This window comes from Aristolochia californica, unplaced genomic scaffold, assembly GCF_029961685.1.
Source record: "Aristolochia californica isolate CCGP_79_NKW_82.1479 unplaced genomic scaffold, dmAriCali1.0.hap1 SCAF_6, whole genome shotgun sequence".
NCBI lineage: Eukaryota > Viridiplantae > Streptophyta > Magnoliopsida > Piperales > Aristolochiaceae > Aristolochia > Aristolochia californica.
This window is the reverse complement of record NW_027182257.1, coordinates 2559505-2627202: the sequence shown is the minus strand read 5'-3', so window position 1 is coordinate 2627202 and position 67698 is coordinate 2559505. Positions and strand designations below refer to the sequence as shown.

Sequence of the window (67698 nt, the reverse complement as noted above, 5' to 3'; positions counted from 1 at the left end):
ACTCTCAAAAACAACAGTAGTAGTTTAGGTGAGGGATATGGCTATTACTCTGAAGAAAAGAAAGCAAGCTTTCGGCAGGACGTACGAAAATCTCCTCCAATAAGGTAAACAAAACTTGGCAATTCAGAATCTATGCCTACAATTACATCCTCGAATAATTTCCCTGCAAACAAAATTTTCTTCGAAAAGACCAATTTTCTCATGGAGGAGGAAACAAGAAAGACTGTACACCTGAATTCACAAGACATTCTCGTCTGACGAAAGTATTCAGAGATAGAAAAATGACTGGATCATTTCGATATGTAGTTAGGAAGGGAGGTTTTTGGATGATGTTCAAAGGGATGTTCTCAGATGGCGAGGAGGTTGTCGTGAAGATCAAGTCCAAATGAGTCGTCGTGGAGAGAAAGAATTCTACTAGGAGATAAAAGTCTTGAAGAACACTCGACACATTAATATACATCATTCGACTCTTGGGTTTTTGTTCGGAGGGAAGGAATAGAATGCTCGTCTGTGAATTCATGCCCAAGGTTTTCTTGGTAAAATCAATACATTCTGATTCAAGCTCAACTTATTCAAAACATAGCAAACGATTATGCAAAATAACAATTGGTATAGCTAGAGGACTGGAATACTTGCATCATGGATGTGATCCTTTTGTTTTGCATCTGGACATTAAACTCGAAAACAACCTTTTGGATGAGGAACTCTTCCTAAAATTCATAGACTTTGGGATATCCCATGTTAATACTAATTCTCTGATTCAGAGACTATAATCAGAGGCATTGTCGGTTACCTGGCACTCGGACCGGGTCTCAAGAAGCACAAATGTTTATAGCTACGGAATCACACTGCTTCAAATGGCTTTGGGGAAGGTAGTCAATTAACATCCATGTAGAGATCTTCGATGAAAAATATATATTCGACTGTTTTGCAGAAGGGTGACACCAATGGGAAGAATACACGGCATTGTATTGGATGAGACGCAATAAAAAATGGTAATAGTGGGCATGTGGTGCACACAATATGACCCGGTCCTTCGCCCTACATTCGGCAGGATCATACATATATTAGAAGGAAGCCTTGATGACCTTTGATTCCAACATCTTCTGAACAACGGAAATGATTTGGTACTGTTTGGAAACTTCAGAATCATCACTATCATCACTAGCATCATTTGCATCATACTTCATATTCATCACTCTCATCACTTGCAGGAGATGTGATTTGATCCTTTTCAGGACTTCTCCCTTTGTCGTGTTGAAAAAAACAACAACAATGGGATTTAGAAAATACTATTTGAATTGATAACTCCCATATGGAATTACAATTGAAGCATAAATCATATTTATAGGCTAATTCAAGAGCCATGTCTCCCTATAATTACTCTCACAATCCAACTAATTAAAACTTGGAGTAAGCTTCATAAACCACTCATTCACAACCAAAATACATGACCCACAAATATTGCCAAAAAATAAACATCCCACTAACTAACAAATAACACTCTCTAATAAAACTATGCATAAATTTTTAAAATTTCCCCTTGATACAAACTCATCTACACCAAATAGTTAGTTGAACAAAAAAAAAAAAAAATTCACATGATATTGCTTTAGTGAAATAATGTGAAATTAGTCAGTGAAATAATGTTTCATCACAATTAGTCCTTCAACAACAACTTCGGTACTGAAGTAGAAAGTTATTTTAATATGCTTTATTCGCCCATGAAAAACTAAATTCCTTGTCATTGAGATAGTTAAAAACGTTGGCATAGAAATGATAGTTACTTGGGACTATTTTTTATGCAAATCATCAAGTACCCTTTGAATCTAAATTGCTTGACTTGGCTGATGTTGTAGCAATGTATTTTGCTTTTGGTGAAGATAGAGGAGTGAGACTTGCTTTTTAGTGCCAAAGAGATAGCATCAAATCCAAGACTGATGTGCCTTTATTGTCATCTAATGATCTGGCCAAATCACTATCAATATAACCAATCAAATTGAAATACGAAACAGGAAAATACCGAGTTCCATAGTTTACAATCTCTCTATTGTATCACAAAACCCACTCGATCTCTTTCATATGATGCTTTGTTGGTTTATACATGAATCTAAATATCAAGATCACAACAAACATATCTAGATAAATGTGGGTCAAATACATTAACCCTCCAACCATACTTCTGACATGCTTCTAATCAATATTCCCAATCCCATCATCTACTGTAAGCTTTTTTGTGCGTTCATGTGTGTGTTCATCACTTTACTATTCTCAATGTTAAACTTCTTAAGACGATCAAAAGCAAAGTTGTCTTGATAAAAAAATTCCCATTTTGTTTATTTAATTTCAAGCCCCATATCAATCATCTCGAACTCATGTGTCATCTTTTCTTTAAATTCTCCATTCAACAGGTTAAATGATCCAGTTTATATTATACATCTATATAGGCACACAATAATAATAGTTGAATTTCTTACCTTTGTATATAGAGTTGGTTAACTTACACTTTTTTTAAATTCTTTCTTGGAAAGTAGGCATTAATTCTACTATATCAAGTTCTTAGTAGTTGTTTCAAGTCGTAGAGCACTTGTTTTAACTTGTAAAGTTTCTATTCCTTACCATGCACTAAAAAATCTTACTGTTGTCCCACAAACACATCTTCTTCATGTTATCCATTTAGAAAAAGTGATTTGACATCAAATTGATGCAATAACCAATTCATTTATGAAATAATAACAAGAATAATTCTAATTGTTTCTAATCTTACAAGTAGTGAATAAGTTTCATAAAAATCAAGATTTGCCTCTTGTGCATACCCCTTAGCAACAAACCTAGTTTTGTGCTCTTGTATGCTCCAATTGCATTGTATTTCGTCTTGAAAATCTATTTCTAACAAAGTACTTTCTTTCCATTTGGTATGCCCACTAATTTCCAACTACAGTTTCCTTCAATTACAACAATTTCTTGCTTCATTAATTGTTGTCATTCTTCTATTCTATTTGATTCAACAAAGCATGGTTCTAAAATCATAAGAGCATAATTGCATGATGAATCAATCTTCTGTTCTAATTCCTAGCTTTGACTCGTTTTTTGCATTAACAACTAATACATGATCATCAAGACAAGAAAATTCAATAGGAAATCTGACTCTTTGGTGCTTATTTGGTGTGATGACATGGCACCACTTAAGTGGTCAAAACTTACATGTCATCTTTGATTGTACACATGCGTAGTTGACGGGTCAAAATTGGGTATTTGTGATATTAAGTTAAAAATTTGGTTATTTGTATTATTATTTTTTAAAAAATAGTTAGTACAGTAAAATTCCCTTATTTATATAGTAGTAACCTTCAAAAATTACAAGTCAATCCTTACAAGCTCAATTAATCCAAGAAATGTTTGTGGGAACAAAATAGATCATATATGTTTTCTATTTTGTTATTATTGCATAATGAATTTTTTATAAGAATTTTGTGACTCATTAACATGGCCAAGAAGATTCTGACTAATCATCAAATTAGTCCATTGATTTTCCAGATCGTGTAGTTGTGTTCCATGAGCTCTACAACTGTGAGGATCAAATATTAATTATAGAAAGAGGGGCAGTCAGGATGGGGTAAATTTTCTGGCAGTTACTATGGGAAGGAAGACATAATTAATGAAACTGTGGAAACTCTTATGCATATCCAAATTTTGATAGTAAATCTTTCTCATGGCCACATTAAACTTTATGGTTTTTTTTCCCTATTTTGCTTTAAGTCTTGCTTAAGTTTTAACAAACTTGACTTGTTGGAAAACGACAATTGAAAACCTAAACAAGGGTCATTCCATGAAATGTTCTTTAAAAGGATTTAATGAAGTAACAAGCCCTACTCGATGTATTAAACCATTTCTCTTTCCCACTAGCTAAGGGTGGCTTTGAACCGAGCCGGCTCGCGAGCTGCTCGAGTTTGGCTCGGTTTGAAACGTTATATTTCGAGCTCGAGCCGAGCTCGAACTCAGAAATGGGCTCATTTACATTAACGAGTCGAGCTCGAGCAGAGCCCGGTTCAGCTCGTCGGCTCACGAGCCAACTCGTTAATATAACGAGCGATTAAGAGGTCAGGAGATTTCAAAATTTTTGGGAAACCTCTCTTCATTTCGTCTTGCCGCCTGCGAAACCCATACCTCACTCTGCCATTTCCATGCCGTTTCAGCATGATTTCTTGCGGAAATCCCTGTCCGTCGGCAGGTATTCAGGGGAAATGGGAGATTTGGTCTTCAAATCCCTCGTTCTCCCTCTCCCTCTTCGATTCCTCGATTTCTTCCTCTGCGATTTCTGTCTCTTATTCCTTTGCGATTTCTTTCTCTTCTTCCTCTTCGATTTCTTCATCCAAAGTTTTTCCTCGCCGACGAGACGAAATCGACGGTCCGGCGGAAGGAGGTAAGATTTTTATTTAATCTTTCTGTTTTTTTTTTTCGTCGCCAACCTAACCTAAAAAATCTCTAACTCTCGCTTCGTTTCTCAGCAGTGCTCCTTCATTCTTGGAAAGTCTTTTTGGATATCCGAACGGCAAACACTCTGTTTCTGTAAGTGAAATGTTCTGTATTAGAATGCAGTTATGCCTAAGCAAAGATAACGATCTGTTTTTTTTTTTTTTTTTTTGCAGATATTTGCAGCTGACAGTTCAAAGTACACTTGGGAAGAAATCCTTGGAAGAAAACTGTTGGTATTAATTTTATTTCATGATTTTGAGTGTTGAATTTTATTTCATGATTTTGAGTGTTGATACTGTTTGATTTTTTGAAATGGTGAGTTCTTGATTTAAGGGTAGAAGGTAATGCACTGTCACAACGTACTGGGAAGATCATTTTACACAGATTGTATAAGGATGTTTCTTTTTCCTTTATAACTTAAAGAAAAAGAGCTTTGGGGGATGGATTTTCCAACAGAGATGGTCATAAGTATTCTCTTTGTTCTCATGTCTTATTTCAAGTCTCATCTGCACAACCTCCACTGTTTCAAAGAAATCTCCTTTACAATTCCAATCCTAATGTTAATGTTAAAGTTAGTTTTAAGTGATTTTGGTGGGTGAGGGGCATTCAAATTCTGGCAGTTGGTATTGTATAATAGGTTCCTCCACTATATGAGTTTTTGGTATACTCTCTTTTTCTTGCAATTGATTGCATCTCAAATAGTTCAATTGCTTCAGTGACACCTGTTCTTACAAGAGGTTGACCTATTTTATTCTCTTAATTTTTTTTTTTTTTGTTTTTTTTTTTTGCTTGAGTGTGCCATCAATTGCATTCTAGCTGGCTGAGAGCTAGGAAACTTCATACTGAGTTATGACATTCAAGAAGGAAAGGAAGGGTGGGGGAGAAAAATCCCAGAATGACTTACTAAGCTCAAGTGCTATAATGTTTGGAAAATAGTTGGTTATCAATGATTTTTTTGCTCAAATTGCACTGTTTTTCATAAATGAAGTTATTATTCTAGACTTTCAAATATTTTTATGTTTTAGGATCTTGTTTCTTTTTTGCCTTCTTATTTTTAGGTATCTGACCTCTTATAAAATTTTGTACGTTTATCATATATTTCAGCAATAAACAGCAATGGTATTCAAATTGTTACTTGATATATTTTAGCAATGGAATTTTATTTCATGATTTTGAGTGTTGATAACATATTCTATTCAATAATACTCTATTATAGTTAATGGAATCAGGAGCTTTCTTAATTGCATCCAACTTCTCTTTATTATAAAAAAGAATAAAAAATGTTAGTTTTTGTCCTTCTTTCTTAATTCTCATTGAACTTATATCTGTTGTTGTTCTAAAATGTTTTATGGCTTGATGTATTAGCAAAAGTGATTTGATAGTTCCTTTTCTATCTTTTGGAAATTGAGATCTTGTGTGTGAACCTTTGATGTCTTAAATTTACTCATTGGATGATATATGATGCTTAAACCTTGTCAAATGTTCATATTTCGTTGAATTGATACGTTAGATATAGACAGATGTAAATTATCTCTCTTTTTTACAATCGATTTTTTCCCTTCTTCTTCGATTTCTTCATCTGAAATTCTTCCTGGCTGACGAGACGAAAGTGACGGTACGACTGGAGGTATGATTTTTATTTAATGTTCTATTTTTTTTTCATCGCCGACCTAACCCTACAAAATTTCTAACTCTCGCTTCGTTTCAACAGTGCTCCTTCATTCTTAGAAGGCTTTTGGAGATATCCCTAAACGGCCAATACACTTTCGGGTTCTGTAAGTGTTGATTTTTTTTTCATTTTTATCATTAATTTCTTGGTATTGAGGTTGAATTTCATCAGAATATTAGAAGAGAATGTTGGTGTGCTTATTTTCTTCTCTTAGAAGTTTTTAAATTTATATATAAAAAAAGGATCGGTATATTGGATTGGAAACTATTGGGTGCAGGGCTACTGGCTCAAAGAGACCCCGCTGCATTGAAAGACAAGGGTCGTTCCCGATTGTCACAATGTCACGTACCTCCTCTAAGAATAGACAAGAATCTTAAATTATGTGTATGATCTTTATTATTTGGATAACTTTCTTTTCTTTATGTTTTTAATTTGTAATTTTATTTTTATGTAGAAGTAAGAATGTCAACACCTCCTCAATTGACATCAATAATTAACACTAGTTCTAGTGTGGCTATAAATAGTGACTCAACTCCACCAGAGTCACTACCCTCTGTCATAGAAGTGGGCCAAGATGAAATTACCATAAATGAGGATGAAGGTGATTCTACTCATACTTCAAAAAGACAAAAAAAGTCTCATGTGTGGTTGGAATTCAAAGAAGTATCACTTAATGGTACAAAAAAGGCTCAGTGTTCATTATAAAATCAATTTGAGTGTTATTAGTAGTGGAGTGACCACACATATGAGTCAACATTTGAAACGTTGCACTAGTAGAAAAGTGGCAATGAGAAAACAAAAAACCTTAAACTTTCAACCAGTGGGAACGGGGTCTAATGTTGATCAAAGTCCATCTGGACTTCCTTTTATGGATTTTGGAGGAAAATATGATCAAGCTAAAATGAGAGTACTCATTGCTCATTGGATTCTTATGCATGAGCATCTATTCATGATAGTAGAAGAGGAGGGATTTAATTTTGTAATGAAGATAGCAAATATGAATTATGAGAAAATATCCCGTAAGACCATTAAGAAGGAGTGTATGGAGGTGTACAAGGTAGAGAAAAAGAAATTGAATTTTTTTTTAAAAGAGATTAACAAGATTAGTCTTACCACGGATCTTTGGAAGTCTCAATATAAAAAAATTGAATACATGGTTATTACTGGGCATTTTATTGATAGTAATTGGAAGCTACAAAAACGAGTCTTGAATTTTGTGCATGTTCCTCCTCCTCGTAGTGGCATTGATATAGCAGATGCTATTTACAAGTGTTTGAAAGAGTGGGAGATCAAAAAATAAAGTTTTTAGTATTTCATTTGATAATGCTGTATATAATGATGTTTGTATTAGAGTTTTGAAACAAGATTTTTCAAGGAAAAAAAATTTGGTGTGTGGTGGAAAGTTGTTTCATGTGCGTTGTTGTGCTCATATTTTGAACTTATTAGTCCAGGATGGTCTTGTTCAGATTAAGGATATCATTGATAATGTGAGTGAAAGTGTCAACAATTAGAACTTGGTGAAAAGAAGTTGGTTATTGATTGTCCAACTCGTTGGAACTCCACTTATGACATGTTGTCTTCTGCATTAAAATTCAAAGATGCATTCTCTAGATTTAAAGTTAGAGAACCAACATATGATTGTTTGCCAAGTTTTGATGAATGGGAAAAGGTTGACATGGTGTGTGAGATTTTAGAAGTTTTTAATGCAGTTACTAATATAATTTATGGGAGTGACTACCCTACTTCTAATTTGTACCTTTGTGAGGTATATAGGGTAAAAGTTCTGGATTTTCATTCTACAAATGAAAATGTTTTCATTACGACAATGGTTAGTAGAATGAAAGAGAAATTTGAGAAGTATTGGGGTGAATACAATTTATTGATGGGTGTTGCTTCAGTTTTGGATCCAAGGGTCAAATTAAAGTTGATCGTGTTTTCCAGTGATATATTCTAAGGAGGAAGCTACAATGAATATATATTTAGTTCGACGCACCTTATATGAGATCTACGATGAATATGTATCCTTATATAATGTGGATATTAGAAATGAAGAGATTGTTTCAAGTACTAGCTCTATGGGTGCTTCCATAAGTCGTAGGCCTTCATCAAGTTCAGGTTGGTCAAAGTTAATGAGTTATATGAAACAAAAAAATATAGTTAATTCACCAAGGTCAGAATTGGAAATTTATCTTGAAGAAGGTGCATATAGTTGTGAGGAAACTTCACAATATGATTTTGATGTTTTAGAATGGTAGAAAGTGCTCATGTAGGGACGTATATTATTTTCTAGCATTAAGAGAAACAACTATAGTTTGTAATTTTATAATGGATTTATAGTTTTTATTTGGGTGATTGTAAATTGATAGTGATATTTCATTTAATTTTGTTATGTTTGATTATTGTATGGAGTTTATTTATAATATCATGCAGTGTATGAAGTGTTTAGACTATTTTATGGAGTGTATAAACAATTTCATGGAGTGTTTATGGAATGTATAGATAATTTTATGGAGTGTATAAACAATTTCATGGAGTGTTTATGGAATGTATAGATAATTTTATGGAGTATTTATGGAGTGTTTATGGAGTGTTTATGGAGCGTTTATGCAGGTATTATGTATATTGATTATGCCCAATTTTAAGTAGAGGTTATGCCGAATTTTATACAGGTATTGTATACATAAATTATACTTAATTTTAAGAAGAGGTTATGCCTTAATCTTATACATGTATTATATATATAGGTTATGCCTAATTTTATGTAGAGGTCATGCACAATTTTATATAAAATGTATGTATCATTTTATATATAATTTATTTGATATATATTTTTTAAAAATTTTTAAATGTGTGTTGAGGCTCGAGTTTAGCTCAAAGCTCGGATCGAGCTCGGGTAAAATTTTTGGGCTCGAGCTCGATAACAATTTTAGGTTTGAGACGAGGCTCGACTCGAACATAGGCAGGTTCGGGCTCGGCTCGGCTCGATGCCACCCCTACCACTAGCTACAATCTCAAATAATGACATTCATGTTGCAAATGTCATGCAAGGCTTCTTAAACATAATGAAATTATGGATAGTGAACGAAACATCTACTCCAATAACATGATGTCGTAGAGACCATTGGAACATCCATACTCATTTTGAATTCTAGTTGTGTTTTTAATTTAGAAGGAATATTTTATATCTCATGTTTTTCCCACAACTTAATTTTTGTAACAATGCTCTTAACAGTTTTTCAATTAATTTTTTTGGTATTTCTTTTACTTTATTGAAAACTCAATTGTTGCCGACAAAGAATGGGGGTTTCTGTAAAAATTATTTAAATAATTTTATTTTTTGTAGTTTGATTGGTATTATAATAATATTGGTATTAAACATTGTATTATAAATGAGAAATCTTCTATGTTACCTTGAAGATCAGATCAAATCTCCATTGAGAGAATCAAAAGTAATAAATGATGGGATACTTTAATATCTTGATTTTATTGGTTTCGAGGGTAAGTAAATTAACAAGGAACATAAAGAGCCGAAAGGAGTTTTGACATATTAGAAATAATACACATTGATATTTGTTGAACAAAGAAAACTAAAACTTGGCAGACTAATATTAATACTCATCAGCTTGAAGTAGGTGAGTGGATAGTGAAAAGGATGATCTTCCTACATTACAATGCATTCATTATCATAAGGTATCCAAATTCTTTTCGTTTGTCCAGGTTTTCCTTTGCAAAGGTCATCAAGGCATCCCTGCATGTCATTCTTTGCTGTCACTCATGACATCAAGGCAAAGGGCGTGCCAAGGATCTATCTACATGTGAGCGATGCATCTGAAATCAAAAGGTCTTCACTACCAAATTCAATTCCGTTGTCCACATTTTCCTCAGTCGAAGAGGAAGGGAGGGAAAGGCAATCGAGGCTTCCTTCCAACATATGTATGATACTACGAAATGAAGGGCGAAGAGCCCGGTCATCATGTATGCACCAAATGCCCACTATAACCATTTTTCTTTGTGTCTCATCTAATGCCATGCCTGGTATTCCTCCCATTGGAGTTACTCTTCTGCGAAGCCAGGGGAATATATATTCGTCATCGGGGATCTCTTCATAGAAGTTACGTCGTAAAGCCATTTCAAGCAGCGTGATACCGTAGCTATAAACGTCTGTGCTCCTTGAGACCCGGCCTGACGTGAGAAAGACAGGATCCAGGTAACCGATAGTGCCTCTGATTGGAATCTCCAAATGAGAAGAATCAGTACAAACGTGGGATATCCCAAAGTCTGTGAGTTTTGGACGGAGTTCCTCATCCAAAAGGATATTGTGCGGTTTGACGTCTAGATGCAGAATGGGTGGATCACATCCATGATGCAGGTATTCCACTCCTCGAGCTGTTCCAATTGCTATTTCCAATAATTGTTCGCTATGTTTTGAACAGAATGAGCTTGACTCCGACGAATGTATGATTTCAGCAAGAGAACCCTTTGGCATGAATTCGAATACGAGAATTCTATTCCTTCCCTCCGAACAGAAACCCAAGAATCGAATGATATTAACATGTCGAGAATTCTTAAAGACTTCTATCTCCGTGTAGAATGCACTCTCTCCCTGACAACTCGCCTGGGACATGACCTTCACGGCAACCTCCTGGCCGTCCAGGAGGATCCCTTTGAACACCGGCCCAAACCCTCCCCTCCCAACTTCATTCCCAAAAGATCCAGTCATTTTCACGATCTCTGAATACCGGAATTCCGTCACTCTGCGCACGTTCCCACTAAACCTCAATTGGGTTTTAGGTGTACGGTCTCTTTGTTTCCTCCTCCACAGGAAATTTAGCATTTTGGAAGAGATGTTCTGTCTGCATAGAAATTAGTCAAAGATCTACTTTGAAGCATGGACAGGTCGTAGAGACAATTGCCTAATCAAAGGTAAATTGATTATATTTCAAAGGTAAATGAGGAATTAAGACAGTAGAACCGATTCCAAATTGCCTAATTTTGTTTTTCCTACGAAATAAAAGTATTTTGCATCTTACCTTATTGGAGGAGATTTCGGTACAACCTGCCCAAAGCTTTCTCCCTCTTCTTCAGAGTAACGGCCAAATCCCTTTTCACGGGCTTCAGCTGCTGTTTCTGAGAATTCTGATTTTCCTGTGACATGTTCTTTTCCGTGTAAATTTTCTTCGGTATACATGATCTTTTCTGTATCTCCAGAAGAAAAATCTTTAGAAGAGTCGTCCGATATACTTTCTCCTTTGCACCCAACAATTTCCTTGTGTTTCTCTTTCTTCATTGATGATTGAGACGAACCCAGCCGCATAGGTTCTCTACTTCCTTCGTCATGTTCTATAATTGGAGATATACGAACCCTCTTACGCTCACCGGAATACACGTTAGAGCATTTACCTTTGTAGATTGGGGAATTTAAATTTTTCTTCGACTTCGGAGCTCTGCTCTGTGAATCGCTTCCGTTGGCTTGACATAGTTGAGTCGAGTGCCCTTGTTCTCTGCAATTGCTACAGTACGTTGGCAGTCTCCAGTAATATAAATCTTGCCAGAAGCCTCCTTCCCCAACCCCAACCCATACCTGCCGAGGAAGCTCCTTCAAAAGATCGACCTCTATACATACTCTCGCGACGTTCGTTCGAGTGAGATATCTGGTTGAGTCGTCCATGGCAAGAACCTTCCCCGCCAGCGCAGCTATTGGGAACAGAAGCTCTTCCTGGAAAAACGCCAGGGGAAGGGATGGGAAAGATACCCATATAGCAGCAGAAGATGGTTCCCCGTTGGACGGAACGAACGTCGGAAGCCATTTGAATACCCTCACCATGTGACCTCCGATGAACCATCGATTTCTTGTCCAAACATGGAGCATGTCGGTTTCGTTGTCCAGTCTGATGAAAACATGACGATGATCCAGTAATGAAATCGACGAATTGCCACTAAGTTTCCATTTGGTAGCTGCCCAATCCCTAATTTGTGACAAGCTGGGCCTCCATTTAGGGAACTTCCCGACCAAACAATATTTGAACTTCTCCGCCTGGGAATCTATAATCGACTGCTGAAAGAAAACCGCAGGCTTCCCTTGATAAGTGATTTTGTTGGTATCCGTATAGTCCTTACCTGAATTTCCAGCAGACGTGTTCCCATGATCTTTGACATTAGCTGCAGAGGGTTTAACATCTGTGACGGTAGAAGCAGAATTTATTTCCCCTCTTGTAGGTTCAGAGTAGAAGCTGCGGGCGACCCATTCTTTGGTAGACACTGTGCCGTGCTTATGATTCTTTGGAGAGCGCAGATTAGGAGAAGACAGTCTCTTTGACAGCTGACGGTTATATCTTCCCTGCGAGTAATAGATGGTCGTCTGATTTGAGATCCGGTCGGTAAAGTTCATCCTTTGGAGTCTGTACCGCTTCACAGAAGGAGATTAATCGGGTTGAGGAAGAAGAAGAAATTTATGGGGGCGTCTTTCAACCTTTCTATCATTAATTGACACCCGAAGTTTCTTCCATGCTTCCCCACATTAATTGACACCCGAAGTTTCTTCCATGCTTCCCCTCAAATTGAACCCAGCTTTCATCATCTCTTTTGACATTTTACAATATAGGTTCCAGATAGCACGAAAATTCATTGCTATCTCGAGTTCATGGATAAGCTGCTTGGTCGTTGTCGTCAACTCTACCTACAGGCTACAGCATTAGGATATGATGTAATAGTAAGAATATGAATACATTAAAGTTTCTTATTTCTAGTATAAAGATTAATATTTAATATGAATATATTATAAAAATAAACAACAAGCATTTTGTTGCACTTTAAAGACTATTCCTAATGCTGTAGCCTGTAGGTAGAGTTGACGACAACGACCAAGCAGCTTATCCATGAACTCGAGATAGCAATGAATTTTCGTGCTATCTGGAACCTATATTGTAAAATGTCAAAAGAGATGATGAAAGCTGGGTTCAATTTGAGGGGAAGCATGGAAGAAACTTCGGGTGTCAATTAATGTGGGGAAGCATGGAAGAAACTTCGGGTGTCAATTAATGATAGAAAGGTTGAAAGACGCCCCCATAAATTTCTTCTTCTTCCTCAACCCGATTAATCTCCTTATGTGAAGCGGTACAGACTCCAAAGGATGAACTTTACCGACCGGATCTCAAATTTTGGTGTCAAGGATCGAAGAATTTTCTCAACAATAAAAACATCCTTTGTCTTGTCATCATGGATCCGCATCTTGTTAACGATTTCCATCGTTCTCGAAAAATAGTCTTTAATTGATTCTTCTGATTTCATTTGAAGTATTTCGAACTCCGAACGAAGTGCTTGAAGTTGTTGCCTCTTAGCCCTTGATGTACTTTGGTACTTCTTCTTCATGGAATCCCAAATATATTTAATTGTGTCTTTGCAAAGAATAGTTTCCAAGATTGATCGATCAACAACTTGGAATAAATAGTTATTTGCTTTAAGATCCTTTAGCTTCAACCCTTCAAGCTCTGTCTTTTGTGTAGATCTGTAAACACAACTTTTACTGCTGGTTCTACTACTCCAGAAACAACAACCGTCCATTATTCTTTGGACCGCAAAAAATTTTCCATGAGCATGCTCTAATGGTCATAGTGATCATCAAAGTGTGGAATGGCTGGCTGTATAAAATTTTCGGAAACCATAAATTTTCTAAAGCTTGGAATTAAAAACTGGCATGGCTCGGCTCAGTGTTTAGGCTCGACGCGGTTCAGTTGGTTTTGGTTCGGCTCAATTGGTTTTGGCTCTGATAAGTATTTCAGCTCGGATCAATTAGTTTGGACTCGACTCAATAGTTTTGGCTCGGCTCAGTGTTACTGCGCGGCTAAACTGGTATGGCTCGGCACAACTATTTTGACTCGGATTAAATCGCTCATTTAATTCGCGTCTTCGCCCTTTCTCTTCGGACCAGAGCGTAATAGAAAACATTTCTGCGGCTAACGAAACGAAAAACATTTCTGCTGAAAAATTTAGCGAGACAATCAAATACCAGATACCGACGGTACCGACGGCGGACGGCAACGGCAACGGCAACGGCAACGGCGAGGAAGGTCTGCGGCGGCGACTCTGATTTCGGGATTTCTCCCGGCTGCAACGGCAGCGATGAGTTCCGAAATTTTTGTCGGCTCTGTCTCTGTTTCTTCCCGAAATTATCGACATTGGAGAGGTCTCACTCTCTCCTTCTCCTTCTACGGCTGCGGCGCAAGAAGGACGAGGTACTCTTTCTTCAGCTACGGGACGAGGGGTCGCCGAATGACACAAAAGGCACGATCCAACGTGCAAAACAGATTAACTTAACAAAGTAATCCTAAAGGCTAAGACAACTAGTCTTAATTTAGAAATCCTTAACAAATCTACAGAACTGTATTAATTTGCAGTCTCCATATCTTCCACCGTGGAAGAAGACCAACTCGGAGGGAGGGAAAGGTCATCAACGCTTCCTTCCAACATATCAATCACCCTACTAAATGAAGGGCGACGAGCCGGATCATGTTGAGTGCACCACATACCCACTATAACCATTTTCCTCTGCGTTTCTTCTCTTGCAAAGCTTTCGATACCTCCCTCTTCTATCACTCTTCTGCGAACCCAGTGAGGATTTTTTCCCCCAGTTTCTAGAACCATTTCAAGCACCGTGATTCCGTAGCTATAAACGTCTGCTTCCCTCGAGACTTTCCATTGCTGATAGAACTCCGGCGGATTGTAACCAACAGTGCCACTGACTTTCGGATCTGAATCAGAAGAAATGTGGGCTAGCCCGAGGCCTGTGAGTTTCGGACAGAAATCCTTGTCTAAAAGAATAGCTGATGGATTTATGTGGAGATGCAGAATAGGTGGATCAAATTCATGATGCAGATGATTCAGTCCTCGAGCTATACCAATTGCAATTTTGCAGTATTGTTTGCTCCGTTTTGCATTTGTCGAGCATGACTCCTTTGTGGTTTCGGCAAGAGAACTGTTGGGCATGAATTCGTAGACGAGAATTCTGTTGGTTCCCTCCCAGCAGAAACCCAAGAGTCTGATGATATTAACATGGGAAGTATTGTTCAAGACTTGTATCTCCTTCAAGAATGCTTGCTCGGCGTGTGTCACCCTCACAGCAACCTTCTGGCCATCTGGGAGCTGCCCTTTGAACACTGAGCTAAAACCTTCCTTCCCTACTCTATCTCGAAAAGAATTAGTCATTTTCTTTATCTCCGAATACTTGAATTTCTCCAGATGAGAAGGCCTTGAGGCTTGGGGCATAAAGTCTTTCTGTTTGCTCCTCCACAAGAAATTTAGCCCTTTCGGTCTGTACAAAAACATTTTAGGATTGAGGCACATATCGCAGAGATTGTAAATTAAACTGATTCTCAATTGCCTAGTATATAGTTTTATCTCCGAAACAGAAGAGTATATGTTAAGTTCTTTATAACATCAATTCAGACATTGTTGACGAAGGCATTTAGATGAAGGCGATTTTCAGCTTACCTTATTGGAAGAGATTTCTGTACGATCTGCCAAACGCTTTCTCTGTTTTCTTCAGAGTGACAGCCAAACTCCGCCTTAGGGGCTTCTGTATCTGAAACTACACTCTCAGCGGCTGTTTCCGAGAAACCTGATTTTCCTGAGGCATCTATTTCTAGATTGGCCATTCCATTTGAGTCCTCAGCGGATAAATTCTGCTCAATTGTAGGTGTATAGGAGCATTCTCCTCTTTGAGCAGTCGCTTCTTTAGGCTTGTTGTCTGTATCCTCGGAAGAGTATCCTCTAGATGAATAGACCGACAAACTTTCATCAATTTCCTTGTCTTTATCTTTCCACAATGATGATTGAGACGAACCCAGTCGCATAGAATGTCTACCTCCTGCATCATCTTCTATAATTGGACAGATTCGAACCTGTTTACCGCTTGCTCTGCTGTAATTTAGATTTTTCATTTTGGGCTTAGACTTTTTCGCTGTGCTCCTTGAATCGCTTCCGTTGGCTTGACATCCTTGAGTCGAGTGCCCTTGTTCTCTGCAATCAGTGCAGTAAGAAGGCAATCTTTCGTAGCAAATATCTTGCCAAAAGCCTCCTTCTCCAACCCCAACCCAAACCTGCCTAGGATGCTCCTTTAGAAGTTCGATCTCCACACAAACTCTGGCGACGTTCGTTCGAGAGAGATTTCTGGTTGGAGCATCCATTGCAAAGACCTTCCCTGCCAAAGAAGCTATGGGATATAGAAGTTTTTCCTGGAAAAAGGCCACGGGAAGGGAAGGGAGAGAAACCCATATAGCAGCAGAAGAAGGTTCCCCGTTGGAGGGAATGAACGTTGGGAACCACTTGAAGACTCTCATCGTGTAATTTCCGATGAACCATCGACTTCTTGCCCAAACATGGAGCATGTCGGATTCGTTGTCGAGTCGTATGAAAACATGACGATGATCCAGTAATGTAATCGACCATTGGCCTTTGAGTTTCCATTTTGTGGAGACCCAATCTCTGATTTGAGACAAGCTTGGCCTCCATCGGAGGAACTTCCCGACCAAAGCAAATTTGAACTTTTCGTCATTAATGGAATCTACGAGTGACTGCTGAAAGAAAATCGCAGGCTTACCATCCTTAGAGGCATTTGCTTGATCATGGACAATAGGAACAGAAGGTTTAAGATTCGTGAAAGTAGAACTAGAATTTCTTTTTGCACAGAGAGATTCAGACGAGAAGGTGCGAGCCACCCATTCTTTTGTGGACTCCTTGCCCTTCTTTAGCTTCTTTGGGGAGCGGACATTAGGAGAAGAAAGTTTCCCAGACAGCTGACGATTATATCTTCCCTGCGAGTAGTATATGGTGGTCTGATTAGAGATCCGGTCGGAAAAGTTCATCTCTCTCCTACTCTGTTTCGCAGACCGACGACCGACGACCGACGACCGATACCTCTGCAGGTGGAAGACGAACTTATGTCCAAACAGCAGCTTAAGCCGACACGCAAGTCTTTCGATCGTTTAGAACAGAAGTTTCCTCAGTGAGATTAACCCACGTCAAATCCTGTCTCGATCGACCAATCAAATAATTTTTATTCTCTTTCAAGTTTCAACAATGAATCAATTTTGGAGTTCCATTGACCTTCGCACAAAAAGAAAATTAGAACCACTTGTGGAAAACAAGAAGATGTATACCGAAGCGACTGCGCACAGAGGAGAATGCTCGTATGCACCTACCATTGGGCGGTCTTTTAAAAATAAATTATTTTTTACAAAATATTGTATTAAATTAAATAATATCTTAAAAAGATAATAAGGTTTTAATTACAATAAAAAATTTAAATAATTAATAATCAGATTTTATATTTTTATTATATTAAAGTGAAGATAATGAAATGAAATATGCAAGATTTTTAAAACCATAAATTAAAATTTTTAAAATATATTTTAATTACATGAAAAAAAAATGGGAGAAAAAAGGCAAACTGACATGGAGGGTTTTCATGGTGCTCGATGAAATGGGAAGCTCACAATTTTCTTTCAGCACTTCAAATAGATTCCAATGCCTAGAAATTCAAATTTTGTATGGTCGGTATATTTCCTGGATGGAGGCCTAGCTTATTGCAAATCAAAGATTGGGTCAGTACTGAAAAGGAAACTCGAAGGCCACTGGCCAATTACATTACTGGATCATCGTCATGTTTTCATTAGAATTGACAACAAAGCCGACATGCTCCATGTTTGGACAAGAGGGCGATGGTTCATCAAAGGCCACCTGATGCGAGTCTTCAAGTGGTTCCTGACAATCATTCCGTCCAACAGGGAACCTTCTTCTATTGCAATTTGGGTTTATCTCCCCTCCCTTCCCGTGGCCTTTTTCTAGGAAGAGCTTTGTTTCCCATAGCTTCTTTGGCAGGGAAGGACTTTGCAATGGATGGTCCTACTAGGAGTCTAACTTGAACGTGTTAGACACGTTCTTAATTTGACCCATCATTAGTAGGTGATTTTTTCCTTAGTGTAGGGATAGTGGGACAATTATAATTTTCCATCAGTTACAGTTTCTCCTCTTTTGATTGGAATGAGGTTTTGAGAAGTTGTTTGTGAAGTTTTCAAGGTGAATGAAAAGTAGATCTTTGGTCTAGCATTGTTGTTTATTTTGCAGTTGTTCAAACTTTATTTGTTCCAAAATTTGATTCCTCCAAGATTGTTCCTATGAATGGTAATAATACCATTTGATTGGAAAGAGAAAATCCTCCTTGCATCAGGGTGTTGGACCTTGATTTGGCACTTCAAGTGGATGAACCTCCAAGGCCCACGGAATCAAACACCCAAGTTAAGAAAACATCATATAATCTATAGGATCGATCCAATCACTTGAGTTTGATGTTTATCAAGTCTCACATTGGGAAAAGTATCTATAGATCAATCCCTAATTGTGCCAAAGAGAAAGAATATCTCCAAACTATTCAAGATCAGTTTGAGACTTCTGCAAGGCATTAGCGAGAACCCTGTTGACAAAAATGTGTTCATGGCACCAAAGGTGTGCATGAGCACATCATACAGATGTGGGGCATAACTGCTAGACTAAAATCGTTAAAGATTGAGATGTTTTAGTAATTTCTGGTTCACTTCATCCTTTACTTGTTCCCGTCTTAATATGGACCATTCAAGATATCTTACAACACAGATAAAGAGTAATAGTCAATCAATGAACTTCTAACCATGTGTGTACAAGAGGAAGTGATGATGAATCAGGAGAGGCTTGAAAGTATACATTTGATGACTCATGGCGATAAACCATTTCATAAAGGGAAGAGAAAAGCGCCTCTTAATCAAGTTAATAAAAGCAATGACAAATGTTTCTTTTGCAAAAAGAAAGGACATATAAAGAAGACTTGTCCCAAATTCAAGTTTTGCCTTAAAAAAAAGATAATCTCATCTCTTTAATGTGTTTTAAATCTAATATGGTTCTAGTTTGTTATAAAACTTGGTGGATTGATTCTGGTACTACAATCTATGTTGCCTACACCTTGCAAGGCTTCTTAAACTAATGAAAATCGACGAAAAGTGAATGTTCCATTTATTCCAGAAACAAGATGCGTTCACATGTTGAGGCGGTTGGAACCTATAGACTTCTCCTTAGTTCTGGTTTTGTTTTAGACATTAAAATGACTTTTTATGCTCTATCTTTTTCAAGAAACCTTATTTTAGTTTCAAGACATTTACTTTGTGGTTTTAGTTTCCGTTTCGTTGGTAATTCCCTTCATTTATATAAAGACAATGTTCTTGTTGGTAATGGTATTTTGGATGAAGGGTTATTTAAACTTCTTTTGAATTTTACACTTGATTTTAGTCATACAACTGTGTATGGTAGTAATGTTGGCATTAAGATTGGTATTATAAATGAAAAATCCCTCATGTTGTGGCATAAGATATTAGGTCATATCTCAATTGATAGAATAAGAAATTAGTAATGATGGAGTCCTTGAGGCTCTTGACTTTACTGATTAAGGTACTTGTGTGGATTGTATAAAAGGAAAGCAAATTAATAAGTACAAGAAAGGTGCCAAGAGTGTTTTTGATGTTTTAGAGATAATACACATTGATGTTTTATGTCCTTATGATACATATTTTAATGGTCAGGAATATTTCATTATCTTTATTGATGACTATACATGATATATGTATCTTTATTTGATTTATGATAAAAGTGAAACACTAGATGCTTTTAAGGTCTACAAAGCAGAAGTAGAGAAACAATTGGGCAAACAAATTTAGAACGTGAAGTCATATAGAGGTGGTGAATATTATGGCAGGTAAACTAAAAAGGATAATTGTTAGGTTCATTTGTAAGTTTTCTATGGGAACAAGGTATTGTGACACAATACACAATGTCATGTTCACCATCTCAAAATGGTGTGGTTGAAAGGAGAAATCGAACATTAATAGACATGGTGAGGAGTATGATTAGTAACTTCAATCTCCCATTGCGGAGTGAAGCTCTAAAAATTGCATCATATGTACTAAATAGGATTCCAACCAAGGCGGTTCACAAAACGCCATTTGAGTTATGGAAAGGTTGAAAACTTAGTTTAATGCATGTACATATTTGAGGTTGTCTAGTTGAAGTTAGAATCTATAATCCACATGAGACAAACTTAGGCTCAAGAATAGTCAGTGGATATTTCATTGGCTATGCAGAAAAGTCTAAAATATATAAATTTTATTATATATCTCGTGCGACAAGAATTGTGGAATCTAAAAATGCAAAGGTTCTTTAAGAATGATGAGATTAGTGGGAATAGCTAACCTTAAAACTTAGTTTTTGAGGAGCATAGCAGTTATTAACTTGTTTCTACATCTTCACATAGATTGGTTGTGTTCATGATAATCTTCAGGATTCGATTACTCATAAACAACTAATAGTTGAAGAACCACATCATCATAAGGATATTCCTATAGATCCAGGTATTCAGTATTCTCAACCTGAAAATGTAATATTGAGAAGATCTTCAAGGATTAGGAAACTTGCAATTTATTCAAATTATGTTGTGTACCTACAAGAATTTAACATGGACATCGGTGCTGAAGAAGATCCTATTCCTTTTTCACAAGCTATGAGTGAAAATAAATCCACATTATGGTATGATGTCATGTAGGATGAGTTGGATTCGATGGCTAATAACCAAGTCTTAGATCTTGTTGAATTGCCTAAAGGGGGAAGGCCATTGGCTGTAAGTAGGTTTTTAAAACCAAAAAAACTCTATAGACAATATTGAAAAATATAAAGAAAAACTTGTAGCCAAATGATTCACTCAATAGGAAGAAATTGATTATCATGATACTTTCTCTCTTGTTTCAAAGAAAAATTTATTTCATATCATCATGGCATTGGTAGTTCATTTTGATATAAAGCTACATCGAATGGATGTGAAAATGATATTCTTCAATGGAGACCTAAAGGAAGAGGTTTAAATGAAACAACCAGATGGGTTCATTTTAGAGGAGAATGATCACTTGGTTTATATGTTTAAGAAATCTATATATGGGCTAAAACAAGTCTCCCATCAATGGTATCTAAAATTTCATAATGTTATTTTTTTATTTGGTTTTATGGAGAATAACATGGATCAATGTATATACACCATAAGATTAGTGGGAGAAAAATTATTTTCTTAGTTGTATATGTAGATGATATTTTACTTGCTTCAAGTAATTTAGGCTTACTTCATGGGGTTAAGTGATTTCTCTCAATGCAATTTGATATGAAAGATATGGGCAAAGTTTCTTACGTCATAGATATAAGGATAAAGAGACAGACCCCGAGGGATATTAGGATAGTTTTAAGATACCTATATCAATAAAGTTCTAAAGAGATTTCATATAAAGAATTGTTCATCGAACGTTGCACCTATTGTCCAAGGTGACAAACTCAGTTTGGAACAAGCCCTATAAATGATTTGGAGAGGGAACAAATGAAAAACATTCTTTATACTTCCATGGTTGGGAGTTTAATGTATGCTCAGGTTTGCACAAGACTTGACATAACATATGCAGTTCGAATATTGAGCAAATATCAAAGTAACCGAGGATTGGACCATTGGAGAGCTGGAAAAAAAATCATGTGATACCTTCAGGGGAACTAATGACTCCAAGCTTACATGTAGGTGATTTGATCATCTGAAAGTGATTGGATATTCTGACTATGGTTTTGTTCTTGAGAAAGGCGACATCAAAATATGTCTTCTTATTAGCTGGAGGGGTGGGTCATTTCTTGGAGAAGTGCAAAACAATCTTTGATTGCTACTTCTACCACAGAACAAGAGTTTTTATCATATTTTGAACCAACATCACAAGCTATATGGTTGAGGAGTTTTATTTTTGGCTTGAAATTGTTGACACAATTTCCAAATCATTGAGGATTTATTGTGATAATTCCGCTACAATATTTTTGGTCATGAACAATAAGAGCGAAAGTCAAGACATTAAATATCTAACTATTCAATAACATGTCAATACAAACAAAGTGGTTTGTGGAACACATCAGCATTGGATTGATGATTGTTGATTGTTGACAAAATGTATATCACTTATAAGGGGCATTTAAACATATGAGACTCGATTCTACTATATAGTTTTTTATGTGATTGAGATACCCTTATGTTTGTATCGCATTTTATCAATTAAAAAACTCCATTAATTTTATATTTGTCTTCTCTTATTTAGTTGTATACATGAAGTTTAGAAATTAACAATGTATATTTAAATTTCGATAATCCTAAATGAGCATTTGGAAGTTCATTCATAAATATATGTATCACATATGGTTGTCATCCAAATGAGAAAGTTACATTGTGATATGTGGAAGGTAATACTTGTTCTAAACGACCATCATGATTCATGCAATTTAAATTTTTTTGTTAAGGTATAGAAAAAATTTCAATTATATCTAAAGAAAAAATTTGAGGATGTATCAATATTAAATGGTATATATTAAATACTGAAGGGTTAAGAAGGATAATGTTAGACACTTTCTTAATTTGACCCATTATTAGGAGGCGGTTTTTTCCTTAGATGTAGGGACACTGTGACATTTGTAATTGTTCATCAATTACAACTTCTCATGTGTTTGATGGAAAAGATGTTTTGAGAATTTGTACATTAATTTTCATGTGGATCTCTTATCTAGAAAAAACTTTATGTTCTCCTTCAATTACACTTCAATAGACTAGACAAGTTTCTTGAAATTCCCGGAATTGACCACCATAGCTGAAGGTATGTATTCTTGGGCTTTGCTTTCGCTTTTCTGAAATTCAAGATATATTTAGAAATTCTGCTTACAGGTCGCCTGTGTGGAGGTCGATCTTCTAAAGGAGAAGCGAGCTTCTGGCAAGATATTTGTTACGAGAGATGACTTCTTACTGAACTGAATGCAGAGAGGAAATGCACTCGACAAAAGTATGTCAAGCGAACAGAAACTATTCTCAGAACAGAACAAGGACTTCGAAACCCAGCATCCAAAATTCCGATATCTGCAGAGATAGGTGCCCATAGGGTTCTTCAATCAGACTAAGCGGGTTCGGATCAGTCCAATTATAGAAGATGGAGAGGGTAGTAGACAGCCTATGCGACTTGTTCGTCTCAATTGGGGAAAGGGAAAGATAAGGAAATCGTAGAAAGCAATGAAGAAAATCTATCAGACGATTCATCTCTGGTATGCTCTTATGAAGAAAGAGAGAAGAGAGAGGGAAATGAAGCAACTGAGCACGCAAGAGAATGTTCGTATGGGAGCCGAGAACCGGATAGATGTTTCAGGATATTCCATGTTCTCAGAAACAGCAGCTAAAGTGTAGCTTTAGGTGCAGAAGCCCGTACAAAGGAATTTGGCCATCTTTCTGAAGAAAAAAGAGAAAGCTTTCGGAGGGTCGTACAGAAATCTCCTCCGAGAAGGTAAGTAGGGAATCACCTTCTTCTAGTTTAAACCATTGTTGAGGGCATCCATTTAGATGATTACAAATGAATTTTATTCTGGATATCCTCTGTTCCAGAGGTAAAACAAAATTAGGACATTTATAATCAGTTTTACAGTCCCTACGATCCTTTCTTAGAAATAAAATCCTCGGAATTTTCTATACAGACGGAAATTCTCTTCGAAAAGGCTATAGATTTCCTATGGAGGAGCAAACAGAAGGATTACAAACCTGAAGCCATAAGGCCTACATGAATATGATCCACCTATTCTGCATCTCGACATAAAACCAGCAATTTAGCTACGGAATGACGTTGCTTGAGATGAGATGGCTTCGATAAGGAGGCTATATGATTTTGGGAACAACGCCGAGGAGTATTTGCTCGACCTGTTTCTCAGAGACGCGACATTGTGAAGAATACCAGGCGTAGCATTAGAAGATACGGAGAAGAAGATGATTACAGTGAGCTTGTGGTGCATACAGCTTGACCTGGCTAACAGGCCTTCATATATAATTGATACTTTTGACTCGTTTTTCATCTAATTTTAGATTATTTTCCCTATCAATTGATCGATTTTACTTGGGATGATGTACCACCGCAAATTTTATCCTGTTTTCCATTTGTAGACTCTACGAATGAACATCAAAGAGATTAGTTTGATGATAATTTTGTCTGTAACTGATGTAGCCTCTAGTGTTCCATGAAAACTTCCACAAGCAGAAACTACTTAGAGAAAGAGAAGCGAAAGCAGAACTAGTTATAAGATGAAAGAGCTTGACAGGAAACATATATATCCTGGCTTCACCATTAAAGAAGGGGTGATAACATACTTCACCTCGCAAAGTTTATGGGCAAAAACCAGGGCTATACGCTTAATTTCCATACTCTTTTTTCCTCTACTGGAAAGTATGGCTCCGACAGAAACAAGAAAATGTTCAGTCATAGTTAACGAGAGAGCGATAAGTGGCGCCCGGCTTCCACCCTGCCGGAATAACGTTATTCGCCACAAGGGTTTGTCCGGAATAACCCGTCGTTAGGCGGATTGAGAATGGAGGCTTAAGCTCGGAGCCCGCATTGAGCTTCCAGTCTGCACCCCAGGATTGTTCCATTGCTCTCCACTCTTCGGCGCTCGCCTCCTTTAGATCCAGACGAGACAGGTCCCCGTCCCCGTCCTCGAACTCCACCACTACGGAGAAGTATTCGGGATTGGAGCCTGAATCAACACGGAAGGTCAAGGTCTTGCCCGGGTACTCACATGCAACTCTGGAACCCACAGCAAGAAAGCACAGATTCTGTTAGTCAGTGCGCGGTTTCGAATGATCAGCAGGAGATCATCTTCGTTGCGTTATTTCTTACCTGGCATACTGAATTTCCAAGCGACCTGCGTCTTGCAGTTCGGCAGCTCTGCCAGGAAGAGCCATGGCTCCGAATGCAGTGCCGCTGAGATCAAAATGAGGTGATTCACAGCCGGGGCACTCGTCGGTGATCACCACCGTCACTGGCTTCTTAGAGCATGCTTTATTCTCCGTGCATGTCACCTAATTTGATCATCAACGATAGAAAAAATAAGAAAAGAAACGATAACAAAAGGCTGCCATATTTCTCTTCTTCGTCCACTACACTATTTTAACCAGTCATACCCGCCGAAACTAAACTCCATTTGCTATGTAAGAACGAAGAAGAAGGTGACGAAGGTGACTAACCGGCACGAGACATATAAAATATATATATATATATATATATACCTGATAGCATGTCCCACAACCTTTGCCGGACATGAAAATCGACGGACTACCGGACGCAATCAAGGAAGAGAAAGGAGCCGCTGCAACAGCCTCCCCGTACCCACAAGCTCCACCTGCATAAAAAAATTATAAAAAGGGAATATATGTCGACTATCTTTTACACTATTGCACCATGCAACAGAGAGAGAAATTACTCATCCCTCGACAGTGGACGCTTACCGGTGCTTCCCGCGCCATCGCGGCTCCCGTACCACGTCGCCCCAGCCGGCGACCAGTGCGAGCCAGTCCTAGTCAAGCCATACCGTTTGACACTGACGCCATTGCAGAACTCAGAGAAGCTGAGAAAAACTAGAAGAGAAACGAGTGTAAAGAAGGAGATGAAGAGAGCAGCCATGATTAGTCACTCACTCCAAGTGCAACTAAAGACTTGGTTTTACACAGGCCATACGTGGTCCAATTTATAGAGTTCACGGGGCAACAGCCGCAGGAGAAAATGGCAGGCGAGCGGAGGAAGGTGACGAGAGCAGCCCGTCATTGGCTTCACGACTTACATGCAGAAGACGAAGTTAAAAACTCTGTCGGCGCGTGGGGCCCAAGCGTAGTCGAGTCAGACGAATTGAGCTGCCGTTAATGGTGGTTAAAGGTCGTTGAATTCCCTCGAGATGCGGCATGTTCCAAGGGTGTCTGCAACACATCATCCGACGGTCGTGATCTGATCTCGCGTTGAAAATAGCAATTAAAGTAGTTAAATTTAGTAATCTAGGGTTTTGGATTTATTGGTGGAAGAAGGAAGACAAATATTTGGAACGTCCCTGAGAATCTCATTGAGAAGGCAACCTCACCGACCAAATCTTCTACTGTAATCCCCCAAATTTCTTCAATAATTCATGTTATAGGAGAAGACAGGGTTTTTGCTTGGTTTTGAAACCCTATTTTGCAGGAAAGAAGAAGAATAGCTCAATCGAATCCGTCTAGTTTGGGCTAAATACAACTATCTGAACTTTGCTTGGTGAAACCAAGAGAGTTAAGCTTGACCTTCTGACCTCTCCAAAGAAAAGCTCTCCCATGGTGTCACCTCTTTCTTTTCTCCGAAAAGTAGCCATGGGAGTGCTTTTCTGGAAACGAAGCACATGGATTTAGACGGACAGAGTCAGGCCTCTACGCTCCTGTCTAATAACGTGTTCCCAAAAATTCAGAAATACCAATCGTCATCGTCAATACTCGGCACATTGAAATCGCTGAAGAGACGGATTTCTGTCCCCCGTTCGGCGATAATTTACGAAGATGAAAACGGAGAGGATCACATCAACGAGTGGAAATTTAGCTCACGGCCGTCATGATATGTCGACGATTCGGTTACTTTTTTCCCTCCGTGACGTAGAAAGGACGAGAATCCTTTCAGTTCTGTATCTTTGACGCCCAAACAATGCCACCAATCTGGGCGAGATGATAGCGCTGGCGTGTTTCCGAAAATGACATTCCATCTGTTTCAGTAAGTTATGCTTGAATCCCTAATTACAGCGAAAATATCTCAATCAATAGTTTTGAATAATTATACATAGTTTTGCAATGGCTGACATTGTTAGCCAGAACCTAAATGCTACTACTATTAATCCTTCGACAGATTGAATAATGAAAATATCTAATATAATAGAAATTCTTGGCTGCTCCTTTACAAGCTACCTTCATAGCCTTGAGGTCAGCTGTTGCTTCATCAAAGGCTTTATGTACTCGTGGTACCCGTCGGGCACCACAGAATCGTTCAGGGGATCCTTCCATGCTTCTTCGTAGAGATTGGGGTAGACATTTCCATCGTAGCGGCCAAGAACAGACCCGAGGTAGTGGTCAGTGTAACTGAATGCATCAACGAGGGCAATGGCATTCGGCCGAATCTGAAGAGATCCCAAAAAATTAGAGAAAAGCCCAGATTCAGATCATGAAAGATGAGAGAAAAGAGGAATGATGGGTGGGAGATAGAACCTGTGAGTAAACACTTCTGAGCTGCTCGTTTGCCATTGCAGCTTGCTTGGGAGTGATGGAACCAGTTGAGAGGAATTCTCCCGAGTGCTTGTGAATCAAAGAGAGCGCATAAATGTCACATAGGACCTTCAATTGTTCTTTTACTCCACCTGGGATTTCCTGTTGAAGCTTCTCAATAAACCTGCAATGTAGAATAATGTCTTAACATGAATAACATGAAGTAAGGGCTATACAGAGGACAGCCCATTTGTTATTTTGCTTAAACAATGAATCAAACCATGAAACAGGCAGTGAGCCACAGCCGCCTCAAAATCTCAAATCAATGAATCACTTTTGTTTATTTTTGTCGTGAACCTTCAAAAAATCTCACACAACTTACTTGGAGACGATAATTAACTGGCAGTGAGCCACAGCCGCCTCCGCTAGATCAGCAGAGATGTCAGCAAACCCTGAATACAAGAGATCACATCAAAAGCTTTTCAAGTGCTGTTAAAATACTCGTATGTACTAGTCCTGTCCAACTTTCTTCACTCATGTTTGCATGAGAAGCAAAAAAATATCAGAGCCCAGAATAAGAGAGCAAGTTGAAAAAAAGAATTATGTAAAACAAAGGCTACCTTCTTCAGGACTTGCTGCCATGTTAATATTTTTGGCACAAGCAACAGAGAGCCTTGCCGCCCGTGCTTCAAATGCCTCCAATACCACTGCAGGATTCAACCAATCCTCCACTGCATGGGAGTCCAAAATCATCAAGTCAAAACCAGGAACAGAAATATCAATCTAAATCAAGGGGCAATAAAGTACCAAAATTGATCAACCTCAAGCTCTCTATAAAAAGAACAAGGATAAAAAACAACCAAATTTATGCTGTTCATAACAAACAAGCATTGAAAAGAAGGATCATGACATAAGGAATTTACCGTTACGGACGGCACAGGTGCTCTGCAACAATTGTTCCAATCGGCCCATATATGCTGTGGTTCCAATGGGCTGTTTTCCAGAGGTAACCTGAGAAACAGTCTTCACAAGGAACCGGGCAACCTGAAAAAAGTAAATAACGAGTGAAATATCATTAAAAAAAGTAATGTGCATTAATTTTACAAAAACAGAATTTAGAATGGAAATAACAAAATAGAAAAGAGCAAGCATTTGCATGCACAGCATATTTTTTCAAGTTGCCCATAAACCTAGGATAGCACATAATCTAAACAAACTTAGAACTAGTGCTTTTTCTCCCATAATCCACAAACCTGCAATAGCAAAACAGTATTATCTCCTTCATATGTACAGGCAGGGACATAGACAGCAAATAATTCAGGAAGCCCACTGCTACACAGGTAACCATGACCACCACATAATTTTCGGCACTCTTCAATTGCATCCTGCAGGAAAAATAGATGGTTTAGGCTCAATAAGTGTAAAGTCTCTGAAAAGGAGCAGATATCACAATGAGATATTCACAAGAAAACATGGAACTTACTGCATAATGATGACTTGAAATAACCAAAGCTAGAACATTTTATATGATCTGCTATTTCATGACTAGTATTCAAGAAACTAACTACCAGTAGTGTCTGTCTTCATGATTTCACTTTGACAAAAAATAAATAAATAATGGAATAGAGCAGATGGTTCAGACAAAATGTTCCAAATGTAATTGATAAAAGATTTAGAGGTAATAGCTGGTCAGAAGCATAAACAAAAGCATTTTTTTAATTTTGAGTTTGATTTTTCTATGCAATTTGTAAACGATAAATCGTCCAAGCAGTAGTACCCAAATAGTGATTGCTTAGCCATCAGCAAGACAAAAACAAAAACCCTCTTACCCCTAGTGAGACTTGAACCCAAGACCTCACACTAGATCCCTCCCTCCAGATGAGACCAATGAGCTAAAGACCCAAGTTTATTTTTAAGGAATAGTAAAAGGAAAGTCAACTCTTGAATAAATTCAAGGACTAGTGTACCAATATTTTCCTAATATCCATTTAAACTTTTCTTTTACTTTAATCTTAAGCCTACCAAAAGGGAGTGAAAAAGAAAAGCAGATACATTCAATACACCTTTGACAGTTTACTTACAGCAGTTGCGGAGGTTGTTATGGATTTTAAACCAGCAGTGCATGCATGAGCCTCGGGCAATGTTGAGAAATCATTCTTATGCAACCTTTGAGTCACGTCATTGTAAAGCCACTTCAACCACTCACCCACGAACCTGAAAGCGTAGGCAGAAGCTAGCAATGGGAAGAGCCGGCTTTGCTGAGTTTTATAATCTATCACCTAAATCAGAAGGAAGAACATATAAAAAAATGCCATAAGATACATTAACGAAAATCAAGCGCACTTTTTTATAAATGCAACCTCAGCCAAGAGCATGACAGTACCTGCAACTCAGGACCACCTTCCTGAGAACCAAATTGTCTTCGAACAGCACTATATCTGACAGCAATACAAACTGCTCGAGACAAGGCATTCGCAGCATCTAACACAATTGTTTGCCGAACGTAAACCATGGTCCCATAAATAAGCTGTCTTGGAACATTTGATTGAACACACTTCCCTTCTCGTGTGACCTGCAAAACTCTGCAAAAGCCAGTGCATCAGCAAATAGAAGAACTTTAAAAAATAAAAAATAAAAAGCACCATCAGCAAATAATAAAACAGAAGCACAAGAAGTGTCAGATGAACAAACCGCATCAACATCTGATCTCTTGGTATGCGCACATGATCAAACCGCAGTACACCATTATCCATGGTATTGTAAGCTCCATTTCCAAATTTCATCCCAATATCACCAATTGTAATACCTGGAAGAGGGGAGTGGTCTTCCAAACTTCGCAGTTGAACAATAAAACCTGTGAATTTAACATTTTAGCAATTAATTTGAAACTGAAACAAAATATTAGTCCATGGGTAGGTGACAATTTGGAATATTACCATTCACTCCATGCTCCGTGCCATCTATGATTAGCTTTGCATAGATAATGGCATGTGTTGAAACTTTACCCAAGCCACCAGGCCACCACTATTTAGAAAAAGTCAAAAAGTCAATATTATCAAGATCAATATACAGAAAGCCATACAACCAACAAAAGGAGGAAAATAACTACATAAAACGGACAAGAGAAAATCTTCACAATTGGAATAGTGATAGGGTATCATCAGCATTTACTTTGCTTGAAGTGAGTGTTGGACTATGAATGATAAACTCATCAGTTTTTGGATCAAATGTAGCAGTTGTTTCAAGTCCCTGAACATTAGAACCATGACCAAGTTCAGTTTGTGCATAGCAACCAATTATCTGCATCTTAGTTGCCAATGGTAGCCACTTCTGTTGCTGCTCATCAGTGCCTTGTCCTTTAATAGCAGGGACGAACATGCCCTGAAAAGAAATTGATGAAGGAATCAACAGCTAAAGCTTGTGTTCACAAAAACTGAACAGAATAAGTAATTAACTGCCATAATTGCTCACCCAATGCAAATCTGTATAAGCAGGTTCGTCAATGAAAAACCTCAACTTAGATGCCTCCTCTTCTGTTGACATAGGTGCCCAAGAGTTAGATAGGTGGTTTTATCTGTCTGAGTTCACTTAACTCTAAAACAACATCTGAGTCAAACCTGTGAGACGGAGTTCAATTATTCTTTTCCAGGCATAGGATGCTTTCCTTAAAGTGTTTTTGAATAGCTCTTTTCTGCCCATCATTGTTCTATTATCCTTGCGGAAGGCCTAAACGATCAATAGTGAATAACCATAAGATATATAGAGAAGTAAGATGAAGAAAAATTAAGATTATGATCAGTCATTGATCTAGGTATCCTGTTATTAAGAATAACAGATCCAGCAAGTAGACTCCAACAGGGATAACTTAAATGTTCCTTCTTCACATGCACCAGAAACTGATTATAGTATATCCGTATTTACTTATTTTTAATGCAATGTACCAGCATTATCCAATCCACTAGTAACAAAACATGGAAAATTCAGCTTAAATCAAATTCCAAAATGCTTCTGTAAAATCTAACTTATCAACATTTATTCAGACATATATAATAGATTGATCGTTAGAGAATTCTTCTAAAAGCACTTTTTTTATGGTAAGATGAGTGCAGCCACCTTCATTGAAATTAGAAACTATTTTGTTTTAACGCCTATTGAGAGATTAATCTCCAACACCGACACATTATGGGACAATGGGCTCTAACACAGCAACAGAAACTCATGAGACATTGGTCCCGACATCCTATTTTCCAGTAGCAGTTCCACCCAATAAGCAAATACCAATATCAGAATTTTTTTAAAATACAAACCAATTAGTAGCAGATCCTCAATAATAAAACCACAGGCCGCTAACAGAAAAAAAAAAAAAAGAGGATAATTTGCAGCCAATTCATGATCAGAACTCTTGTTTGATCCATTGCTTCAAGAGGACATCCTTAAACTAAGCAAAGTTGGAAAACATAACAGCGAAAACATAGCAAAAACACAATATCTTCAATCGGAGAACTATAAACACTCATAATGATGATAAATCGACGCTATAAACAAGACAACTTTCTCACAATTGAAGAACTTTCAAACCTCCGTCCAGTACAATGACCAAAAAAAAAAAAACTCGAATTAGCATAACGAAACTCAAATTCATTAAACAAACAGCACTAATCAACGTCAAATTCCAAAATTTTAATTGAATCCAGAATCCCAGACGCACTACCACAACCATCCATCAAAATATTTCCACGACAAGTCGTGGACAAAACCGAAAGTTGCCCCATTAGGAAAAACCAAAGACCATAAGCATAAATTGACGAATCCAAGAAAAGCACATTGAGAAGAAAATCTCACAGGGTCAGAGGCAACAAGGCGCGAAATTCTGTCATTAAGTTCAAAAGCATGACGAGAGCCAGCCCAGACGATCTTCATAGCATCAACATCGAACTGGGCCTTCTTCCTCTCGAAAGCGAGGTGATCAACTCCCTCCATGTCCACCGACCTTCGTCAAACTCCCGCGAAAGAGAAACTCAGAGAAGGAGAAAAGCAAAGGTCAAAACGATATAAATTTCCTGTGATGGAGTTCGTATATAAAGCCTCCGAGTCACCGACGCGGTCAATCTTCTTTAAAGTAGAATTCATCAGCCTGTCAACCACCTAAAAACGCACGCCTTAGATACCGAGGCCGTTTATCCCCCTCATATAGAGTTCATCTGCTTCCCAACAACCTATTAATGAACGTCGAACCGGCAATGGTTCAGTCCGGGTCCGGCAAATGTTAGAGGTTCGGGTTGGGTTCGAATTAATCTACTTAAATATTAAAAACTAAAATATGTAAAAAAAACAAACTCTATGTATTTATTTAAAATTAAAAATATAAATTTTATATAACTACTAATAAATATTTTTTAATTAATAAAAAAACAATATTTTATCAGATTATTTTTATCCAATTTTTGCTATTCTGGTCAATTAACCTAAGGATTTGTAAAGTCCGAATAAATATTTCCTCAAACTATTTCATCAAATTCGGATCAAATTACAAAGTCACATCAAAATATGCCTGCCTTATATCTAACAAGCCACTAATACTATGTCACCATTGATATAGAACTAGAGACCCTAAATTCTTGTAATTTTGTCATATACTTCTCTTTTATGTAAACAAGACATGTTATGAATTAATATTAGTTAGACAAAAACATTAAAGGATTGTCACTTTTAAGCTTTAGTCTAAGGAGATCATTTTATTATTGAAGTCTTTTAAATAAGATAAATCGACGTATAATTCTTTATTTTTTTAAAAGAAGACCCATTTTTTGCAAGATTTCAATAAGTTAATTCTTTAGATATCTAGAGTTTTTTTCAAAAAAAAAACTGACATTAGGTTGTGATATATTCAACCATATTACCTATATAAATAAATTTGTATTCATTTTTATTTTTGTTTAATTAATTATTTATAAACAAGTATATTGGCAAAAAAATATAAAAAATAAAAATAAATTTTTTTTAATACTTAAAATTTATTCTATTGATATGTTTTTTATTAAATAAAACTTATTTTCAGTGAAAATATCTGTCAAAATTAAAATTAATTAATAATACACCATAGGCATTATTTTTTCATAAAATATATATAAAGGATTTATGAAATTGAATGATTATAGGTGGATATTTTTACTTCAAAACATTTTCAAATACAAAAAAGTATTTATCAGTGAATTTTACAGCAAAATAGTTTTGTAAAAAACTAAAAAGATCCTGAAGAAATATGCCATCACATATGGACTAAAAATATACAATTTTTTTATGAGGTGGAATATTGAATTGTTTTAGTAAAAAATAATTTTTATGAAATATTCCATCATGAATTAATTATTATTTGGGGTGAAATTTTGATTTTTTTTTTTTGGAAAACCTTTTTTTGTGGCTTAGCAATGAAAAAGTTGTTGGTGAAAATTATAGTCAAAAATGATTTTAGGGGCAAAATTTCATCTTTCTCGATATATCTTTTGCACGTTCATTTGTTCTTACTGCATCCATCAATCCCTATGCGAATGAAGGAGACATTTTTACAGAAAATAATATTTTGATTATACAGAGTCAATAAATTATGATCTTATAGCCATATTTGAAATTAGATAATATTAAATAGTTAATTATGCATAGTCTATGGTATAATTATATATATATATTCCTACATTTCCAATTAATGTCTACATATTTTTGTAATGAATATGATCACAATAATCATCTCCACAACCCTTATATTATATAGTAAATACAATCAGTAAACTCTAACTTTAGAACTAAAAAAAAAAAATGCTAAAAAACACAATTATTTTTTTTATAAGCAACCAACTCTTAGTAGCATCCAACATTTTCTCCAAGGAAAAGTCACTTTATTATAAAAATGCAGTTGATCTACAACAATATTATTATCTCCATTTTATCAATTAATTATAAAACAAAAAAATAAAATCATACCAATAATGGAAAATGAGTTAAGAAAGAATTTTAATTTTTAAAGTTATTTAATTCAAATTTGATGACCGAAAAAATTTGGTGCAACCATCTTAAAAGAATAGATGGCACTTTTTTTTCTTTCCCTAATTAGAAATGGAGTGCACTCAACTTTCTCGGTAGTTATTTCCCCCTTTTTAAAAGATAAGGGTCATACATAGAGGTGGCACTAAGCCAAACCTTTTACTAGAGTTCGTCTTAGTTCAATTTTTTCATGAGTTCCAACTTGGACACTTTAATTTCCCTCAAACTTCAAAGACGACAGACTGTTTAACCATTTTGAATCCCTTAACATCTGATGTTGTTGCTTACCAATTAAATAAATGCTATCGATGGAGAAGTTTGTTCTTTCTACTATGTCTATTAAGGTGACTATTGTACATTTGTAAGCTTTGTTACTAAGTCCTAGACTCCTCTACAATTCAATGGTACCTAGCTACAAAATTCTTCATGTTCGTTTTGTAATTTTTTATTTTAAAATTTAGTTTATGGCTCGAGGCTGAACTCGACATGAACCTGCACAGGTTTGAGTTTGGCTCGACTCGATGGCACCCTTAGCGATATACAGTGCTATATTTTTATGGGTTAATAGGTGATTAACTCTAAGCAAGATATAAATTTTTGGAACCTAAGTTTAAGCTACATTGCATCTACATTATAAATATAATCAAGCTATATGATGTTATTTATTTCATAGGATAAAAAGATTAAATTAGAAAAAGTTAATCTCAGAAAACGAATCAACAATCAACACATCAGCGGAGTGATTGATCACGCAGCAAAAGTTCTTGTTGATCTGCGTTTCGTCAACCGTCAATTGTCAATTGTATCTGCTCCTCTCTCTTTCTGGTAATCGAACTCGATTCAGAATTCCAATCCGGGAAGAAGGAAGGTCTGTGCTTGGAAGACGACCATGGCGGGTCAGTACGAGCAACCGCATTTTGTTCAGCACGTGATCGTGATGAGACACGGTGATCGGATCGACAAAGCGGAGCCGCTCTGGGTATCCACCGCGCCCCGTCCCTGGGATCCGCCCCTTCTTCTTTGTGACATGAAAGTGGCTGTCTTCTTCTTCCCCTTCGATTGGATTCGAGTATGTGTAACTCTGTATGACTGGGATCATGAAAGGTAAAGCACTTTGTTTGTCAGCAAAAAACAGATGCTGAGGGCTCACTGCTCGGTTCTTCATCCTTCTGTTCATTTGATCATGTAAATGTCACAGGTGAAGGAGTTGGAGTTGCAATCTCGGCATTTCTGAAAAACCCCATTGTTTATAATGTAGAGTACTGTGCTTATGCTCATTCACGCAAGCAAATCACCTTCGGCACTGGTGGGAAATTCGTAGCAGGAAACTTTGAGGTCTTAACAGGGAATGACATGACTGGTATCTGCTGGCAAGAGGTAGAGCAGGAATGGCGATTGCAGTAGAAACTGAGGCTTTCCACGCCTCAACAAGAACCCATAGCAGAGATAGGAAAACTGGGGGAGGTTCTTTGTTTAGGATCATTTCAATGCTATTTTCTTCTTTATATTGAACTTCACATCTGGCTCTGTAAGAGAAATTTCCAGCTCCACTGATCACTAGCATCATCAGGGACTTTTAAGTTTTAAAAAGGAACAAGAAATCGATATAGAGATCACAGCTAAGAATGTAATCCACATTTCTTACTGACTTTATTGGTTGACAGAAGCTCTAGTCTTTGTCTTCAAATTCATCCACATAACATATCTTACAAAAACGTAGAAGGGAGAGAGCTCCACCTCGTCTGCCCCTTGGCCTTGTGTTTGTATGAGGGTTCATGGGCTGTCCTTTAACATGCATTCAAAGAAGCCCCACCCTCCACTACCAATGAGCAAGACAAATAAGTATTGGAACCCTAAGAAAAGAAAAAAAATGAGAATTTGACTATTATTATTCAAAAAAATAGTTAGTGAGAATGAGATAATGATCAAAATTTTCTTTTCACTGACTATTTTTTGAAATAATAATGATCAAATTCTCATATTCTTTTATTTTTCATAGGGTTCCAAACAGACCCTAAATAGAACGTAAGAAATCCCCCTAAACTACCAATCGACCAAGCTTCAGCCATGGTTATATGCAATATATTATGGTTATAAGAAATGGATGAGAATCCAGTCACCATGGCCTTCAAGAAGCTTATTTCGAACCCGATCACTTGATTACGTAGTTACATATAAAGGTAAATTTAGTAAAATTTTCTTTATAAAGTTATAAAAGGTAGAAAAATTTTGAATTCTTCATTCATTCCCTCTTTTTCACTCCCGATTCTAAGTACTTGGCTTTACAATCCATCCCGACATTCTTGCCTTCTTGACTCTTTTTCTTCTTTTTCTTTTTCTTCTTCTTCTTCTTTCTTCTTCAAGATTGCGATTGTGGAAGGCCAGGGGAGGAGAATGGCAGCCCCATCAACTTTCTCCAACTTTCTTCTTCCTATTTTCACTTTTTTCTAATGTCCTCAAATTTGTAGAGATTCTTAGGTCAACAGAAACATGTTCTTTTAGATTATTATAGTTTTTTCTTACTAAACAAACAAGCTCCTTTGTGGGGGCTTTTTGGCATTTTTTTTGCTTCCTTATTGTGGAGTTCTTTGTCGAATATTGATGAACTAAATTTCCACTCACAAACAGTTTCTGTAAATTTTGGTAATGTGATTTTTAAAATGTTTTATGATATTAGTTACCAGATCATCTGTTTTACTGTTTGGTAAATGGGTGAATGATAAACAAAATTGCAATGGATAAACAGAATTGTATTCAAAATTGCTTTTTCAGATTATAAAACGTTTACACCCTCTAACAGTAACAGAGCTGTTGATCTGAAATCGAACAAAATTAGAAGTTTCACTCTCGGTTACAATGAAACGAGAATGAAGAATGGGTAATTTCGTTTAAATATTGCACATGGCAGGCTGGAATCAATAAAGTAGACGACCTTCCCTGGATGGGATATGAGAGTGAGTTAATGGCCGATTTGCTCATGTCATCACTTCTCACACTTGCAGATTGATCTTTGTCTTTCAGCAGAGAAGCTGAGCCACCTGGTATTTGGCTATGGATCAACTCTGATACTAGTCCAAAGCAGGAAAGAAGATGGCGATCGGGGTACTGGTAAAGACCGAAGGAGGCCGTGCATACAGTGGAAGAGTAACCCCATTTCTGGTCATCTCTTGTGTGATGGCGACCATGGGGGGTCTCCTCTTTGGATATGATCTCGGAATTTCAGGTATTCTTACACCACTCTTATTACTTGCATAGTTGCATGGATTGGAAGGGGATAGCCCTGATGGCTCTTCGCTAAGATTCTGAAGTTTTCTCGGAATTGTAAAGGTGGAGTGACATCCATGGAGCCATTCCTAAGGAAGTTCTTCCCGAAGGTTTACAGAAAGATGAAAGCTGACTCCGGTGTTAGCAATTACTGCATATTTGACAGCCAGCTTCTAACTACTTTCACTTCTTCACTTTATGTGGCCGGCCTGGTTACATCCTTTTTTGCATCGGTGATAACGCGCAAATTTGGAAGGAGATGGTCGATGCTCTTGGCCGGAGTCACGTTCCTCGCTGGAGCAGCTCTTGGTGGAGCTGCTGTTAACGTCTACATGCTCATATTGGCTCGTGTTTTACTTGGCATAGGAGTTGGCTTTGCAAATCAAGTAAGATCAAACCTTGGTATTAGATTAATTTTTCTAAGGATTGATTAATCCCAGGTTATCGCAATTTATGATTTTTTTTTTTTTTTTTAAGTTTTCTTACGTTAACTGATGAAATCGGTATTTGTGTAGTCAGTGCCGCTCTATGTTTCAGAGATCTCTCTTCCAAAATACAGAGGAGCGATAACCAGCGGCTTTAATTTATGTACTAGTATTGGAGTTTTCTCTGCAAGCATGCTCAACTATGGTACTCAGAAGATCAGAGCCGGCTACGGTTGGCGAATTTCACTCGCCATGGCCGCTCTGCCGGCCTCCCTTCTCACCCTCAGTGCATTCATTCTTCCGGAAACTCCCAATAGCCTCATCCAAAGGGGAACCGATCACCAGACGGTTCTCACTGCGCTTCAGAAGATTCGGGGAACCACAAATGTTCAAGAAGAACTCGAAGATTTGATCCAAGCTAGCGCGATTTCAAAGACAGTCAAACACCCATTTCGAAATATGGTTCAACGGAGATACAGACCGCAACTCGTTATGGCCATCGCCATTCCTTTCTTCCAACAGGTAACGGGAATAAATGTGATAACCTTTTATGCTCCCCTCTTATTCAGAACGATTGGACAGGGGGAGAGCACTTCTCTGATGTCCGCTGTTGTCACTGGAATGGTCGGCACTGGCGCCACAATCTTATCGATGTTGTTAGTGGATCGATTAGGCCGGAGAGTTCTTTTCGTGATAGGAGGAATTGTGATGTTCATTTCAGAGCTGATGGTAGGAGGCATACTCGCAGCTCAATTGGGCGACCATGGCGGATTAAGTAGAGGTTCAGCGTATTTGGTCTTGGTTTCAGTCTCCATTTATCTTGCAGGATTTGGGTGCTCTTGGGGTCCGTTGGGATGGCTGGTTCCCGCCGAGATCTTCCCGTTAGAAATCAGGTCTGCAGGTCAGAGCATTACAGTGGCTGTGGGCTTTGTCTTCATCTTCGCTGGGGCACAGAGCTTTCTCACCATGCTCTGCCATTTGAAGTCGGGAACCTTTTTCTTCTTTGCCGGATGGCTTGCAGTGATGACTGTATTTGTCTCTCTGTTATTGCCGGAGACTAAAAACATACCAATTGAGCAGATGGAGCGGGTGTGGATGAATCACTGGTTCTGGAAGAGATTCGTTGTTACAGAAGAAGATAAAAATGGGGAAGTGGAGATGGACTAGATTAAGTTTGCCAGATGATTCTCGAATACCAGATTTAAAAACTCATTTACCTAAATAAAGAAATTTTAAATTTATTTCTCAAAATTATGAGATTTCAACATTTAAAACCTAAAATTCCTCTTTTTTCCATTCTCTTTCCTTTTTCCTACTCGACTTCTACGATGCAGAGGTTATCCATCTTCGCAAGGGACAAAGCGAATTACCCCATGTTGACAGTAGCTGTCAAGTTCTAGACTTTCGGCTACGGCGCCGTGATCCAGACACCGGCGATGCACCCAGGAATCTTCTGGGTTACAGGCCTCCCTTTTGTTTAGGTAATTCTTATTGTAAATCGGTATATAAATATGACTTTAAATCAATAAAAGATTGTGGTTAAGTTCAATCAACAAAACGTCTCATATGGTATCAAAACAGCTCATTAATCCTCTTCTATGTATTTGCACTCTTTTGGAAAAAAAAATTCAAGATCTCTTGCTCTTCCTCTCCCGTGTAACATCATTTTTGCAATAGCCACCGGCACTGTCACCGTCATCGATGCCTATAACTTGTTGTTCTTTAGCAACCAGTTTCTCACTACACTAGCTTGCTCAGTGCAATCGAAAAGAAAAAAAAAGAAACAAGCTCTGTCAGAAAGCTTCGAGCACTCTCTATCGCTTAAACTCCTTCCTGCATAACCATGAATGGTTGTGCACCTCTGACGACCCCGACCGAGCGTTCAGAACGGTGTTTTGACATACCACAACAGTCGTCCAGGTTCTAAAGCGCAACCGCCGCTCCTGACTGTATCAACGAGAGGTTGAAGATAAGCACGCGTGTGTAATAGAGCTGCAAATATGAATTTTACAGGTGCGGAAAAAAAAATACCTCTCACGCTCGAAGACTACCAGTTCACTTGATGAAACTCACAATATGATTTTGATGTTTTAGAATACTGAAAATTTTGGGTATTATCTAAGACGACAGTAGAGATTCTTACAATTTTCATATTTGTAATAGCCTCAAAATCTACTCTTACTATTGTGTTTTTTATTTTAATTTATTTAGAAATAGTTCTTGTAATGTTGTAGGTGTTGTAGTAATCTTTTTATTGTTTGATGTAACAGATTTGTTTTTTTCTCATAGAAAATTGGTAGGGTTGGGTTACTATGAAAAATTCGAGCAATATTTCTTCACCCAACTTGTTTTTCAAAGGAGGGTGAGGGGTTTTCCCTCTGGTTTATTTTTACCTAGTCCTAGTTCTCTGAATCAATACTAGTGTTCTTCATTCCACGATAACCCACACAGCTCTAGCAGCTCTTTTAGCCAAGGAAAAAGGTTAATTGAAGAGTGAATACATCCGATGAAGGAGAGTCGTGATGGACTGAGCAACTACAATTAGAGAAGCTGCCCATCTTTTCTTCCTCGCGCTGGCGATTGGTCAATCAAGGCTGCTCTTCTCGTCTCTTTCAGCCTTCCACCATTGCAAGACTCCAAAACCGTGACCATCGAACTCTGTCTCTCTCATTGACTACTAGTCCTTCATAAAACGATTCTGCAGCGCCTGTTCACGAGCTTTAAAATTCATTCTCAAACTGATACTGTGACCCCCCTCTCCCAAGCTTCAGAAAGATGGCAGTCGGTTTTGCAGTGAAGAGCAGAGGAGAACATTATAATGGAAGAATGACCTCGTTTGTCATCCTCTCCTGTATGACGGCAGCCATGGGAGGAGTCATTTTTGGCTATGACATTGGAATTTCAGGTTATCCTTACATCTACGACCTCCTTGTTTATTCCTTCCATTGGTAAATAATAACTAGAGTATCTCGAGCTTTTACCATGTCAATATAATCTGAAGATCTCTTGAGTCTCTGTTAGAGATGGGTATTGGTTTTCATTTCTTTGACTAGATTACAAACTGTTTTAGCTGATTTTTGAGAAAATATGAAGGTGGAGTGACTTCCATGGAACCATTCTTGACGAAGTTCTTTCCCGAGGTGTACAAGAAGATGAAAGAGGATTCGAGTGTTAGCAATTACTGTAAATTTGACAGTCAGCTCCTCACTTCCTTCACTTCTTCTATGTACCTGGCTGGCATGGTTGCTTCCTTCTTCGCGTCAACTGTTACGAGTGCCTTTGGCCGGAAACCATCGATAGTCATGGGCGGGGTCGCCTTCCTCGCCGGGACCACCCTGGGTGCCGCTGCTCTCAACATCTACATGCTCATCATCGGCAGAGTTCTGCTCGGAATAGGAGTTGGCTTCGCAAATCAAGTAAGAGAAAACAAACAATCCTACCCTCTTCATCGATTTCTGACGTTAGTGAGGTTTATGAATCAGGAAAAAAAGTAACCGTTGCGTCTAGAAACAAATAAAAAATAATCAAAGAAATTTGAGATTAGACGACGAAGGATAGCAAAGAAAGACAATAACAATGATTGCTCGATTTTTCTGCATCTGGACCCAGATCTTGGGGGGAACTTGACGCCATGAGATCACAACAAGCGCTACAAGCCATAGGCAACTTGGCAATTTTCGTCAATGACAAAACTACATAACGTCTCGTACTATATCAACCTCTGGTTCTAATGAGGTTGATCAGGAAGCCAGTTTCATAAGGGTAGATTGATATTTTCATAACACTATTTGATAAATACGCCTAGATGCTTTCTTCTTGATCGAGTAGTGAAATATAACATCTACAGGGAATCATATTTATAATGAGATGAGATTTGAAAAAACGAAAAAATGAGAGCTCGATGAAAGTTGTTTGTGCTATGTAGATTTGAAAAAACTACAAAGAGTGTTAATCAAATTGAAAAATCAAGTCTTCCCTCTCCCGAATTTACTGAAACAAATTTAACCAACCGGATGTCTTTGTTTTGTTAGTCAGTTCCGTTGTATCTATCAGAGATGGCTCCTCCCAAGCACAGAGGAGCAGTCAACAATGGCTTCCAGCTCAGTATCTGCATTGGGGCCCTCTCAGCAAACCTCATAAACTACTTCACGGAGAAGATCCGTGCTGGCTACGGATGGCGAATTTCACTAGCCATGGCCGCAGTTCCCGCGTCTCTCCTAACAATTGGTGCTCTCTTCCTTCCCGAGACTCCCAACAGCCTCATCCAACAGGAAGGTAATCACGACAAAGCACTGAAAATGCTGCAGAAGGTTCGAGGCACTGAAGACGTTCAAGCAGAGCTGGAAGATCTGGTAAAAGCTAGTGCAGTCGCCAAATCCGTTAAACACCCGTTCCGCAATATAATCCGTAGAAGATACAGACCCCAGTTGGTAATGGCGATCGCCATCCCTTTCTTCCAACAGGTGACAGGCATAAACGTGATTGCTTTCTACGCCCCATTATTGTTCAGAACGATAGGTCTAGGGGAGAGCACTTCGCTGATGTCCACCGTAGTGACTGTAGTAGTGGCCACAAGTTCGACATTCGTATCGATGCTGGTGGTGGATCGATTAGGCCGGAGAACTCTGTTCATGGTCGGAGGAATTCAAATGCTTATTTCACAGCTCGCAATAGGAGGAATAATGGCAGGCCAACTTGGAGACTACGGCGGGTTAAGCGAGAGTTATGCGTATTTACTTCTCATATTGATCTCAATTTACGTTGCAGGTTTTGGGTGGTCTTGGGGCCCATTGGGGTGGCTAGTTCCCAGCGAGATCTTCCCAATGGAAATCAGGTCTGCTGGGCAGAGTATTACGGTGGCCGTGTGCTTTGCGTTCACTTTCGTTGTGGCTCAGACGTTTCTATCGATGCTTTGCCATTTCAAATGGGCAATTTTCTTGTTTTTTGGTGGGTGGGTTGCAGTGATGACGGGATTCGTTTATCTGTTATTGCCGGAGACAAAGAACACACCGATCGAACAGATGGATCGAATGTGGAAGGAGCACTGGTTCTGGAAACGGATGATAATTGCTACAGAGAAAGAGGGAAACGGGGAAGCGGAGGAGGAAGCATGAGTGGCGGGTGGAGAAGACACGAGACAGAAATGTTGAGAGAGAGAGAGATCGGAAAGAAAAACTCTTATTAGAGAAGAGAAAGAAAAGCTTAAGAACTGATGTGAAACACTGGAGGGGGATCACCGCTTCGTCAGAGTGAAGGACTGAATCTATGAATTGGAATGAACGGAGCATCAAAGGGGAGATAGATTTGGAGACTTACGATTTATATATTTCTCAAAGATTATTGAATTACTCTTACATTACACGGACGATTTGATGATGGTACAGAAAAAGCCTGATAACTTTCTATATCATATAAGTAAATGATATCCTAAAATTCCATATATCTATTTATGGCTTCACAATCAACACATTTTTACCACCAGAATTGTTAATCAGCTCTATTAGCCCTTTTACCCAGAGAAGTATTAATTGAAGAGTGAAGAGAGCATAATTGGGAGATTCTTGATGGACTTCATGAGCATCTACAGATACAGGAGCTGATTTCACTTTCCATAGTGTAGTTAACTAAGAAAATTCCAAGGAGATGCTGTTCTGCCCATGTTTTCTTCCTCACTGTCGATTAGTCAATCCAGGCTGCTTCTCTTGTCTTCTTTCAGCCTTCTAGCGTTGAAAGACACCAAAACCATGACCATCGAACTCTTGTCTCACTCATTGACTATTATTCCGTCAGAAATGATTCTGTAGCGACTGTTCACCAGCTTTAAAATTCATTTTTATACTGATCCTCGTCTTGCCTTCGACTCTGTGCTTCCCGAGCTTCAGAAACATGGCAGTTGGTTTTGCAGTACAGAGCGGAGGAGTCCAGTACAATGGAAGAATGACTCCCTTTGTGATCCTCTCCTGTATGGCGGCAGCCATGGGAGGAGTCATCTTTGGTTATGACATTGGAATTTCAGGTTATCGATCCTTACCTCAAACACTCCATTCTTTCTGAAAATTTCTGGGTATTAATTTTTCCATTTCTGGCTATGACTACAAGCTGTTTAGCTGATTTTTAGTACTTATATGAAGGTGGGGTGACTTCCATGGAACCATTCCTGAGGAAGTTCTTTCCGGAGGTGTACAAGAAGATGAAGGAGGATTCCAGTATCAGCAATTACTGCAAATTTGACAGTCAGCTCCTGACTTCCTTTACTTCTTCACTCTACATAGCCGGCTTGGTTGCTTCCTTCTTTGCTTCAACAGTTACACGAGCCTTTGGCCGGAAACCATCCATCGTCACGGGCGGGGTCGCCTTCCTCGCCGGGACGGCCCTGGGTGCCGCTGCTCTCAACATCTACATGCTCATCATCGGCAGACTTCTGCTCGGCATAGGAGTTGGCTTCGCAAATCAAGTAAGAGAAAACATTCAAACCTAGTTCTTTCTGAACGATCTGATGTAAGTGTGACTTAGATATCAGGATCATCGTCACTCACGGTACCAAACTTCTGGATGGAAGAACGGGAAAAGAAAAAAAAAACAAAAAAACAAAATGAAAAGCAAGATTGCTGGGCTATTTCTGCATCTGGACCCAGATCTTGGGGGGTGCTTGGCGCCATGTGATCACAACACGCACTAAAATCCAAAGACAGAAGTCAGGCAATTGGCCAACTTCTCCTTCCTCGCATCCTCGCCCTTAGTTAATTATCGATGAGAGAGGGGGAAGAGAGAAGAGATCAACTAGAGAAGGAGCAAGAGAGCATCTAGTATTTTGTATATATAGACCAATTTAGGAAAACATTTTTTTTACAAATTCCATTCATTAAATTGATCAGATACATTTGCTTCTTTTAGTCAGTCCCATTGTATCTGTCAGAGATGTCTCCTCCCAAGTACAGAGGAGCGTTCAACAATGGCTTCCAGTTCAGTATTGGCATTGGAGCCCTCTCAGCAAACCTCATAAACTACGGCACGGAGAAGATTCCAGCTGGCTATGGATGGCGAATTTCACTAGCCATGGCCGCTGTTCCTGCGTCTCTCCTGACCCTTGGTGCTCTGTTCCTCCCTGAGACTCCCAACAGCCTCATCCAACAAGACGATAATCACCACAAAGCATTGAAAATGCTGCAGAAGGTCCGAGGCACTGAAGACGTCCAGGCAGAGCTGGAAGATCTGATAAAAGCCAATGCGGTCGCAAAAACCGTCAAACACCCGTTCCGCAATATATTCAGAAGGACGTACAGACCGCAGTTGGTAATGGCGATCGCCATTCCTTTCTTCCAACAGGTGACGGGCATAAATGTGATAGCTTTCTATGCCCCACTCTTGTTCAGGACGATCGGTCTGGGGGAGAGCGCCTCGCTCATGTCCGCAGTTGTGACCGGACTAGTGGGAACCGGTTCCACATTCGTATCGATGCTGTTGGTGGACCGATTAGGCCGGAGGACTCTGTTCATGGTCGGAGGAATTCAGATGTTTGTTTCACAGCTCGCAATAGGAGCAATAATGGCAGCTCAGCTGGGAGATTACGGCGGGTTAAGCACGGGCTATGCGTACCTGGTTCTCATATTAATCTCCATTTACGTTGCAGGTTTTGGATGGTCTTGGGGTCCGTTGGGGTGGTTGGTTCCCAGCGAGATCTTCCAACTGGAAATCAGGTCTGCCGGGCAGGGTATTACAGTGGCCGTGAGTTTTGTGTTCACTTTCGTGGTGGCTCAGACGTTTCTATCGATGCTCTGCCATCTCAAGTGGGGAATTTTTCTGTTCTTTGGTGGGTGGGTTGCAATAATGACGGGATTCGTTTATCTTTTATTACCGGAGACACGGAATATACCTATTGAACTGATGGATCGAGTGTGGATGGAGCACTGGTTCTGGAAGTCGATTATAATTGCTACGGAGAAGGAGATTAAAGGGCGTTCGCCGTGTCTATGCAGATGGGAGGGGGCTGAAGTTTAAATGAGAAAGGTTGAAAGATGGGACTTCTCTCCTTGAGGTATTGGTCAAAGGAGAAGATTCTTTGAATTAAATGTTAATGAAAGTTGGAGCAACCGACGGGATGTTATAACGCTTTAATCAATGGATTTAGATGGGCAGATGTTGGCCGTTTAAGTTTTGCATTCATGCCCAAATCCAACGAGTCTCGATTGTATTGATTCAAGCGGATTCACTCCCTACAACGCCAAGATCTCTCACCTGAAAACCAGACCCAAGAAGTATGTTAAAGGTGACAACATAAATAAATAAATAAATAAATCAGTATTTTGATTATAAAGGTTTATCCCAACTAGGGCCTCCAAAGTCATCTACTTGAATGACCTTATCCGATAGGGTAAGGCCAGCTCAATATTAACAAAAGAAATGACGCTGGTTCACTTTGATTGAGCCACACAGTACACTTACTGATGCAAGAAAACAGAGCCACCCGCAGAAAGAGATAAGACTCATCCAGTATGACATTCAAAAAAGAATGATTCCCTACCTCAGTGATAAGTCCCTATTCTGCCACTTTTAAGGACGAAAGGACGTGCCACAGGGTACACAAATACAGTGAGGTACCTGTTGTTTAACTATTTGTAACATTTTCATCTCCATCCAGAATGAACAGCTTTCACAAGATTCAGATGAAATTTAGACTGCTGCAGTATAGACTGAAAGATTTAAGAGGATTAAACAAGATAAATAGATAAATGACAACCTGCCGACCTGATTTTTCCAATTTTGGGCAAAGAAATGGCACTTGTCAGATCTAACGTAGAATATCTTGACTCCTAAAGAAAGAGCTACAAGGAAATGAATGTGGTTATCATGTCACAAAAGGAACCATAAGTAAGTTGGTGTCATTCCCATGAACCAGGTGCTGTAAAGAAATTCCTTACATAAAAAATGTTTACTGATTCATACGAAACATGATTGCAGTTTATTCATCACATATTAACAGGAATTCTGCAGACTTTGATCAATACTAGTCTAATCTTGGAAGTTCCAAGTACCCACTTCCCACATCAATCATGCCCATTAGACTGCGTGGATTGGGCTATTAGAATTCATACTGGAACTGCCTGAGGCAGGGTTGTTGGCATGGAACGCTGACTGTCTGGTTGAGCCTTCAAGCAATTTCAGTGAAAGTGATGACGGTGCCATATGACCTGGTTCCACCCCATCAAGTGGTTCTCTTAAACTTAGCTTTGACATGCCCACCAACTCATCAACATTGATCGGAGTCTTCGAGTGTACAGCTGTTGGCTTTACGACTTCATGGGTACCTCTCTCCATTGGCTCAGCAGAGTAACCCGGCCAGAAAGGGAATGAAAACGGAAAGAAGGGTGAGAAATAAGCAGGAAATATTACTGGATAGCTGCACTGTGAACTATCTGCTTTTGGAAGGGCAGTTTCTCCTTCATTAGAAGGAGTTGAATCCATTGACTCACATTCTTCGTCAATAGCTGCAGGGGGTGGAGGAGGAGGTAAAGGATTGTTGCTCTGCATTTCAGATTGCTGATGGTTGACAGGAAATAAATCTTGTGAGACCATCTGTGGAGTGTCTGAAGGCTGAGATAACAGAAACTATCATAAGCATTGGCATAGATAAGAGAGAGAGAAAGAGATAGAGAGAGAGAGAGAAAGTAACCTCATCTGCGATGATGTCAAAGAGGCTGGATCGTCTCTTTCTTCGGCTGACATTGGTCTGGCGAATAAAATATTTCTGGGCATGACTAGCTACCTGGGTTGGTGTCCTTGACACTACAAAATTACGTGCTATCCCTCGCCAATCACCTTTGCCCAGCTTCTGCAATCCAAGGAGAAACATGCGATGTTCCTCTTCAGTCCACGGCACGCCTGATAATTAACACCATCTCATGTCAATCTACAGCAGACGAAAGAAGAAGGAAAATCTTGAAGTGTTTCTAAAAGAACCACAAAACAGCTCTGTTGAAGCCTTTGATTACAATTAATTTCATTCTTTGTATGTCGACACCCATTTCCTAGCCTCAAAGATAAGACTAAAAGCCTTGATCACATGTTATCCAATATAAATCCGACTGCAGTTCTCAACCAGCAGGGAAGTAACAGATCGTGAATAAAGCATTTGTAAGTATAATTGAGATGGAAATTCTAAGTACATGAGACAGACAAGTGAAAGCCATTGACAATGAGTTTCACGCAACTTTTGTCAGTGATCTTATAAACAAACTTGAGACTTGCATTCAACATTGTTCATCGAGTCAAAGCAAATTGTATGAATTTCAGGAACATATAGTTTTTCCTTTTCCCCTTATTATCTGCCAAAAAGCGTGCATACATATCTCTCAATGGAGGCAAGAGGTATGTCACACATCACAGGTCACAGAGGTACATAGTTGAAAACCTTCAGAATGAGTTAATGCACGAATAAATACAGTTCACCAAATGAAACACAAAGGAGAGAATTCATCCGCAGTGCATTGATTTTGTAGTGAGAGGTATCACTAACAACTTTTGAAATTTTACCTCTTATGAGGAGCATCACTATTATGCTGAGACATGGATGCACTTAGTGCACTTGAGCTAGAATTCAAGATCGAGGTATGCAAAAAATTCTTCTTCGACTGAGAGCAACATGCAATAATTTTAATGGAAGTAACACATTTAGTAGGTCCAAAGCCACCTTGAACACATTATATATATTTTGACCAAACACCACCATGAATGTTCCTAGAAGGTGGCAGCATTGTAGCCGTCTTTACCATTATAGGTAGTTTCAGCATAACTTCTGGGAAGCAAAACGGAAGATATCACTAATAATAAGCATCAAGGGACCTCAATCCTCTAATAATCAATCCCAAAGATTTTTAAGTTGATGTTAAACCATACCTAAAAGTTTGTTCTGTATCTGGATCCGGTTCTAGGTGTAACATGGTTCTTATTGACTATAGACCTATGAATTTAGTAACTTCAATCCTTAAATAGTCAGTTCTAAAGAGTTTAAAATCAGTTAAAGAAGATTAGTCAATGTCGCGATTGGTTCAAGATGAAAAATAGTTCTAATTCTCTCTACATAAAAAAAAAGGCTATGAACTACGAACCCCAAACAACCAATCCATAAGGGCATCTTTTCAGAAATTTTCCTCCAAGCACAAACCCAACTGTCAGACTCCTCCGAATCAAACTGAAACAACCTAACAAATGAAAGGAAAGAAATAACGCAACTCCCCTCCGCATCAAATAAGGCCTAAAACAACAAAAAAATAAAAAAAAAACCCAAACTCAACAAAAGACGTCCGCCGTCTTAACTTGAAACCATACCGGGAAAAGCGAGTCTTACCTTTCTTGCGCTCACGGCAGCTCGAAGAAGACCCTTGCACGAAATCCTCCGACGCATACCCGTCCGTCTGACCACCTCCCTCTGCCGCAAGATCCGGAGATCCTGGATTATTTCCATTGTTACCACTGGAGCCGGCATAGTGCGAAAGATTCCCCATACTCGCACTCTTCCGTATCGATCCATCCGTCAGCCTAACTCCAAACAGCTTAACCCCCCTGTTCGGACACGTCCTCGAATTGTGGCCATTATGGCTGCAATGCGAGCACCGCCGAGTCATTTCGTCCTCCCAGGTCCGGACCAGTCCGATCACGATCGAACGGATCCGAAACTCCCGCGTGAAACGCTCATACACCCAGAGCACCGAGCCGGATCACTACGGTTTGAGAGGAAGATTTATGAGAAGGAATAAAGGGATCGTAAGAGAGAAAGAGAGGGAATGAGGAGAAGAGTTTGGGATTTCGCAGGGGGAAAGAGAGAAGGAAAGCCAGGGGTTGAACGAGCGAATGAGATGACGAATTGAATAGGTTATAGATAAAGCGGTCGGTGAGATGAGGGTCTCCGAAGACCCGCCACGTCAGATAGCCTACGTGGCGCGACGGTATGTACGTGTATAGGAAAGAATAGTCGGATCGTATGTACCTGACGGGATTAAAAAGCTTATCTCGAGAAAACCATCCGATTCCGCCGGCGAATGTCACGAGTCAGACTTCAACCATTTTCGTGGATCTGCTTTGCAAACGTGGCCCCACACTGTTTCGACACGTTTCACATCTCCGCGTTTCCAAGATTAAGAGGTGACCCACCAAGGCTTAAGATCGATGGACGCGATTGGTGATATCGTCGAAGGAAGACAACACGAAGACAAGCGACATTAAATACTTTTTCTTTTTGGCGAATCTAGTGAAATCCATGTGTTGTGGTGGGGCCCACGGAGGAATGAGAGAACTAGATTAGATTAAGCTAAATGCGTTTTTGAGGATCTGATTACATGTACGGAAGTTAGCGCGGGGAAGAAGAGACCTCAGAAAATTGTCCTCCCGGTGTCCGCCAGAAAAGTCAGACCCACGTCTGTGCGCCACATCTCCCGGGCCCGGGACCGAAAGCGGGCTTCCCAAAGTTTTCGGAACTCCCGCCGGATCATGTGACGAACCAACTTATCCGGATTTTTTTTTCTATAGATAATAGTTAATTACCTACTTGGTGAATATTGTATAAATATCACTCTTAATCAATCGTAAAACTGCTTCTACTCAATATCAAACACAAATCATTTAACAATTAAGAAATTTGCTCTAAACCCATTACAGAATTACAGATCTTGGGCTTAAGTACAGAGTCTGCTTGTATTACAGCATTTAGTAGCATAGACGAGTGTGCCTCACCATGTCAGATATCCTTGAGCTTTATATCATCGCACAGAAAGCTCTCCAGAAGAACCTGTGAAGGGCCTGGGGACTGGGGACCAGTTGATGATCATTCTTTTGCATAAGTGACCCTCAAACGTTCATGCAGGTAATCACCAGCGCGGATAGGAGGAAACCTGTGTGAGAATTACTTCTTAACAGATAAAGAAAATGCAGGGGAAAAGTTAGGTTGAGAAGATCTTACGTTCAAGGCATAGGGATGTACCTTGGAGGTGATGTTTCACTGCAACAATTTTCTAGACATTCAACCACACAATCCGGTTTTGGGTCCACAAAGAATGCCACAGAATAGCGGTTTTGTCCCACAAGCATGACCCTATGCAGTGTTGACCTGCAAAAGCACAACTTTGGCTCTTATCAAAAGGTTGAAGAAACAATGAGAGTTGCTATATCATGATTCTCTTTTTTCTCATTTTCTTTCCGAGGTATGCGATTTCGTTAGTGGAATTCACAAGTCGTAACCGTAATGGAAACCATGCAAAATAATCTTCATGAAAAACTGGGAGTGATATAATTACCGAAACAAGCAGTTAGTCCACCTCTCCATAAGATCACCGATATTGACAATGAAAGCACTGCAGAGACACTTGCAGCCATGAGTATGGAAGGAAACAGCACAACCAGAGAGGCAAGGACAAACCAGGAACCACCTGTTACTCATGACTCTGTATGCATGCATATGCAATGAAGCTAAAACTTCATTTTCAGATGAGCCTATTGCTGAGCCAGTTTCAAATCTACATGTCAACTATGTTTATAGATTGAATTTTCTTGAAATTTTCTCTCTGTGCTTTGGTAACAAACGAAAGCTCACCCGTTGACATGAGGTACATCCTCCCAGACTCTCGGTCGTTTATCTTTTTCCCTGCAGATCTGAAAACACGAAAAATGGAAAAATCCTTACTAAGGTATTACGATCTTGAATAATATCAGAAATTACTATCCACAGAAGTTCATTTAACATGCCTGAAGACCAGGGACCCCATCAGTAACCAGAAGTGTGATCATTCCGTAATCTGAATGAGCAGATGCACCATATGTTTCACTCTCTGAAGCACTGAGTTCACCTAAAAATGAAAATGTAACTGGAACTCGTATCTACCTCTTGATTAAGCAGAAAACACAAAAAGAGAGTACAAGGAAAGAATTTCTGAGGTAAAACATGAAAAATATTGCCATTATACCTGGATAGTGTATAAGACGAAGAGTCGCTGAAGGTGGATATGCTCCTACTTTCTCAAAAAAGTCTTCATCCAAATTCAGTGCCAATGCAATCAGAGAGAGTAAATTTTGAGACGCAGTCCTGAAAAGAAGGAAATGGAAAGAAAAAGCACCTGCCATTACCCTCATATGTGGATTTAGACACAGTTGAAAGTTAAGGGTGACTACATAATGTTTCAATATGATTGCACTTCAACAGGTAAATGAAGATTTACCTTCCAAAGATAATGTCATATAGCATCTATCTCTCCCTATCACCATTTCACACTTTAATTTCGACGTATTTCTCTATATGATGAAGAGAAATATATCAAAAAGATAATAGTATAGTTTATTCTATTCATATTGGTTTTTCAACTCAAGACCTCCGACGCTATCCTCTGTTTTATACTTTTAGACATACTCCTCATTTCAACAGCATTGGCAAAACATGGCCTTATCTCCACATTAAGAGTTAAACCAGTTTGACAGATTTCCATGACTTTTGTCAAACACAACCAACAATTAAAAAAACAAAGTGAGAAAAAATAAAGAAAGAAAGAAAGAAACGGCAGATTTTAGAAAACATTTTTTGCCTCAATGCTCTTCTCTTTTTCTTATTTTTCTCTTAAAATTAAATATCATGTTACTCCTGAAATTACCTTGGACCTACAAGCCAAACAAATATGAAGGGATGTTAATACTAACTGTAATTTTTCACGATATGTTTCCATTGTTGCTCTCCAGGATGGTAGGACGTCTGAAATGTCCTAACCAATTGAAACCTTTGGTCAGATAACCACAAAATTGAGAATACTTATCCAAGTACTCGAAACTAATGAAACATTGGGATAACAAAAGTGTAAAACACATCCAGAGAAACCTGATAAATTAAAAAAAATAGATTGAAGTACCTTTTGGCGGCCATTGATTTGGGAAATTTTGTGGTGTACTGCCCTCAGGAGGACCAACATAGAAGCTCTCCTTGAAGTCCCCTGAAATTTCAAATGGCATTAGATTTCAGTGATCTTATTTCTGTTGCTAAGAGGCTCAGTAACAAGGTGAAAGCATAACAACAGTAGTACTAAACTTGAAATTTTCCTTAAACAGAGCAAGAAGAGTATCATGGAAACAAATAACTCTGAAGCTTTCATAACTGAATAGAAAACAATCATGCAATTTCCTAGTATTTAGCAGCCAATCGAAAGAGGAGGGAAAAATCACCTAAACTTCTCAGCAGTAAGCCTACAAATACCTATTATTTCTCTTGTAAATTATGAGCTGAGTCCACAAATACAAGACACAGAATTGGAAGGGGAAGATATATAAATATAAAATGAAGGGAAGGAATTTAAGAGAGAAAAGGGAAAACTGAAAAAGGCCTATAAAGATCTTATAAAGAGTCTCACTCAGATGCAACTAAGCTAGATCTTGGATAAAGTAATCGATTAAGACTATTTAAGAGCACTTTCTTGTAAAAGCATAACAGGCTAATCTAAGAAAGCTACACCCAGTGGAAGAGAGAGAACACAGTACAATGATAAAATCAAATAGCAGACCTTTGGATTTTATGGAAGTATCGAGAGTCTCATCATACAAGGCCGTATAGCCTTTGTGCCCCCCATTAAGTGCGAGTTTCATCTTCTCTTGTAGAGGCAGAGAGAAGAACTTCCGACTCTCACCAAAGACACTCTTATTAATGAAGTCACCGTCAACCCCATGATTTATGAGATAGAAGAAACCGTGATCCAAGCACACCTGACATTTTAAATTAACAAAATCATTCATCAGCATGTTCTCAACGGCAGTTAAATGCAACGAGGAAAAGAAAGTTTCTCCACAAGCGCAAAATATAGTCTTTTTTCTTTTTTTCTCTTTCCCTAGCTTTTCCGTTGGAAACGAGAAGCAGAAGGATTCAATAGAACGTACTATAAGAGAAATTCCCTAAGAACGTCAAATTTTAAAAAACTTCTAAAGGGCCTTCTTCAACATCAGTTAGCATATTGTCAGACAGAGACTTAAATTTCCATTTTTGAGAATGGTAAGCCATTCAAACATTAAATTTTGCAAAAAAATTAACAACCCAAATTGAGAACAGAGCAGTGAAGAAAATTTAGTATGTGACGAAGAACGGAATAGAGTAACTGTATGAAAGGCTCCACGGTGGGATAGCTGAATAGAGAGGACTGGAGAATGAGAAACACCTGACGGATGGTGCGTGCTGAGGAAGCACGGTCCGGCGATGATAAGTCGATCTGGGGGAGCTGTAGAGCCTTTTCCGCCATTACTGAGAGCGGCAGAGGTTTGTGTCCATTACTAAGTATTTTAATATTTATTTATTTAAAACCCTGTTAATACCTTTTCCAATAAACACTTAAAAATTATTTCTAACAGAAATACGTTTTCACGGACTATTAATATCTCATATTTCCTAAAATTATTTTTCCCGCTGAAAGTTTTTTAGGTAAATTTTTCTAACTTGGCTAGAAAATCATATATTTTTTTAATAAGTATTTAATAATTAATACAATATTTCATAATAATTTTGTATTTTATATTTTATTTTAATAAAATTTTATTAGATAAATATGGTAATATATAATATTGATTATTAAATTTTATTTATTTCCCTAAAAAATTCATATAATTTTTTAATAAGGCACTAATTGAATTTTATCTGAAATTTTCTAAAAAATGTATATCCTAAAAAAAATATTTTTTAGTTTTTCTTAAGATATAAATTTCCAACTGAAATCCTAAACGTTGTTCATAATATTGTAAAAAAAAATGATTATATCTAAATAAATCTGTTTTGGTCCTGGGTTAAGTACTTGAACTTGACTTTCCGCTACCTACCTTGTTGGTCTTTTGGATAGTATTGGCTAGGTGTTTAACCTTTGGTATCAAAGTTAGCGTTACGTCCCAAATTCGATTCCCAACGGACACGGGTGATCGCGAACCCCAGAATGCAAGGTTTCCTGGTCAGGCTAGGTCCCTCATCGCTATGTGTTAAGCCGCCGTGGTCGTCGGTCATTATGAATGGGTGTAATGTTGTGGTCCTGGGTTTCCGTTACCTACCAGGTTGGTTTTTTTTGTAGTATTGGTTAAGTGCTTAACAAAATCATCGATCAATTGACTATGATTGTCATTTGGATACAAACTAAACTTTTAAAACCCAAATTGACTCGATTCTTCAAAAAAAAAAACATAAAAATATCAGAATTACTGATCTTCCTTTTCACTAGTGTAAGGTATCTCTTCAGCTCATCTTAGTGAATTCAATTCATATGTAACCTAATAAGATAAAAACTCACAATTAAAAGCCAAATATATAGAGTCACCCCTTAGTATTGCAGGATACAGATCCCTCTTACTGAATTCAATTCATATGTAACCTAATAAGATAAAAACTCACAATTAAAAGCCAAATATATAGAGTCACCCCTTAGTATTGCAGGATACAGACCCCTGAGGTTTGTATCAACACAGAAAGCTCTACTCGAGATCCTTTCAAGGGCTTGGAGACCAGCGGCACTTAATGCAACATTAATCATTCTTTTGAACAAGTGACCCTCAAACGTTCCATCACGTAGTCACCACCACGGATAGGAGGAAACCTGTGTGGATGTTCAATAATAGATAAACAAAATGCAATGCAGGAGGAACCATCTTGCCTTTTAAGGAGTAGAGATAATTTTACCTTGGAGGTGATGTTTCACTCCAACAATTTTCTAAACATTCGATCACACAATCTGATTTTGGGTCCACAAAAAATGCAACCTGCAAATTTTGATTCGGATCATTGTCGGAAATCTCAGCCGTCTATAATCGAAAGAACATTAAAGAAGAAAATAATGGAAGTAGAACACACAGAAAAGCGATCTTGTCCAACCGTCATCACCCTATGCAGCGTCGACCTGAATAAAAAAACCATTTCACTCGAGGAAATGGAAGCAATTCAAAATAATCTTATAGAAAAGAACTGGGAGCAATTTGATTACCGAAACAAGCAATTAGTCCATCTCTCCAAAAGATCACCAATATTGACAATGAAAGCACTGCAGAAACATTTCGGGTATGTTTGGAAACCCATGAAAAAGAAAAGAAAAAAAAATGAGAATTTGACCATTATTATTCTCAAAAATAGTTAGTGACTGATCATTATCTCATTTGCACAAAAATGAGAATGTGACCATTATTATTCTCAAAAATAGTTAGTGACTGATCATTATCTCATTTGCACCAACTATTTTTTGAAAAAATAATGATCAAATTCTCGTTTTCTTTTCTTTTCTAGAAGTTCCAAACACACCCTTACAACCATGAGTCTGGAATCAAACAAGAAATTTATGTGAAATAAAGATAAAAGTTCTAAAATTGTGGTCAGTTCATTTTCTTGGGTTTTGTTGCAGTTGTTATGGCAACAAACTAATGCTCACCCATTGACATGAGGAACATCCTCCCAGACTCTTGGGATTTTATCTTTTTCCCTGCAGATCTGGAAAATACCAAAACACAAAAGATCAGAAACTTTACTGCCTATTTGCCTTACAGGAAACAGATCGAAATAGCAAATTCATCTAACATGCCTGAAGGCCAGGGACCCCATCAGAAACTAAAAGTGTGATCATTCCATAATCTGAATGAGCAGACGCACCATATGTTTCTGAAGCACTGAGTTCACCTGAAAATGAATTTTTTAACCGGCTTCTGTATCAACTTCTGGGTTAAAAAATAAACTAAAAATACAAGAAAAGGATCTGTCATTTAACCTGGATAGTGTATAAGACGAAGAAAAGCTGCTGGTGGATAAGCACCCACTTTCTCAAAGAAGTCTTCTTCCAAATTCAGAGACAAGGCAATGAAACAGAGTAATCTTCGAGCTACAGTCCTGAAACAAATATTGAAAGAATGAGAGAAACAGAAAACTTTTAGTACTAACAAGAGATGAGGGATATTAGAACTAACTGTAATCTCTGGTAATATGCTTCCATGGTTGCTCTCCAGGATGGCAGGAGTTCTGAAATTTCGTAGGCCATTAAAACCTTAGGTCAGATAGCTCTAAAACACAAGAAGAAAAACCAGATAACTTAAGAAAACAGATTGAAATACCGTTTGGTGGCCATTGATTTGGGAAATTTTGTGTACTTTCCTCGAGAGAACCAATATAAAAGCTCTCCTTTAAGTCCTCTGCAATTTAAAAATGATATTTAGTTTATGTGATCTTGTATCTGTTGATAAGAGAGAGAGAGATACAACGGCAAAGCAGGCTAATGGAAGAAAACTACGGGCCCTGGAAGACATAGAATAGAATCGAATGCAAGAATCAGATAGCAGACTTTGGGGTTTTATGGAAAGATCGAGAGTCTCATCATACAAGGCCGTATAGCCTCTGTATCCCTCATTACGAAAGAACTTCGTCTTCTCTTGCAAAGGCAGAGAGAAGAACTTCCGACTCTCGTCAAAGACTTTCTTAATGAACTCGCTGTCAACTCCATGATTTACGAGATAGAAGAAACCGTGATCCAAGCACACCTGAAAATTTTGAAATAACAAAAAAATTCATGACCATGTCCACAGCAGCAGTTTACATATTGGCAGGCTTGAAGCTTACATTAGTTTCCATTTTTGAGAAGAATATGCCATTTAAAACGTTGAAATTTGTTAAAACTTCTGAACCCAGATTGAGAAGAGAGTAAGTGCAAGAGAGACCCCGATGGAAAAAAGGAGCCAAGAAGAAGAAACATGAACCTGACGGATGGTGCGAGCTGTGGAGATACGGTCCGGCGACGATAAGTCGATCTTCGGGAGCTTCAGAGCGTTTTCCATCATTATCTTCGTCGTTGCTATGAGTTCAGAGGCTATCGAGTTTGGAATTTTTTAATGATGACCGACAGCCACGTACGGCCTACATGAAATGGACAGCTGTAATTCTATTTCTCAAGTGTTAAGAGATATTTCATAGCTTGAAAAGTAAAAATTGTTTCAAATGACTAGACGGCCTGAAATCTATCTGACTAAAACTTTGTCGAACAGGGTAAGCACTTCCGTTGTAGTCTAGTTGGTTAGGATACTCGGCTCTCACCCGAGAGACCCGGGTTCAAGTCCCGGCAACGGAAACTTTTAACTAATTTTTTAGCAGTCTCTTGTAAAGACTAAACTCATAAATCATCCAAAAATAACGGTCACATCAATCACTACGCACAGTAGCTCTGGCGTAGCCATATTAAAAGACCTGTAATCGGCACCAATAACACACCCTCTCACTGCACCCAGGCAAGAATTCTTTTCCAATCCAGGTGATACAAATTATGTAGTCCGACGAAACGAGAAAACAACATCATAATCATAGTATAGTATTCTTATATAAAGAAATGTGCCATATCCGATCCAAAAGGGTACAAAATGAACGTAAATAACTTCATGAAAGATCTGTACTAAACCATCCTCACTGGCTTGAAATGACACGAAATGAACCAGCACAAGAACAAGAGCCTACAAAGCCTGTATCTCCACGCTAGTCTGCTGTGTTCCGCCATTCTCAGAAGCTGTTGATTCCCTGTTCTCACTGCTCATTTCTTGGAGAGGAGGTGGATTGATGATGGTCATGGGCATGACAACATTGTCTGACAAGCGACCTTTCATCTCACGGTGCTCCTGACAGAGCGCACACCAGTGCATGCAACAATGGACCACACATGGGTCACATGGTGAATTCTGCAAATTAGTAACGGTAATTAAACTCATTAGACGTGCATCATCCAACATATTAGCACAAACATTCATGTCTTACAGTTTACTACAATAGCACAATAACCTGTTTGCCAAGGGATATAAAAAGGATGTCTAATTCCTTTACTGGGATAGTTATACTTAGTAAACTCATGGTAAATGCTCTCTTCTAGGACATGAGAAGTAAATTATCCAAGATTAACAAAATATGGCCTGATAAAAAAGATCACACAAGGCCTGAGCGCATCCTATACCAAAATGAGTAAACAGCCAATAGCAGTATGCACAATAAATGCAATATAGCTAATCCAAAGCTAAGTAAGACAAATTGTCTGAACAGCAGCATTGTCTATGGCTTCATTCAACTTAAAGCAGAACGCTATTTCAAAAGCAATTCCAGATGAAAAATACCAATCAAGGATAAAGTGCTGATCAATATAAAAGAAGAATCATTTGCACGGCCTAGCATGCATGGATGCTTATGTCCATGAAATATGAGTTTCATGTGTGATTAGATAGATATCTGCATGAGACATACATAGAACAGAGAGATCAACCTTGAGATGATATTTCTTCTGTAGTGATTGCCGAAACAGGCCGGTATAGATTCCACACATCCACCAAGCAAACAATAAGCCTTCACCAATCAGAAAAGATGTCCGAGGATCCACACCATGGAAAATTGCAGTTAGAGCTGCAAGAGCTATGGCACCTTCAACACAAACAGCATGACAAATGCAAGGCTTGGTCCAAGGGATGTCTTCCCTCAAGCTTTCAACATTATGACCAAATAGCACACATGGACAGAATAACCCAGTCCAGCCTGAAAAAAATCAACAGAAGTGTTAAGCAATAACGCATTGTACATGATTCGCGCTTGCTAATTATGAGGTTTTTTACTTTCCTAAATGACAATTACCTACACAAGCTAGATCCCTTTTTTTACTTTCCTAAATGACAATTACATACACTAGCCAGATCCCATTTTCCTGGTGAGACTTTAACCCAGACATCACACTTAAAAAAATCTCCAATGTGGTCATTGAGCCAAAAGCCCAAACTAAGCCAATTATGGTGTTTTATAGAAAGCTAATAATTATACAGAGGAGGGAGCTAATAAGTGCATTATCATCTGTATTAAGCACACCAAAGCAATGTAATTCTGTTTTTAAACCAAGGGGGAGCAGAACATGGTATTGTGTCACATCTTCAGAATTGCATGGTTACAGATTTCAACATTACAAATTTCATCAGATCATTTAAAATACCATAAGTTACTTGAGCACCCTCAAGTGGTTAAATACTAATGCAACTTGTCAAATCTTGATCAAAATTTTATCTTTTGAAGGATAAATCTTGGTTATGTTTAAAGGTTGATAAGTTTATACAGATTTCAAGAATAAACTTGTTATGTTCTCGTAATACATGTGAAAAAAGGGGAGGTCTGAATATAGGTTTTGGACTGGATAGATTAGGACTGTGAACTGGGGGTTGTAACAATGATCTCATTGGGAAAGTGAGGTTCCAACTCCAGTCTTTTTCTTAAAATAAAAAAATAAAAAAATAACAAAACTCTGGTTTTTGCAGTACAGTACGTGGCAAATGTTTGAAGAAAAAAATTTACTGGCAAGAATGCTTATAATGATGTGAAAAGATCTCTGCACTGAATCCCAATGAAACTCCAAGAATGTTGAAGCATTCAATATAAGTTTTCGCAAGGAATATTCTATTATCAAGACTGGTCTCTAAATGTAGCTCTTTGGTAGACTCTAGAATCATACTAACAGGAACTAATTGGACTGCTGACACATTAACCAAATAAGGGTCTGCCTGTCAATACTTCATGGGAACCCCTTTTCCCCTTTGATCCTGAGGCCCAAGGCCTGGCCTCACTTTGCTCTTTGTACCTTTTTTCATTTTATCTTTCATAAATAATTCACCATTTGAAAAACAAAAAAAGTACAATAACAATAAGCATCGTCATAATGATCTAGACATCTGAAGACAAGAGGATAATAACTGGAGATGACAGCCAAATCACAAGCAGTACAAACAGAACAAGTACTAGGAAGGATAACAGTAAAATTTAACAAATAATCTACAATTTAAAGAAGTAACAACAACTAATGGTTTTTAGCTGCCAACATGGTGAGTCTACAGTGAAAAAAATCTTACAACTCTCTGAATCTTCGGCACAGCCACATATTCCAGTTGTCCACGCTTCATCTGCAGGCGGTTCATAGCTTTCTGGGAGGGGCTGTCCACATTCCTGACATCTGTGAACAGCCAACTGCCAACCAACACAATCTCTCAGTTACATAACAGGACATTTATTTATCACCAGCCTAAATCAAGAAATGTGCAGTGAAAATAACAGTGATACAGTCAATGAAAAAGTTGAATTAGTAGCCATTTTGCTAAAAGGAAATACCAGAAGTAAATGAACTAATCCATAATCTGAAAAGAAAACTACATCAATCAGAGAAATTCATTTTCCTCTTCGGACCTCATATTACACAATGAAAAGTTAAAATAGAATTTACTTTCATTAAAGGTGAACAAAAAAACTTTAGGTATGAGATGGTGCACAGAGTAATTAGATCACCTAAGGGAAAGATAAGTGAAAAATCATTGAACGTTGACCTATGTTCTAGAGAAATCATGCATTTATGCATTAGATTGAGCGTATGAGAGAGAGAGAGAGAGAGAGAGAGAGAGAGAGAATATTCCATAGGTGAGGTGAATGTCTCTCTCACTCTTGACTAACTCAATTTTGCCCAATTCTCTAGAGAAAGTGAAAACTTCAGCAACTTTCCAAGTACTAAGTAACCATTACAATGCAGGAAAGGTAGGAGAGGGATTCACCTAACTCAAAGAATTTAGTCTCTTTCAAGCCTAAATAAGGGGAAGTGATGATCCCTATAGAAAGACATCTGTTTTTATCTCCAGATAAAGTTTTGAGTGAAATGAGGTAGTGTCATTTTCAATAACAACCTTAGATTAAACAGCAAAATTAAATGATCCTACACTTTCTACTGCACATTTTGTGAAACACCAACACAAAGAAGCAAGTTCCCTAAAGAGAGTCAACGCCCCTAGATCTCACTTATTTCATTTGGTGATTCGCTTATCCCCCACCTTAGAAAAAACACCTCCACAAAAGTCATTCTTAAACTGATAAATTCTTTTGGGAGACATAATATAACATGTTTATTTACAAGAAAATTATAGTGGCATTGACCACGAGTTATGTTACCCAACATAACAAACAAAAAGACTTGTCAGACTGTGAGATAGTTATCCATACCGTCAAATAATTCTTTGCAATCAAATAAGACAAAAAGACAAAAAGACTGTGAGATAGATCTTGGGCTTAAGTACAGAGTCTGCTTGTATTACAGCATTTAGTAGCATAGACGAGTGTGCCTCACCATGTCAGATATCCTTGAGCTTTATATCATCGCACAGAAAGCTCTCCAGAAGAACCTGTGAAGGGCCTGGGAACTGGGGACCAGTTCATGATCATTCTTTTGCATAAGTGACCCTCAAACATTCATGCAGGTAATCACCAGCGCGGATAGGAGGAAACCTGTGTGAGAATTACTTCTTAACAGATTAAGAAAATGCAGGGAAAAAGTTGGGTTGAGAAGATCTTACGTTCAAGTTGTAGGGATGTACCTTGGAGGTGATGTTTCACTGCAACAATTTTCTAGACATTCAACCACACAATCCGGTTTTGGGTCCACAAAGAATGCCACAGAATAGCGGTTTTGTCCCATAAGCATGACCCTATGAAGTGTTGACCTGCAAAAGCACAACTTTGGCTCTTATCAAAAGGTTGAAGAAACAATGAGAGTTGCTGTATCATGATTCTCTTTTTCTCATTTTCTTTCCGAGGTATGCGAATTCGTTAGTGGAATTCACAAGTCGTAACCGTAATGGAAACCATGCAAAATAATCTTCATGAAAAACTGGGAGTGATATAATTACCGAAACAAACAGTTAGTCCACCTCTCCATAAGATCACCGATATTGACAATGAAAGCACTGCAGAGACACTTGCAGCCATGAGTATGGAAGGAAACAGCACAACCAGAGAGGCAAGGACAAACCAGGAACCACCTGTCACTCATGACTCTGTATGCATGCATATGCAATGAAGCTAAAACTTCATTTTCAGATGAGCCTATTGCTGAGCCAGTTTCAAATCTACATGTCAACTATGTTTATAGATTGAATTTTCTTGAAATTTTCTCTCTGTGCTTTGGTAACAAACGAAAGCTCACCCGTTGACATGAGGTACATCCTCCCAGACTCTCGGTCGTTTATCTTTTTCCCTGCAGATCTGAAAACACGAAAAATGGAAAAATCCTTACTAAGGTATTACGATCTTGAATAATATCAGAAATTACTATCCACAGAAGTTCATTTAACATGCCTGAGGACCAGGGACCCCATCAGTAACCAGAAGTGTGATCATTCCGTAATCTGAATGAGCAGATGCACCATATGTTTCACTCTCTGAAGCACTGAGTTCACCTAAAAATGAAAATGTAACTGGAACTCGTATCAACCTCTTGATTAAGCAGAAAACACAAAAAGAGATTACAAGGAAAGAATTTCTGAGGTAAAGCATGAAAAATATTGCCATTAAACCTGGATAGTGTATAAGACGAAGAGTTGCTGAAGGTGGATATGCTCCTACTTTCTCAAAAAAGTCTTCATCCAAATTCAGTGCCAATGCAATCAGAGAGTAAATTTTGAGACGCAGTCCTGAAAAGAAGGAAATGGAAAGAAAAAGCACCTGCCATTACCCTCATATGTGGATTTAGACACAGTTGAAAGTTAAGGGTGACTACATAATGTTTCAATATGATTGCACTTCAACAGGTAAATGAAGATTTACCTTTTAATGATAATGTCATATAGCATCTATCTCTCCCTATCACCATTTCACACTTTAATTTCGACGTATTTCTCTATATGATGAAGAGAAATATATCAAAAAGATAATAGTATAGTTCATTCTATTCATATTGGTTTTTCAACTCAAGACCTCCAACGCTATCCTCTGTTTTATACTTTTAGACATACTCGTCATTTCAACAGCATTAGCAAAACATGGCCTTATCTCCACATTAAGAGTTAAACCAGTTTGACAGATTTCCATGACTTTTGTCATCAAGTTCGACAAACACAACCAACAATTAAAAAAACAAAGTGAGAAAAAAATAAAGAAAGAAAGAAAGAAACGGCAGATTTTAGAAAACATATTTTGCCTCAATGCTCTTCTCTTTTTCTTACTTTTATCTTAAAATTAAATATCATGTTACTCCTGAAATTACCTTGGACCTACAAGCCAAACAAATATAATGGGATGTTAATACTAACTGTAATTTTTCACGATATGTTTCCATTGTTGCTCTCCAGGATGGTACGACGTCTGAAATGTCCTAACCAATTGAAACCTTTGGTCAGATAACCCCAAAATTGAGAATACTTATCTAGTACTCGAAACTAATGAAACATTGGGATAACAAAAGTGTAAAGCACATCCAGAGAAACCTGAAGTACCTTTTGGTGGCCATTGATTTGGGAAATTTTGTGTTGTACTGCCCTCAGGAGGACCAACATAGAAGCTCTCCTTTAAGTCCCCTGAAATTTCAAATGGCATTAGATTTCAGTGATCTTATTTCTGTTGCTAAGAGGCTCAGTAACAAGGTGAAAGCATAACAACAGTAGTACTAAACTTGAAATTTTCTTTAAACAGAGCAAGAAGAGTATCATGGAAACAAATAACTCTGAAGCTTTCATAACTGAATAGAAAACAATAATGCAATTTCCTAGTATTTAGCAGCCAATCGAAAGAGGAGGGAAAAATCACCTAAACTTCTCAGCAGTAAGCCTACAAATACCTATTATTTCTCTTGTAAATTATGAGCTGAGTCCACAGATACAAGACACAGAATTGGAAGGGGAAGATATATAAATATAAAATGAAGGGAAGGAATTTAAGAGAGAAAAGGGAAAACTGAAAAGGCCTATAAAGATCTTATAAAGAGTCTCACTCAGATGCAACTAAGCTAGATCTTGGATAAAGTAATCGATTAAGACTATTTAAGAGCACTTTCTTGTAAAAGCATAACAGGCTAATCTAAGAAAGCTACACCCCGCGGAAGAGAGACAACACAGTACAATGATAAAATCAAATAGCAGACCTTTGGATTTTATGGAAGTATCGAGAGTCTGATCATACAAGGGCGTATAGCCTTTGTGCCCCCCATTAAGTGCGAGTTTCATCTTCTCTTGTAGAGGCAGAGAGAAGAACTTCCGACTCTCACCAAAGACACTCTTATTAATGAAGTCGCCGCCAACCCTGTTAGAACCTCGAATGGCAACGAGCCGTTGAGCTCTGCCGTCGGGAAGACACAGTCGGGAAAACGAAAACGGGAGTTAAATTGAAATAATCATTCCGTTGATTTGCATGATACGGATGGGTTTTTAAAGAGTAGGGGCAAAATAGTAAAATACAATTATTACATAAAAATGAATTAATGAAATAATAAAATAAATAAATACATTCTAATACTCTCCCTCAAGGTGGCTTATAAATATCCTTGACAGCCATCTTGGACAACAAAGAAAAAAGGTGAGTAGATGGAAGAGATTTAGTGAACATGTCAGCTAACTGGTATGGAGAACGAATGGGAAGTAACTTGAGGACGCCCGAACTAACCCGTTCACGAACAAAATGGCAATCGATCTCAATGTGTTTGGTACGCTCATGAAATGTAGGGTTAGAAGCAATATGTATCGCAGCTTGATTGTCACAGTATAACAACGCAGGAGAGTCGACTTTGACGTGAAAATCTTGAAGCAGTTGCTGTAAACAAATAAGTTCACTGGCAGTTGAAGAAAGTGCTCTATATTCAGCTTCGGCGGAGGAGCGAGAGACGGTGGTTTGCTTTTTGGCCTTCCAGGAGACTAAAGAATCACCAATGAAGATGCAAAAGCCGGTAGTAGAGCGGCGAGAATCAAGGCATGATCCCCAATCAGCATCAGAGTAGGCGCGTACCTGCAAGGAAGAAGTAGAAGAAAACAACAAACCTTGACCAGGACTGGTCTTGAGATAACGAAGTAGGTGATGTACTGCTGGAGATGAGGAAGGCGGGGTTGGGCCACAAATTGAGTGAGCTTGTGAACGGCAAAGGTAATGTCAGGACGAGATAAAGTGAGGTAAAGTAGTTTCCCAACAAGACGCCGATAGTGGGTTATATCAGGAAGCAGGTCACCGTCAGTGGCAGTTAAATTAAGCTTGGGATCCATGGGAACACGAGTAGGTTTACAAGCTAGGTAACCTGAGTCTTCAAGTAATTGTAAGGTGTAATGACGTTGAGAAAACACAATACCGGTCTTGGAGTGAGCAATTTCAAGACCAAGGAAGAGCTTAAGACAACCAAGATCCTTGAGTTTGAACTGAGTATGCAGAAAATGTTTGAGCTCATTAATAACACTAGAGGAAGGACCAGTTAGGATGATATCATCCACATAAACCAATAGTGCAACAAAGGAGGAACCATGACCTTTGGTGAAGAGAGAGTAATCAGATTTCGATTGGAGAAAGCCAAAATTGATTAAAACATGAGAAAATTTGGAATACCATTGCCGCGAAGCTTGTTTGAGGCCATAAAGGGACTTGTGAAGCTTGCAAACGAGTTTGGTGGAAGAGGGAGAGGACTCCCCCTGTCGAAGGTAGCCAAGAGGAAGATCCATATAGATTTCTTCAAAAAGATCACCATGTAAAAAGGCGTTGTTGACATCAAGCTGAGCGAGATGCCAACTGTGAGAAGTAGCAAGGGCAAGAAGAACCTTCACAGTGACTAATTTGGCCACTGGAGAGAAAGCGTCAACAAAGTCCAAACCCTCTTGTTGGGTATAGCCTTTAGCTACCAAACGAGCCTTATATCGCTTAATAGAGCCATCAGAATTAAGTTTGATTTTATAAACCCATTTGCAACCAATGGTATGTTTATCAGGAGGTAGAGGAGTGACAGTCCAGGTATTGTTGGCTTCCAGGGAGGCCAACTCATCACGCATAGCCAACCTCCAGTCAGGACATTTCACGGCTTGGTGATAGTACTGAGGTTCAACTTGAGAAGATAGGTTGAGTACAAAATTTCTGTGCGAATCAGAAAGGGCATGGTAAGAAATGGAATTAGAGAGTGGATAAGATGTATGGGAGGAAGCAGAGGATGAAGAGCCTGTAATTAAATTGCAGTGATAATCCTGCAGGTAATGAGGTGGATGAGTCACCCTAGTAGATGTTCGAAGAGGAGCAACAGCGGAGGAGGAAGGAACAAGTGTAGGAAGAGTAGGAGGTGAGGGATCATCAACTGGAACACCATGAATAACTGGAGAATCATGAAGGGGGGAAGAATCAAGGTCAGGAAAAGGCGGAGCGTGGAGGGAGGAATGAGGCAGAACGAAATCAGGGAAGGGGTCAGTAAGTTGAGTTGAACTGGTAATAGTATGAAAAGGGAAAACTTCTTCATGGAACACGACATCTCTTGAAAGAAAAACTTGGTGAATCTCAACATCATAGAATTTATAACCTTTTACACCAGCTGGATAACCAAGAAAAACTCAAACCCGAGCACATGGGTGGAACTTGGGGCGATGAGTAGCTAAGGTGGAAACAAAAGCTAAACAACCAAAAACACGAAAGAGGGAATAATCAGGAGAGTGGTTGTAGAGCAAATGAAAGGGTGTGTTGTGTTGTAAGAGGGGAGAAGGAGTTCTATTAATAAAAAAAAGCCACAGTAAGAATACACTCGGTCCAAAAGGAGACAGAAATGCGTGATTGAAAAAACAAGGACCGAGCCACATTCAAAAGGTGTTGATGTTTTCTTTCAGCAACTAAGTTTTGTTGAAGCCGTTCAACACATGAAAACTGGTGCAAAACGCCGTGAGCGTGA

At 38.4% G+C, this 67698-nt stretch overlaps 10 protein-coding genes and 1 non-coding gene across 12 annotated transcripts; 4 read left to right on the top strand and 7 right to left on the bottom strand.

Annotated features, from left to right (window-relative positions):
* Positions 1 to 14018: 14018 nt before the first annotated feature.
* LOC137934957 (uncharacterized) lies at positions 14019 to 16620 on the bottom strand. Its single transcript, XM_068779562.1, has 2 exons — positions 15632 to 16620; positions 14019 to 15452 (listed from the first exon to the last, which is right to left on the bottom strand). The coding sequence occupies exons 1-2, from the start codon at positions 16525 to 16527 to the stop codon at positions 14528 to 14530; spliced, it is 1821 nt and encodes a 606-aa protein (XP_068635663.1). The 5' UTR covers positions 16528 to 16620; the 3' UTR covers positions 14019 to 14527.
* Positions 16621 to 24509: 7889 nt separating this feature from the next.
* Positions 24510 to 25713, bottom strand: LOC137934305 (expansin-B18-like). The gene is made up of 4 exons (XM_068778589.1): positions 25539 to 25713; positions 25320 to 25432; positions 24931 to 25112; positions 24510 to 24837 (listed from the first exon to the last, which is right to left on the bottom strand). The coding sequence occupies exons 1-4, from the start codon at positions 25711 to 25713 to the stop codon at positions 24510 to 24512; spliced, it is 798 nt and encodes a 265-aa protein (XP_068634690.1).
* A 1121-nt stretch (positions 25714 to 26834) lies between these two features.
* On the bottom strand, positions 26835 to 32400 carry LOC137934956 (peroxisomal acyl-coenzyme A oxidase 1-like). Its single transcript, XM_068779561.1, has 14 exons — positions 32139 to 32400; positions 30914 to 31022; positions 30768 to 30829; positions 30468 to 30677; positions 30233 to 30320; positions 29988 to 30150; positions 29680 to 29878; positions 29378 to 29575; positions 28550 to 28681; positions 28220 to 28340; positions 27917 to 28027; positions 27679 to 27748; positions 27300 to 27480; positions 26835 to 27211 (listed from the first exon to the last, which is right to left on the bottom strand). The coding sequence occupies exons 1-14, from the start codon at positions 32274 to 32276 to the stop codon at positions 27005 to 27007; spliced, it is 1989 nt and encodes a 662-aa protein (XP_068635662.1). The 5' UTR covers positions 32277 to 32400; the 3' UTR covers positions 26835 to 27004.
* A 5383-nt stretch (positions 32401 to 37783) lies between these two features.
* Positions 37784 to 39206, top strand: LOC137934960 (hexose carrier protein HEX6-like). The gene is made up of 2 exons (XM_068779565.1): positions 37784 to 37984; positions 38114 to 39206. The coding sequence occupies exons 1-2, from the start codon at positions 37865 to 37867 to the stop codon at positions 39188 to 39190; spliced, it is 1197 nt and encodes a 398-aa protein (XP_068635666.1). The 5' UTR covers positions 37784 to 37864; the 3' UTR covers positions 39191 to 39206.
* Positions 39207 to 40798: 1592 nt separating this feature from the next.
* LOC137934959 (hexose carrier protein HEX6-like) lies at positions 40799 to 43454 on the top strand. Its single transcript, XM_068779564.1, has 3 exons — positions 40799 to 40928; positions 41117 to 41439; positions 42055 to 43454. The coding sequence occupies exons 1-3, from the start codon at positions 40799 to 40801 to the stop codon at positions 43135 to 43137; spliced, it is 1536 nt and encodes a 511-aa protein (XP_068635665.1). The 3' UTR covers positions 43138 to 43454.
* A 435-nt stretch (positions 43455 to 43889) lies between these two features.
* LOC137934958 (hexose carrier protein HEX6-like) lies at positions 43890 to 46301 on the top strand. Its single transcript, XM_068779563.1, has 3 exons — positions 43890 to 44039; positions 44155 to 44477; positions 44918 to 46301. The coding sequence occupies exons 1-3, from the start codon at positions 43910 to 43912 to the stop codon at positions 46019 to 46021; spliced, it is 1557 nt and encodes a 518-aa protein (XP_068635664.1). The 5' UTR covers positions 43890 to 43909; the 3' UTR covers positions 46022 to 46301.
* Positions 46302 to 46871: 570 nt separating this feature from the next.
* LOC137934963 (transcription factor MYBS3-like) lies at positions 46872 to 49855 on the bottom strand. Its single transcript, XM_068779567.1, has 3 exons — positions 49368 to 49855; positions 47694 to 47902; positions 46872 to 47614 (listed from the first exon to the last, which is right to left on the bottom strand). Exons 1-3 carry the CDS (start codon positions 49642 to 49644, stop codon positions 47081 to 47083), a joined length of 1020 nt encoding a protein of 339 aa, XP_068635668.1. The 5' UTR covers positions 49645 to 49855; the 3' UTR covers positions 46872 to 47080.
* Positions 49856 to 50598: 743 nt separating this feature from the next.
* On the bottom strand, positions 50599 to 54277 carry LOC137934964 (2-oxoglutarate-Fe(II) type oxidoreductase hxnY-like). Its single transcript, XM_068779568.1, has 10 exons — positions 54196 to 54277; positions 53551 to 53749; positions 52906 to 52986; positions 52700 to 52751; positions 51976 to 52094; positions 51758 to 51858; positions 51606 to 51664; positions 51310 to 51366; positions 50997 to 51122; positions 50599 to 50907 (listed from the first exon to the last, which is right to left on the bottom strand). Exons 1-10 carry the CDS (start codon positions 54274 to 54276, stop codon positions 50841 to 50843), a joined length of 942 nt encoding a protein of 313 aa, XP_068635669.1. The 5' UTR covers position 54277; the 3' UTR covers positions 50599 to 50840.
* A 1017-nt stretch (positions 54278 to 55294) lies between these two features.
* Positions 55295 to 57857, bottom strand: LOC137934965 (2-oxoglutarate-Fe(II) type oxidoreductase hxnY-like). 2 transcript variants are annotated; one of them, XM_068779570.1, is made up of 11 exons: positions 57743 to 57857; positions 57331 to 57526; positions 57104 to 57181; positions 56960 to 57011; positions 56764 to 56882; positions 56581 to 56675; positions 56431 to 56489; positions 55993 to 56049; positions 55863 to 55908; positions 55692 to 55771; positions 55295 to 55608 (listed from the first exon to the last, which is right to left on the bottom strand). In XM_068779570.1, the coding sequence occupies exons 1-11, from the start codon at positions 57821 to 57823 to the stop codon at positions 55542 to 55544; spliced, it is 930 nt and encodes a 309-aa protein (XP_068635671.1). In that variant the 5' UTR covers positions 57824 to 57857; the 3' UTR covers positions 55295 to 55541. The 2 variants fall into 2 exon arrangements, with proteins under 2 accessions (XP_068635671.1, XP_068635672.1); XM_068779571.1 differs by lacking the exons at positions 55295 to 55608; positions 55692 to 55771; positions 55863 to 55908 and having other exon boundaries at positions 55989 to 56049.
* Positions 57858 to 58037: 180 nt separating this feature from the next.
* On the top strand, positions 58038 to 58110 carry TRNAE-CUC (transfer RNA glutamic acid (anticodon CUC)). The gene has a single exon. It is a non-coding gene; the product is annotated as a tRNA-Glu (tRNA).
* A 206-nt stretch (positions 58111 to 58316) lies between these two features.
* Positions 58317 to 62244, bottom strand: LOC137934968 (cell number regulator 6-like). The gene is made up of 4 exons (XM_068779575.1): positions 62155 to 62244; positions 60899 to 61013; positions 59281 to 59546; positions 58317 to 58708 (listed from the first exon to the last, which is right to left on the bottom strand). The coding sequence occupies exons 1-4, from the start codon at positions 62155 to 62157 to the stop codon at positions 58487 to 58489; spliced, it is 606 nt and encodes a 201-aa protein (XP_068635676.1). The 5' UTR covers positions 62158 to 62244; the 3' UTR covers positions 58317 to 58486.
* Between the last annotated feature and the right edge of the window lie 5454 nt (positions 62245 to 67698).

What these genes read in the sequence shown, in the direction of transcription:
- LOC137934957 (XM_068779562.1), bottom strand. Translation starts at nt 16,527, where the DNA reads ATGCTCCATGTTTGGGCAAGAAGTCGATGGTTCATCGGAAATTACACG. An exon ending in CAGAAATCTCTTCCAATAAG is followed by an intron (nt 15,453 to 15,631) that starts GTAAGCTGAAAA and finishes GTTTTTGTACAG; the next exon opens with ACCGAAAGGGCTAAATTTCT.
- LOC137934305 (XM_068778589.1), bottom strand. Translation starts at nt 25,713, where the DNA reads ATGGCTGCTCTCTTCATCTCCTTCTTTACACTCGTTTCTCTTCTAGTT. An exon ending in CGATGGCGCGGGAAGCACCG is followed by an intron (nt 25,433 to 25,538) that starts GTAAGCGTCCAC and finishes TTTTTTATGCAG; the next exon opens with GTGGAGCTTGTGGGTACGGG. An exon ending in TTGGAAATTCAGTATGCCAG is followed by an intron (nt 24,838 to 24,930) that starts GTAAGAAATAAC and finishes TGTGGGTTCCAG; the next exon opens with AGTTGCATGTGAGTACCCGG.
- LOC137934956 (XM_068779561.1), bottom strand. Translation starts at nt 32,276, where the DNA reads ATGGAGGGAGTTGATCACCTCGCTTTCGAGAGGAAGAAGGCCCAGTTC. An exon ending in GCCTTGTTGCCTCTGACCCT is followed by an intron (nt 31,023 to 32,138) that starts GTGAGATTTTCT and finishes TTGATCGTTTAG; the next exon opens with GCCTTCCGCAAGGATAATAG. An exon ending in CAGTTAATTATCGTCTCCAA is followed by an intron (nt 27,481 to 27,678) that starts GTAAGTTGTGTG and finishes TCTACATTGCAG; the next exon opens with GTTTATTGAGAAGCTTCAAC.
- LOC137934960 (XM_068779565.1), top strand. Translation starts at nt 37,865, where the DNA reads ATGCTCTTGGCCGGAGTCACGTTCCTCGCTGGAGCAGCTCTTGGTGGA. An exon ending in GAGTTGGCTTTGCAAATCAA is followed by an intron (nt 37,985 to 38,113) that starts GTAAGATCAAAC and finishes GTATTTGTGTAG; the next exon opens with TCAGTGCCGCTCTATGTTTC.
- LOC137934959 (XM_068779564.1), top strand. Translation starts at nt 40,799, where the DNA reads ATGGCAGTCGGTTTTGCAGTGAAGAGCAGAGGAGAACATTATAATGGA. An exon ending in CTATGACATTGGAATTTCAG is followed by an intron (nt 40,929 to 41,116) that starts GTTATCCTTACA and finishes GAAAATATGAAG; the next exon opens with GTGGAGTGACTTCCATGGAA. An exon ending in GAGTTGGCTTCGCAAATCAA is followed by an intron (nt 41,440 to 42,054) that starts GTAAGAGAAAAC and finishes TTGTTTTGTTAG; the next exon opens with TCAGTTCCGTTGTATCTATC.
- LOC137934958 (XM_068779563.1), top strand. Translation starts at nt 43,910, where the DNA reads ATGGCAGTTGGTTTTGCAGTACAGAGCGGAGGAGTCCAGTACAATGGA. An exon ending in TTATGACATTGGAATTTCAG is followed by an intron (nt 44,040 to 44,154) that starts GTTATCGATCCT and finishes ACTTATATGAAG; the next exon opens with GTGGGGTGACTTCCATGGAA. An exon ending in GAGTTGGCTTCGCAAATCAA is followed by an intron (nt 44,478 to 44,917) that starts GTAAGAGAAAAC and finishes TGCTTCTTTTAG; the next exon opens with TCAGTCCCATTGTATCTGTC.
- LOC137934963 (XM_068779567.1), bottom strand. Translation starts at nt 49,644, where the DNA reads ATGACTCGGCGGTGCTCGCATTGCAGCCATAATGGCCACAATTCGAGG. An exon ending in CTGCCGTGAGCGCAAGAAAG is followed by an intron (nt 47,903 to 49,367) that starts GTAAGACTCGCT and finishes GTTAATTATCAG; the next exon opens with GCGTGCCGTGGACTGAAGAG. An exon ending in TTGACATCATCGCAGATGAG is followed by an intron (nt 47,615 to 47,693) that starts GTTACTTTCTCT and finishes CTGTTATCTCAG; the next exon opens with CCTTCAGACACTCCACAGAT.
- LOC137934964 (XM_068779568.1), bottom strand. Translation starts at nt 54,276, where the DNA reads ATGGCGGAAAAGGCTCTACAGCTCCCCCAGATCGACTTATCATCGCCG. An exon ending in TCGTCTTATACACTATCCAG is followed by an intron (nt 51,859 to 51,975) that starts GTATAATGGCAA and finishes TTTCATTTTTAG; the next exon opens with GTGAACTCAGTGCTTCAGAG. An exon ending in ATGGGGTCCCTGGTCTTCAG is followed by an intron (nt 51,665 to 51,757) that starts GCATGTTAAATG and finishes TCGTGTTTTCAG; the next exon opens with ATCTGCAGGGAAAAAGATAA.
- LOC137934965 (XM_068779570.1), bottom strand. Translation starts at nt 57,823, where the DNA reads ATGATGGAAAACGCTCTGAAGCTCCCGAAGATCGACTTATCGTCGCCG. An exon ending in CAGCTCGCACCATCCGTCAG is followed by an intron (nt 57,527 to 57,742) that starts GTTCATGTTTCT and finishes CAAAATTTTCAG; the next exon opens with GTGTGCTTGGATCACGGTTT. An exon ending in GCATATTACCAGAGATTACA is followed by an intron (nt 56,883 to 56,959) that starts GTTAGTTCTAAT and finishes TATTTGTTTCAG; the next exon opens with GACTGTAGCTCGAAGATTAC.
- LOC137934968 (XM_068779575.1), bottom strand. An exon ending in TGCCGAAGATTCAGAGAGTT is followed by an intron (nt 59,547 to 60,898) that starts GTAAGATTTTTT and finishes GATTTTTTTCAG; the next exon opens with GCTGGACTGGGTTATTCTGT. An exon ending in AGAAGAAATATCATCTCAAG is followed by an intron (nt 58,709 to 59,280) that starts GTTGATCTCTCT and finishes ACTAATTTGCAG; the next exon opens with AATTCACCATGTGACCCATG.